Raw genomic sequence first — 72089 nt, 5'->3', positions numbered from 1 at the left:
TGGTACGTTTGGTTTACTGGAGTGATGTTGTTTCCTAGCATTTCATTTATTCCATCAATGCTTACATGAGCTTTCGTGTGGTGATAATCCTTGAGAACAAAACCGTATCTGGTTGACTTACCAGTAAGACCCAAACCCAGTCTGCATACCCTATAATGTTCCCCTTTTCCAGTATCAAAACTAAACTTCAGTCAGATTAACAGAGATAGTCAGAGGCAGAGCAAAGCACTCTCCTGGGATTAACCAATTTCTTGGAACTAAGATGCATAGCAAGTTTGAGAGTTCTATTTCTTCAAATTTAGGAGACTCTTAAATTTAAGTCAACGGTATTAAAATCACCAAATGTGATCATGTAACTAGTGTTCCACAGAACAAGAATGAGCCATGAACCAAAACAATCAGGGAATGAGAGTAAATAAAATGGGGGTGTATAGGTGACTACAAAAATGTGGAGTGAGGACCAGAACTGTGTGTTAGTATGACCTTTATTTAAAGTGAAAGGCTTTTACAGGATGTGGAGGGACTGACTGTGGTCTGAGAACAGCAAGGAGGATACAACTACACATCCAAGCCCAAGATTATGAATTGTGTGAGAGACAAAGCAGCTGCCAGCAGAGAGAGCTACAGGAGAGAAGCAGTGTTCTCTCTGAGCAGAAGAGAACAATATGAAACTGAAGCCCTCAGAGAAGAACCTGGAAATTAAAGGCGTGTGGCTGATGAGAGATCCTGAGAATCAGAGGGCACAAAAGAAAGGTGTCAGGAGCTGAGAGAGGGCTGGAGATGGATTTAGATTAGTGGATGTTGGCAGGGTGGGGGGACACAGTCCAAAGAATGAGGGAAGAAAACTGGAGTGTTGAATTTCTTGTGGAGTCAGTAGTGGACAGGGTTAGAGGCACTGAAGGGATTCTCCATGATGGTCCATCTCTTTATTTGATGACGGTGGTAAAGCTGAGAGTGTTTCAGGAGGGTGATGGAGTCTCAATAGGAACACACAGAGGTCTCTGGCTTCTCTTCTGCCTTTTGCAGCATAAGGTCAAGGTGAGGATAGTGACAATGTGAGCTGATTCCTTTCAGTCATCTTTTACCCTGAGAAGGAATATTATGGAATGGAGAATGCCCTTAAATGTAACCTTATTATTGTTGCCTGGGGACTCATTTGTAGTCAGACTTGAGAAGTTAGAAGAAGGAGAATAGTTAGATGTGCTGGGTAGATTTTGAAATCTCTTGGTGATCTGTGGTTATCTAAGACCTTTAACTCTCCCTTGGAAAAGGATCTGAACAGACAATTCACTAAAGAAAGAATACCAAGAGCCCATAAGCAGAAAAAAAATGTTTAAGATGTGTATACTCAAATACATGCGAATTAAAAATATAAGGAGATAATAGTTTTCAGCTATCAAATTAACAATGATAAAATAATTATAACATTTAAAACTGGTGGACTGGGGTCACAAGAGCAATATTATAGCTACTAGTATAAATTATCATAACTTTTCTGGAAAATAATTTAACAAAATGCTTTAAAGATTTAAAAAATGCACACTTTTAATCCATTAATATTACTTCTAGGAATCTATCTGAAGAAATTTATCCGAAGGTTTAAAATGTTCATATATAGAAATGTTTACTGCTACATAATTTGTAGGAATAAAATTAGACTTACATATTAAAAACAGAAAAATATTTTAAACATTATGACCCATTCCTATGATAGGAAACTATGACACCACTGAAAATCATGATTTTGTAGTGTTTTTAATGAAATGAAAATATCTTCATAAAATATTTTGTCAACAATGTAGGATATATATACACACATATGTACATACCTGAATATAGATGATATAATAAAAATAAAACAGCATATATAATTAAAAATTGGTTCTCAAAACTGGTGTAGCTCAGAAGCATCTGGGAAATTTATTAAAATCACAGATTTCCTGGTCCTACATCATATCTATTGAATCAAAATCTCAAGTGACTTATGAAGTAGGAATATGGACAATTACAATTAAAAATAAATCATGTTGTTTTTCAAAGGAACACTTACTAATTTTAATCAGGAAAATGCAATAAATATTATTAAAATACAGAACTTCTTCCCAGTCATTGAAAACAATTCGTTATCAACAGATAGCTGATGCTCTAAAATTATTCTATGCTCAGAGCACATCAGTGAATAGGAGACTCTTACTCCTCACAGCATCGAGTTTAACAAAGATTAGCAGGTAATAAAATAAAACAAAATATATTAATATTGCAAAATACCAAAAACTTCTCTAGCATTTCTATTCTACTTATTATAAATCTTAAAAACACAAAAACTCAGATGTAATAACAATATGTAGTAAAACCCAAAGTCCTTAGTGGCCAATCGATCTGGGATGAGAGTGATATACAAGTGCAGATCCTAATGAACACAGAGAAGCTGGCTTTCTCAAGCTTCATGAAGCAGGCCTACAGTCCTGAACTTCATAAAGCCAAATCTACTCTCTAACTAGGTGCTGACAATATTTGTTTATTAACATAATTGGAAGAAAACTCACCTGATTTTACACCTGTCCAAAACCACTCTTGGTTGATAGACACATATCCTCACTAATTTATCTTTATCAACTCCATGGATATCACCTGGTCTTTATTCATCTAAATTAGCTTCCATTAGCTTATTAAACATTCCATATAAAATATTTGCCAATTTTCTTATTGATTATTGTGCTGTTCATTCTAAGGCTGATATTTTGCACAAAGAGAAAACAAGCTTTATGTACAGTTATATTGCTGGTGACACCAATTAATGGCACTATTTAACATCACATGTACAAATCAGCTGGAAGAATACAAGGTTATGGCCGTTACTGACCTGTACACTTTCTTTGTCTCTGTGGACATGAATTGTTGCCAGGCAAACTGCTGGAGCTCAATATAAGCTCTGGTTACTGTATGACTGTTGTTTGTAATACTAGAGAAGCTATGTCAGATAATAATTCAATTTTCAGCAGTTCAAATGGAGATGTGTTCTTCACTTCCATTCTTTAACTTGTTCCTTAATAAATTGAAATTACTCATGGATAAAATAGATGTTTATCTCTTACCACAGAGAAAAAAAATGATGCCTTCTCTTATACACAGATTACACAGATTATTGTCAGGAGAAAGATCAGCCTTTATAGAAAACTGACTTTTTTGTCAACTGTCAATTTGAGTAACTGTAAAATAAATATTATAAAGCTGATTTAATGATTGGTTTGTTACCCTTGATATTTAAGTGACTTGAAATCAATACAGTAGTACCTCTTTGTCTATAAGGAATACATTTCAAAACCCCCAGTGGATGCCTGAAAGCACGGATAGTACTCAACCCTATATATCCTATGTTTTTTCCTATAATACATACCTATGATAAAGTTTAAATTATAAATTAGGCACAGGAAGAGATTAACAATAATAACTAGTAATAAAATAGAACAATTATAATAATATACTATAATAAAAGTTATGTGAACATGAGCTCTCTCTTAAAATATTTAATCTCATGGATCGAAGATTCATTCTTACCATAAATCTTAGCAATCTCAGCATACAATTTGTTTGTTTGTTTGTTTCTTAGTAAGTCCATAACTTTCACTTTTTTACTTAAAAGAAGTGCTTTACAACTTCTCTTTAGCAAATCCAAATTGCCAGCATGACCACTTTTTTTAATTGGGGGCCATTATTAAGTAAAATAAGGGTGACTTGAAAACCAGCACTGTGATACCATGATACCAAAATGGCTACTTATATGACTACCGGATGGGGAGACACCGGACAAGGATGATTCATGTCCCAGGTGGACGAAGTGGGTTGGCAGGAGAGTTCATCATGCTGCTCAGGACTGCACCCAGTTAAAACTTATGAATTGTTTATTTCTGGAATTTTCCACTTAATATTTTTGGAGCATGGTTGACTGAAGTAACTGAAACCGTGAAAAGCCAGACTGCAGATATGGGATGGATATTGTAATCATATTTAGTGAGTTATTCATTTAGTTAGCTAGGCTTATATTTTCAACCAATTGGAGAGTATACCAGGAAGTTATATGGCCCAAGGTAAAGAAACCATACAGGGGCAGTTTATAATATTTGGGGAGGACTTCTTTATAAAATATAGAAAAAACAGTTTGTTTAGAAAAGAAAAAATCATAAATTACAACACAAAACAAAAAAACAATAAATACCACAGACTTCGCATGTTTTCTAGGGCCTTAGCAGGGTCCTGCAAATCAGGGGCACTACAACTTAAACCTCATTGGCTCCATGGTAAGTCTGCCTCTGAGTCCTTCGGACCTTTGTTTAAAAAAAAAAAAAAAAATGATGGTGATGATGTGTAGAGTTTGGTCTGCTTTAAATATTTTCAGACCTAAATGATGTAGTCATAAGATTTGAAGGCAAATATGCTGTTCGTTTGTGCTCGACTGTGGCCACGACAAGCTACTTTTTAGAGAGAATTTTGTCCTTTTTGCCAGGCATATTTAGGAGGCCTCTGTGCAGAGAAAGAAAGAGAGTGGGTTTAATAGCACAGATGTGTCTTTTCAAGATTCTCAACTTTTATAAGAGGATGTCAGCCCAAAGCTTACCTTAGCTAGCAGTTAAAAGATAAGGCTCTACATTTTATTGCTCTCCAGATACTTGTCAGAAGTTCACTGCCCTTAACGCATATCCAAAGCTTTGTTGGTAGAAGCAATGTTTATAGTTCACTCTCTGAAGGAGATGCATTCAATCCATTCCTCTAGAAACAACTATCATCTTTTCAGCACAAAGAATGAGTTCTCAGACATGGAGGTGCTAACTGAATAGATGCTCTCTGGAGTCATTATCTATTAGTATTTAGAGTCAGGCACACTTGCGAGCCACTCAGCTATTCTTTTCAAATCACAGTGCTTTCAGACAAAAATATTTTTTTCGGATATTTTTATTTTTATTTCTATCAGACTCTATGTACTCCCCACAGAGCCTAAAGACTTAAATTCTATCTTTTGCTTACTGAGACTAGATTATCCTCATAATCTGTAAAACATGCACACCACTTTCATCTTCAGAAAAATCCAAATACTCTCTTTGTCTACAGAATAAAATCTATATTTCTTAACTTGGGTTTTGAAGTTCACTTTAACTCATGTTCTCATTAATCCAGCTAAATCATGAAACTTCCAGACTTTGCCCAAAACTTTTTCTCAGAGATTATCTTCACTGTTCTACAGAAGCGATAATGTTCTCATCATTCACCACATCTGTGTAGTTATCTTTAAGGGCGTAACTAAATTTAAACCTCTTTCATAATCACCCAAAGCAGAGTTAATCTATTTCTTTTCTATTCCCCTCCATTCACTCTTTTGCCCCTTAGTGTGTACATATTCAATATACACTTACTACAATTTCCTTGTGCTGTGTCTGTTTCTTTCTCTTTCAGAACAATGTGTTTGTTTAAGTGGGCCCTTGATACTCAGCAGACTTTCTTACACTAAGTCAAAACATATGTATTAGGATGAAAGGTATTGCCCAATTATTTTGAATAAAAACGGCTCCCCTCTTCCAAGTTGAACCCTTGGGAAGCACTGCAACATAATGGCAAACCTTAGAATCGCTTAGAGAACTGTGACCAGGTCCTAACTCTGCCATTATTCGCAAGCTGAGTGACCCTGTAAAAATAAACTCTCTAAGCCTCAATTTAGTCATTTGCATAATGGGTAGAATATTTGTCTGTGAAGATTATTACATGAACTAAAGGCAAGTAAAACAGTATGTGTTTGATAAATGTGGTTGTGTTATCACTGTTTAACACTCTGATTTCTTGCGTCTGTCGTGAGCATGGTGAGACTCTCCAGTCGAGGGCAACAGATCCACATCTACTTCAGTTCTGAGCCCCGGAGAGATGTGTGGAATTTACTTGCCCTTATTCTCTATGACTATTAGAATATCCTCTTTAATACTGATTCCTAAAAGAAGCTTAAACATTTCTCATGATAACTGAAAGACAATGTTATGCTGACAGGCTATGAATGGAATCCCAGCAGGCAAAACAAGGAGGAAAGACAAAGCTCTAAAGCTGTAAAAGCATTTAATTCTTCCGCCATGAGGAGCCTGTGTAGAATTCTTTAATTTTGCCTATAGGTGCCAGGTGTCTTTAGCTACTGTCATTCCCTTACTTGACTTTAAAAGTTTTTATTTCCTTACTAGCATTTTACCAATGCCTTGTGGGCTAAGGAGTAGTGAAGGGGTGAGTGATTATGAAGTAAGATTTATAATGTTTCCTTATATCATGAAAGGTCAGTGACTATATTCTCTTACACAAAGAAAAATTTCATTCATGTTCATAGAAATAAACAAGTGAGCCAACCCTCCTGGGGATGATTTGGCTGTTGAAAACAACAACTACAAAACAATAGTATATGTGTATGTGTGTGCGCATGCATGTGTGTGTATACTTATTTTTAAAACAGATTGAAGACATATCAAAGTACCTTACAATAATAAATTAGTTATTGCCAGCCCAGGGACTCTGCATATGAATGAGACAAACTATCTGTACTTGGCCTTGCATCTTCCACAGTCAAAGAGATAAAACAATTTTTATTTATTTTTACTTATTTTTTATCTTTACAAGGCTCTGAGACTGTGTAAGACTTTAAACTATATCATATAATCTTCCTTGTTTTTTTCTTTCCTTTTTTAAATCCAAGTAATCTACTCTTAGTAGTTTACTTAGGCAAGAAGCTCCTATGAAATAATTGATCTGAAAATGGTATGCTCCTGGTACATATATCAGCAAGTGTCATTCTTGTGAATCAGCTGTAATTCTCTGAGAAACATTCCTCATCCAACTCTGAACGTCCTACGGTCTAGTAATCTGGCCATTTATACCCTTAATATCTAACCAAACCATTATTTTCTCTCTTTCTCTTATACACAGACTCATACAAACACATACTGACACATGCCAAGTCATTCTTCCTTCTCTCCACACTCGCCATGAGTCCTTACCATTTCTACCATTACATATAATAAAAAAAAAAATTATAATGAAAAATGAGGAAAATAATTCAACATGTCATGACATGCCCAGGCATTTCCTTAAACTCAACTGTCTTATGCTTAGAAAGAAATATTCATTTTTGTGATGCATTTTGGCCTAGAGTGTTGTATTACTTCTGATAAAAAATTTAATACTTAAAACTTCTGTTTATTTAAGCAGGAGTGACTCTTCTGAATAAAACCTTTCATTATCGTGATGCTTAATTATGACCATCATAAAAAAGAGTTTACTAATAAAATACATCAGAAATGCCTTATAAAAACATGTCTACTTGATCCAATACATAATTAATATTTACAAACCTACATAAAAAAAAAGTCTCCAGATTCCATCATCCCCTCCCCTCTTAAACCTAACTATCAAATCCACACCTTTCTCTATATAAGCACAGTACTCTCCCCTTTTAGACTGCTGATACAGTTCAACGGGATGTGGCAGAGTCACACACTCACATTAAATTTGTGTCGACAATCAGGTGAACTCTAAGAAAGGTCCAAGACTTTTCTTTATTTCTAATCCTAGATATAAAATAACATCTCTATGTAGCTTAGCTCATCCCTGTGCTGTCTCAACAAAAAGATATGTTTTTGTCACTTTCATGCACAGATAAGACTTGTATCAAGGTTGTTGGGGAAAGGATTGCAATTTTTCAATTTAAACTACCGCTCCTATCAGTGAAGTCTTGGTTAAACAAATTCCCAGTGAAACACAAGATAAGGCAAATCTATTAGTTTATTAAATAGAAAATTTGTTGCTGTGTTGTGTGTCAGTGGGAGGAAAAGGAAGAAGAGAGCATCTGGGTGTGATCTGATAATTACTCATTAACCAATGCAATTAGTAAATTCTCCAAACAATTACCTTGACCCAAATATTTACTCAATCCCACAATTATTATGTTAATGGCAGATGGCAAAGAGATCTCAGACATAATCTTGTCCTGCATAACCTCTGCCTATCTGTGCTAAGCAGTGGTCAGACAGTCCTGTTCATATCTATGGTGTTCAATTTGTTTGTATTGGTTGTATATATTGGATTCAGGGAATAGAGAGACCAAGAAGTGAAAGCAATCTATGAAGGGGGAAGTGAATTTTTCCTCTTCATCAGCTACAGATTAAATTAAAACAGTATTTGTTTTCCTCATTTTGGGCTACTACAACAAAATACCACAGACTGGGAGACTTAAACAAGACATTTAATTTTCGTAGTTCTAGAGGCTAAGAAATCCAAGATTAAGGTGCCAGTGATTCAGTGTCTGGTAAAAGCCCACTTCCTGGCTTATAAACAGCAGCCTTCTTGCTTACATAATGCTCACATGATGAATGACAGAGAGAGATCTGGTCCCTTCATCTCCTTATTACGGCACTAATCCTATTACGGGGGCTCCACATTCAGGACTTCATCTAAAACTAATTACCTCCTAAAGGCCCTACCTACAAATATCATCATATTGGAGATTAAGTCTTCAACATATGAATCTTGGGAGGACACATTCAGTCTACAGAATATTCTCCTTAAACAGTTCTCTGATCATATTTGAAGTATCAGATGTAGTGGTTTAATAATAATAATAAAATACAAATAAGATTAAAAATTATTAAAATTAAATGAAACCATAAAAAATAATAATTTAAAAACTAAAACAAACAAATTGAGAATAAAAACAAAATAGGTTTAAGAATCAGTAAAATTGAATTTGAATCTTAATGTTGACGCAATGTATTCTGCCCTCTTGCTCAAGTCATAAAAAGTGAGAGGGTTAGGATGGAGAGGATTGCATGATTTCTAAAATTGCTTATGGCTTAGAGATTGCATGTCTAAAGAATAGATCAGTCTTTACTTTCATCTCAAGGCATCTAAAGGTATTTAGTTAATAAAGTAATAAATGAACCTCTTTGTGAGGTAATTTCACTCACAACATTATCATAATATACTGAGAACACCATTCTCAGGACAGAAAAATTGAGAACAAATATCCTCGAATCTAAAGGCAACACCATGATGGTATCATTGAAGGACATAAATGTATTCATGCTCTTTAGGTGCAAAAGCTCTTACTTATTTCCCCTTAAAAAATTTGATATCAATGTAAAAAAAATCTGGTTAAAAAAAAAAATCTCAAACTCTGATGGTTGCAGAGAAAAAGCAATGTGATGATACCATGAGGCAGATGTCAATAGAACCTGAGTCCTTTGTGGGAAGCCTCTGTCTTCACATTTCCCTATGCTTTGTATCTCAGGGGACTTCAGCCCTGTCATTGCCTTCCCTGGAATCTCTTCAGTTTCATTATCTCTTTCTTGAAGTATTTTAACCAGAATCACACACATTAGTCCATGTGTGACCTCACTAGCACTGTGTATAAATATTTTTTTTCTTTTTTATGTCTCGTATTCTTGGCTGCTCTAAAAAGCTGTATTGATCTTTTAGCCACAGAAATATATTTGATGAGTGTCATCAAGAAAAAATTCAAAATGATGTCCAAGATCATTTTCTTTATTGAAAAGATAATCAGTTTCAGTTATAAAATGGATTTTTATATCTAAGAATAATATTTGTTATTTTGGCATAAGGTGATGTTTCTCAAACTAAGAAGTGGAACCCATTAGTTAGTTGTGCTATATACAAAAAAAAATACTAATAATAGAAGGAAAGAGGCAGGGGAGGGGGAGAGGAAAGAAAAAAATAGAATGAATAAAAAAATAGAAAGTATCTCACCATATGGTTAACTATCGTTTTGTGAAACATTTGTTTTACTTATATATACATAAATGCACAAGAATATATTATGCATATTGCAGAATTACAATGTAAAATGTATTTCCTATTCTAGGTTATGTTTAAAAAGTTCTGAATGCTGCAATAAGAGAAGCTGAAAAATAATACTAAGAGAAGAGAAAATATTAACATTAGAGGTTATCAGGACATGCTCTTTAGCTGTCAGATGTGTGTAGGTAGGAAAACAATTGGCAAGGCAATAACTATAACCAGCCTAAATAAAACAGTACCTCATCACAGTGAGAGCATCATGAGGTTGGGCCACATCAGTGTCTGTTCCTCTCTGTTCTGAACACAGGCAGTGTGCAGCCAGCAGGGTGAAACTGCTGACGGCCCTCCAAGGATGGAAGTGTGAATGCATTCAAATTCACACTTGCAAAATGAAACACAGAAGAGGGCCAGCCCAGAGCTGTTGCCTACTATCAGAAATGACAGTTAAATGATTTCAGTGGCTTTTTTTCTGCCTTTGTATCTCCCTCATTTTTTTTTTTTAAAGAAATAACTAAGTAAAAAGTAAAAAAAACCCTGAAATGATGATGATACCTTGACTGATGAATTTGTATAACTTCTGGGAATGAATTGGCTGGATGGGACAGAAAGTGCACTGAGCATTTCCTATACTGCAGATAGCAATAGCAGGGAGGGAGGGCTGGTCCCAGGATAGCTTTTGCTGTATCTTTTTGTCAATAACGATGGACAGGTTGCTTCAGCTACACTGATAAGAATATCTTCCCCTTACCATCTCTGCAAAGGCAAGTGAGACTTTCAGTCATCCATAGATTTTAAGTTACTAATCCTAATGAGATTTTGATTTTATTAGAGGTGTGGGGGAAAGGGAGAATTTCTTGAAAGATACTCCTCGAAAGAATAAAGTTGAACGTTTAACCCTCACTTAACTCAAGAGAGACATCTCATTCGAACTTTCGAAGGAGAAGCTCAGAGGCAGAAATAAGGAATTCTGCTGTTTCGCCTTGTAACCCTATACAATAATTTAATCTCAATTAACTTTTTCTGTAACACCTGGTAGAAAAGGAGTTCTGATCAAATAATTTAAATTTAATATACATTAACTTAAAGTTACCTAAATTAAGGGGACTGAATAAAGTACTAGGGTTGTAAAGAAGACCTCGTCATCCTGTGAATTTAACATGAAACAACGAACCTTAGTATAAGGCAATACAAGGTATACTGAGTATGTCATAGTGAATGGGAGGACTAAGACATGTTGAACTAGACTATGAGGTTTCATACAAACCCAGGGGTCATCCCTCACCCCTCAGGGAGGCGGTCCACCACAAGCAAACAATGCCCACCTCTCACTGTTGCTTCTCATTGTTCCACCAAACCCATTTAGGTCATCATCATCTCTTATTTGAATTCCAGCCATAGCCTCCAATTTTTCTTCCTTTTAGTTCTTTAAGCACCATAAAAATTGGCTCTAGGGAATTCACACAAGTTTTTTTTTCTTTCTTTCTTTTTTCTTTAAACTTATTTTGACTAACTTCTCCTGATCTTTTAGCCCTTAACTTAAATATCTTTTCCCAGGGGAGATATTTCTTGACCCAAGAGCTAATTAGATTATATGAGCTATGTGTTCTCATAGCACTGTGCATCCCAAACCCCCAAGACAAACACTTAATATATTTGAAATATACTTTTTGGTTTAATGTCTCCCTTTCCCACGACATTGCAAATCATGTTCACTACTAAATTAGCACAGTGCCTGGCCCATATTAAGATATATATATATACACACATACAGACATTTGTGTTTGAAGCAGTTTCAGCAAATGGAGGCAAAGAGAGAATAGATGATTAGGGTATTTTGAACTGAATGGAGATTGTGGCAATATGTAACTGAGGTATGGAATATGCTAGCATACTGTCTTGGAGAGGACACTGAGGTTGTGACACTGGAGTCCTGTCCCAAATCCAAAGCTTATCAGCCGTTCATCTTTCGGCAAGTTAAACTAAAGTTGATAATGGAATAAAAACAGTACTTTTGATGACTCAGCATAGACATTATTGTCCTTAATGTCACATCTACTTTCCTATGAAGAAGGAAGCAACAAACAAGAAAGGGACTTATCACCTATGGCTTCTTTACTTCACTTTAAAATCCCAGAGTGGTACTTCAGCACCTCTATATTCATACAGCAGTGTCACTCGATAATTTCATTCTTAGAAATTATTTTGATTTTCTTTGTTATGTTTTATACTTTCCCTTTATGAGAAAATGCTGGTCCATCAGAAAAAAGGCTTGGTTGACACAGGAAATGTCTACCATCTTTTCTACTTATTTTTTCTCACTGCTTTATCCTTAAAAACTAAAGAGGCAGTGTTTTTTATAGAGTCTGGACCTGGGATCCTGGGGCAATGCCCCAGCACTCACATTCTGACACATAATAGCTGCAAAAATGAATGTCTTCTGTTCTTACTATGACAAAAGGGTTTTTCCATTTTCAGGGATGCATAATTCATAGGGGGGTTCTGGAGACACCCTCTCCTGCTTTTTAATAACTCAGTAAGTATAGAAGTTCTTTGAGAGTTATATTTTCAGAGAGATTGGTATTATGACAGGATTCTTCAAAGCAGAATCTGGGATCTGCACTATTTGAATTAGCTCAGATAGACTTAAAATGGGTTTTTACCTCTATACAGTGATCCCATTTGAAACATTGTTAGTATAAACCTTTTTTTTAGAAAGTGAGTTGAGATAAGATGGCTTGGTGTTATACAATGTGATTGGATCAATGGGAAGTGAGGGGGACTTGGGAGAAAAAGTCTGCTCCTCTGGGGAGAAGTGTTTTATCATCGCAATTGACACTGCATAGTGATAATAAAAAGCAGACTGACTTTTAATTGGTTTTATAATTGTTTTTAATTTCTATTTGGACAATATCTGACCCCTGTTGCCTGCACCTGGGACAGGGGACAGGCCATCCCAATTGCCCCGCCCCTCCTACATCGCTGGCTTGGGTTTTTGTTTTTTTTGCCATGCTGGAAAAACTACCTAAGTAGTCTTGGGTACGTCAATCCCTGAGTCTGTTGTCTTACTTACAAAATTAGAAACTTGCAGGTTTAATACTCTTTGGTTCATTATGCTAAATACATATAAGTAAACTGAAAACCTTGATATCATCTGGATTTCTGTAACAAGGGCAACTACATTCTCTGAGCTCTCTCATAATTCTCTTTTACCTCTGAGGTCTATACATGATAAAAGTTAGTATTAAAAATTTATTGAAAATATTATATAGAAAGAAATGCATATTGTTTTTCTTCTAATCATCTGCCAATTCTTCAAATCCCCAGGCTTTTAAATAGGGTCAACAGGGTGCTATTTTCAAAGCAGACAATTCTGCTAACCAAGAAAATACTTTCTTGGCTCTTAGTAAACTATGAATGTCTGAAGCTCCCAAGGGTTATTCAACGCTTAAGAGATGAAAAATATCTTTCCTAAATTGGATAAAATGATATGTGGATAAATATGTATATAGTATTTTAATAAGGGGAGTAGACTGTTTTCTTTCATTGTGTCTTCTATTCATGTTGCCCTGAATTTAAAGTACAGAGGAAGTTGTTAAATTACATTTAATAATAGTGCAGGGTGTTTAATGTATATTAATTAAATATCAGCAGATGGTAAAGGGAGTTCTTGCTGAGTATGAATAAGGAGAGAGAGAGAGAGTTCTAACTGCCGTGTAATTAAGCTGAACTTGCAGAAACAATGGAGGTGCGATTACTTTTTTATTAACACATAATACTTAACATGCGATGTGGAAGAATTTAATTACTCTGTTAACTCCTATTATGTTAATCCTAGTTGCTCTCACATCGAGTTGGTCTCTGTTCCCAATAAACACGGTGGAGCAGCCTGAGTCACATGATTTCCAAATGTTTTGTTGGTCATGTTGTGCAAGTTGAGAGGTGGTCCCTGCGTGTCTCAGTGCCTGGATGTGCCTCAGGACCACAAGGCAAGTGGCATGTCACCTCTGTTTCCCGCTAAATGTTAGTGGGTGACTCCAAAACTTTGGAGAAGAGTAGAAACAGAGGGGTGAACTTATTTTTCTTGCTGTGGCATGTCTTGGACATATCGTATTTGAAAATCAAGTTTTATCCAAGTTAGAGAAAAAGTTAGGAAAGAAGAAACTGAAAGTTTCTTCCTTGAGATTGGTAAGCAAGTTAGCTGCTATGTATTGCAAGCAAGCCCACTCTCTGAGGGTGTATTTGTTTGAATGCAAATGTACTTGTTAAACTAAAATTGTTACTTGCTGGTGATTGATACATATTTCTGAATGTCATAACAATGAGAGAATTTAGTCTTTTCTAGTGGTGCTGGTCTGGATCCCACCAATGTTTTCATGGAATTCTCAGCAAGTTCAAGATCTTCATTAAAGGAACAAGTGATAGATCTTGTTACTGAGTAGTGCTCTTGATTAATATTCTGTGTTTGGCTGAGACCTTCCCTGGTCTGATTACGGGCATATGAAAACTCGTTCCAGGGAGGCAAGGTATGAGTAGCCAACTATTTGTAGTTTCATTATGAGGAAAGCTCATGAGAAAAATATTTATGAGACAATGCCAATCTTCAGTGATTATTTGCTTTCCAGAGGGGGAAAATAGGCAGTTCTTCATCTGCCCCTGTTTTCTAGCTAGAAAGGGGAAAGTATTATCAAACAGACAAGCAAATCATAAAGAGAAACATTGCTAATCACCACTAGAAAGCCAACTTCACTACATTTTCTCCTCTGTCGTGGTAGGATTTGATATCTAACTGATTCTCTGTTCGCTTCCCAGTGTTAGAGCTATAAATGCTGACAGCAAGTATTACCAACTGTGCTCGGAGTCAGGGATGATTTTAGGGGGCTCTAGTGAAAACCGAGGTGACTCAGTTTAGAATTAAGCTAAACTTAGTTCTAATATTCTCTTTCCTTTTTCACTTATGTTTAAGTACCAGGTCTTGCAATATAGATTTCAAACCAAATCCTCTTCATTTTACGCTCTAATTCCTGTAACTGAGACTCCATTTTCTGGGCTCCTAACTTGCCCAGTATTCAAGTATTCCTAGAATTTAGCGAGTGTAAGTAACACCCGGGATTACTCAGAGGCAATGGGACCAAAGTCATGCAGAGCCGTTTGACTTTAGGGCCGGAGCTATTAGTTACAGAGTTCTGATGACCTTGAGATTTTCCTGGTTTGGGTCACATCTCTAATGCTCATAACTTTATGACTTTCATTATCAAAAAAAGTCATCAAAAATGTTGATAGCCCCCTGAAGAATAATATAAATTTTTTCCATTTTAATTTTTGCAAGTTGCTTTGAAATTCCAACTTGTGTGTGCGCGCACATGCGCACCCTGTCACACCATTTAATTTATTTTTCCTTACTCTAACTCCAGTCCTGTTTCTGGTACTTTCACCTGAAACATCACTGGATTCAACTGTGTTGAATTAGCTTAAATATGCCTAGAAAGTAGAAGTGGATTTGGTTCCTTACGAACCCAGCCCCAAACTCTTGTGGGAGCACTGCTTACCTGCAGCTTTTAATGAGGAAATAGAGCCCATATGTAAATAAGCACAGTCATTTCCATTAGAGCCCGACAAGCTCATTGGGTTTATACTATCTGCGTGCATTTCCTGAATACTCAGGATAAAGTTAGGGTTGCTCTCTGCTTCTGGTAAAATAACCCGAGTGTTGCATTAAGTTCATGAACTTCCCCTTTGAATCTGTTGCTTCCTCATCTGGTTCTGCAGCAAGATTTGCAACTAGAGCTGGCTCTCTGCAAAAGCAGAGTTTGAAACATAGATCAGCCTATCTAAATGTGCAATGTTCTCATTATAGCTCTAAATGGAATCTCCTTCTAAAAATAAATTATAAGACACAATTAATAACTCATTTTCATTAATGTAGATAATTCTTCTGAGTCATTTAAAATGCATATGGCAGCAAAATAGGGGCCTAGCCAACAAAAATTCATTTTCAGAAGTCAATCTTATTATTTTTCTAAGAACCTGGAGAGATGTAGGCAACCTGACACACCACAGACAGAAAAGAAAAACACAATGTTTTAGACTAAAAAAAAAAAAAAAAAAGGCAATTCCCAACATTAAATAAACCTACCATGACCTTCAAAAATTGAAAGAATACAGGAAACTTTCAAATCTAGAAATAAGATAGAACATTATATGTTAGGTATTTCTCCACCAATGGCAAAGAAATATCTGATTTTTCTAAATTGTGAGAAGATATCTGGGTCCTGAAAGCTTTTTTTTTCTTTCTACTCTAAAATTAAAGTGCTCAAATTTCATGGAGAGTGGATCCCAGCTTATTTTGGGGCAAACACTTTACAATTTCAAGCACAGTGCTTCCTAAGCTGCAAATAAATCCCAAGATATATAGCCCAATAAAGTAAAATTTCCAAAGTGGTTAATAGGGTAAAACATGTTTTGGGTACTGTAGAGGACACAGTAAAAGGATCAACTTACAGTATAGGGATGTGAACCACACTGACTCAGGTTTGAACTGGACTTCATAAGACTTAACTATCCTCATGCCTTTATAGCCTATTTTCAGATCAATGGCCCAAGGGATCCTTTTAAATTGTAAGCCAGATCAGGCCATTCATCTGCTCAAAATTCTTCAATAGCTTCACAGATAGGAAACTGGCCTTTACTACCATACTGACTTTATTCTGTTTTACCCTTGTTTGCCTTCTCTCTTCCTACTGACTTCCTTGTTCATTCAGAACTATGTCAAGCATATTTTCAACTCTGGACCTCTGAATTTGCTACAGGGAAACCTCCACAGCTACAAAGTACTATGGGGAAACCTCCAAATAGGAGACCACCCCCCTCAATTAAACTCTTTTGCTTAAATGTTCTGTAATTAAAGAAGCCTTTTTAGCCAATCTTTACAAAATATCAAACTCATCCATTCTCCACATGCTTTATTAATTTTGCCCATAGTATTTATTATCATCTGGGTGATTTGGATTGATTGATTGATTGCCTGCTTTGTTCCTCTAGAATGTGAGCTCTCTGAGAGTGATGGTTTTCCTGTGGAAGATCCTGCATGGAGAATAGTGACTGCCATCTACTATTTATTCAATACATATGGGTAGGGTGAAGTATGGACAAGATTATTCTAATTGATCATAATTACTTCAACAGCACCACTGCAACCGATTAACAAACAACAATTCACTGTTACTTATTTTTAGTACAAAAAATTATTTGAGCCACCAAGATCTTGAGTTTTACAAATTCAGTTGTCACAAATAGGATACGAAACTGGTGCAGAGAGAGGCTTTATGACTCATAGTAGAAAGTAAAAGAGATTAAAATTAGTACAAATAGAATACTCGAACTTTTAAAAAATATACATAACTGTAATTTCAGTGTGGTAGAGTTGAGGACTTTCTTCCAAATTAATAGTAAGATTAGTTCTGCCTTTTATATAATTCTCTGGGGGAAAATTTTACTTGTACAAGTTACTGATGGTGTTCATTTAGAAAAAGAAATGATGACAGAAAATAATTGCTAGCCATAGGCAATTATCTAATTACAAAGTCACAGTTACTGTAGTAACACACTTAATATTACTATTACTCTAACATTTCATGAGCACTTCACCAAATGTCAAGCATTTTGTTAAGAGCTTTAGATGTGATGCTTATTTAATCCTTAAGCAGCCTATGACACAGATACTAATATTATTTCTATTTTATAGACAAAGAAACTAAGATTTCGGGATATTAGTTTTCTCAAGATTACAGATTAGCACTTCATTGAAACTGAGGTCAAACCCAGGTCCTTCTGGCCTCAAAGTCCAGGTTATTAGTCTCTAGTTTCAAAAGCTATGGTCAGTTATATGACTGGGGAACGTATCCTGTTTTCTCATCAAAATTCATGCAAATTAATTATAAAAGATTATATGGAATATACTGTTCTTTACATAAATGTAAAAGGGATACAAGAAAATATGCATGTGTCTGCTTATACAAAAGAAATGGAAGCATAAATAAAAAACATGTGAGATGAGTTATCTAACAGGAGTAGGTGGGGAAGAATAGGGATATGATTATAGGGTAGACGGGATGAGGAGAGAGTGACATTTCTTTAAATATATCTTCTTGCTTAGCTCTGGTAAAGTTTTACCTGTACCATGTGATGCTGTGATTTACAATGAGATATTTACATTTTGTCTTCATACCAGTTTCTGGCACAGAGCTCCTAAAACCCTTGGAATTTCCTAAGAGATGAAAGCAATAAGCTTGTCTTTTGTTATGTTAATGAGACAACTTTTGGAAAACATCTAAGGATGAGGGCTGGTTGCCAGGAAATCAGGCATGTAATTAGAGGTTTGGAACTTTCAGTCCCAGCCCCCTGAGTTCAAGGGAGAGGAGAGGGGCTAGAGGTTGAAACGATAGCCAGTGGGCAATGATTTAATCAATCATGTTGATATAATGAGACTTCCAGAAAAAATGAAAAGGATGGGTTAAGCGAGCTTCCAGATTGGTGAACACTTGGAAATTTAAGGAGCGTGGTGGCCTCGGAGAGAACATGGAAGCTCTGCACCCTTTCCCCACACCTTGCCTTATGCATCTCTTCCAGCTGAGTTACATACTTTTATGGTAAACCAGTAATATAGTAAGTAAAATGTTTATCTGAGTTGTGAGCCATTCTAGCAAATTATTGGAACCTAATAAGAGTGTTGTGAGAACCTCTGATCTGTGGCTGGTAGGTCGGAAAACAGACAACAACCTGGAGTTGTAATTGGTGTCTGAAATGGGGAGGGCAGCAGTTTTGTAGGACTGTGCCCTTAACCTATGGGATATGACACTATATCTAGGTAGTTAGTGTCATAATTGAATCAAAATGTAGGATACCAAGCTGGTGTCCTAGAATTGTTTGTTGGATATAAGGGGAAATCCCCATCGATGCTCCCCCCCCTGCAAGGGGTTCTGAATTTTGTAGTCAGAACCCCTTACTCCACAATAAATAATTTACATTAACCAGAATGTTTGGAGGTGCGAGGATCCCAAACGGGATTTAAACTGTAACAAATGACTATAACTGTATTATGCTTGAATAACTTGAAAAAAATAATCACGTTGAAAGAGGTGAGGGGAAAAAAAACTGACCTAAATAACTTTGGAAAATAAAACTTTGATTATATGCTGCCAGGATGAAAACAAAAAGAATTGTATAGTGACATGCCTTTTTTGTTAGTAAATTTGGTTTTCACAGGAATATAGCTAGTCATACTGAAACTAACTTATGTATATATTAGGATTGAGAAAATAAGTAAATATATAGTAGATATTTAAAGCCAGGTTTCTCCTGTTGGACAAAGAAGTTACAGGTAAGAAAATGGACAAGGCTATATCTATACGTACGTGAAAATACATACATTTCACTATCTTTGTCTAAAAGGAGGACTTACAAGTAAGGATACCCCAGTTACAATGAACATATCTAGTGCCCAGATCTTGGTTTCTAAATGTCATGCTTTAATAAAAGGATATAGTGTTTCTTGGAGAAATGACTGATTATAGGGCTGGGGCACAGGAAATAGTCTTGGAATATTTTATGATGCAAGGATATAAGGAAGTGTTTAAAATATAACAGAAGTAACCCAAAAGAATACAGGAACTAATTGAAGGATCTCTCAATGGCAAATGTGTGAGAACTTGAACAACGAAATATGGCACTAATAGATTATAACACAAAGAATTAAAATATTCATGATATCATACTGATATAAATAAATAAGTAAATTAGGGAGAAAAGAAAGCACCTTCTTAAAAACTAACTTCAATTAAACAATGTGGAAAGAATGGTAGAAATGAAAAATTATCACTAGGAAAACATGGCAGTAATAACAGTTGCAGACAAGGTTCGCTGATGAATGTTAAAATTAGTGGACAAAAATATGATGAGAAAAAAAAGGACTTCTGCATAATCTCAAAGTATCTCCCAATAAGACACTTATTAATTAAAAAGGGAAAAGTAGTAACTATAAAGTGGAAATACTTAGCAAATACCAACTTAACAAAGTGATCAAAATTAACACTGATAATAAGACATCAAAATCATTTGCTCTCTGTTATGAAGCACTGAGAAAGGCATAGCATCATTTCTGTGGTAGTCTTGTAAAAAATGCATAACCTCAATCTAATCCTGAGAAACTTTCAGACAAATCTAAATTGAAGAATGTTGTATAAAACAACTGACCAGGAATCTTCAAAATTGTCAAGTACATGAGAGAGAAAGACTTGAACTGTCACAATTTGAAGGAAAAGGCTACATAACAGTTAAATGTAATCTGGAATACTGAATTGGATCTAGAACTGTAAAATTTAGTTTAAAAATTGGTAAAACTATAATAAAGTCTCTAGATTATTCAATAGTATCCCACAATGTTAATTTCTGGTTTCAATAATTTTATCGTGGTTATATACGATGTGAACATTAGGGAAAGCTAGGCAATGAGTATATAGGAACTCTATCTTTTTGCTATTTCTGCATTTTGAAAATCAAGTTTAAAAATACATAAGCACTTGAAAATAATCAAAAGAAAGCAAGATGGGAGAGTCCAAATAATTTATATGAAATACATTAATTTCCAATGAGAAGAAGACAATTTAGACCATATATTTTACTGAGCACTGTATTAGTCTGCTTAAGATACCATAACAGAATATCACAGATTGGGTGGCTTAAACAATGGAAATTTGTTTTCTCACAGTTCTGAAGGCTTGAAGCCCAAGATCAAGGTACTGGCAAGGTTAGTTTTTGGTGAGGCTTCTCTTCCTGGCTTGTAGGCAGTCACCTCTTTACTGTGTTCTTACATGGCCTTTCTTTTGTGCACTCACAGAGAGTAAATAATCTGTTTTTTCTTTTCTTATAAGGACACTGACCCTGTGAGATTAGGGTCCCCTCCTTATGACCTCATTTAACCTTAATTACCTTCCGAGAGGCCTTATCTCCAAATATAGTAATATTGGGGCTCAGGCTTCAATGCATTTGCATTTTGGGATAACGATTCGTTTCGTAACAGGAACCAAACAAATTCATTATCTTCATATTTAAAAAAAAAAAGTGCCTATATTGATGGAGATTTTCTAAAGAGAAAAGGACAGAGCAAGCAGAAAGATGAGAAGATGGAGAAAGCAGAGACTAATTCTATGTAAGATAATGTGATAAAAGAACGTATGTCTTCTAGATGAATATTTGTGGAATAGGTTTGCTGGGGCGGTACCCACTATTTGATTACCACATATATCATAAGTTTGTGACACAAGAGACTACATGGAGGGTGTGTGTGTGTGTGTGTGTGTGTGTGCATGTGTGTATGTATAAGGCATAAAACACTTTGATTTCTCATTAGATTGCCCAGATTTTCATATAACCTCTGAAAACAGAGGAGAAATGGTATTTAGTAGCAGAAGTAGCTCTGTTAACTCATACTAGCTGAATCTCAGTTATATTCAATCTGATATAGAACTCCATGAAATAGACAAGCATGACATTTAAATGCTAGGATGATATACCTTTCTTCCTAAACCCCTGTACTTTAATTAATAATGTACGGCCATATTCCTTAGCCAAGTCCACTTCTTAAGTATGTTTTTTGACATTTTCCTGCAAAAAAAAATGGAACCCCTACTAACATCATTAGCTTTGCAGGAGTTTCTCCAGAGAATGGGCAAAGCAACTGCCAATTCTAACCAGCCAGGATGGAGGGGGAAAATAAAGAAACGAAAAGGTGGTATAAAATAGAGTAAATCCCTACAGTAAATGCGAGGTGTTTTGTTTGCAAAACTAAAAGATGAAACAAATATTACAGCTTTCAGATACATCAGTGAAAGAAAACCAAACCAAATGCATGATTGCAGTCCTAACCTACCAAATCAGAGACCACAGTGAATCAAAGGGAGAAAAAAGGAGAAAGATCACACCAACGACTTCCACGATATATGCATCCGGATATGTAGAAATTTATCAGTATGTTTGCTCAGCTCTTCTTCATTTGGGGAAGGATTATTGATTGTAAATTTTCCAAGGTTTTCACTCATTGCAGTTATTCTTGTAGTTTTCCTCCAAGTGCTGGTTCATCAGAAAGTGATGAAGAGGGGCTCTTACACAAATGAAGTCCACCGGCATTAAGAGAATAGAAAAGAATATATATTTATCTCTGTCTTAAGTTCCTGGCACTGAGTTCCTGAAACTCTTGCAATTTCCTAAGCGATAAGAGAACGAGGAACATCTTTCGTTCTAATATTTGGTTCTTGACCCCAGTCTCTGACATACAAGTTCCTAAATCTCTTGGAATCTCCTGGGTGATAGGACTGTCTTGTTCTAATAAGGTGACTCTTGGTGGGCTCTTGGATTGGGGCTGGTCACTAGAAAGACCAAGCCATGACTAGGAGCTTGTGATTTTCAACTCTCTCTCTCATTTTTCCAGGGAGGGGAGAAGGGCTGAAAATGGATTACATGATTGATTTTGTCTATGTGATGAAGCCTCTATAAAAATCTCAAAAGTACAAGGTTCAAAGAGCTCATGTTGCTGAACCCATGGAGGTGGTGAGAAAGTGGCACACCCAGAGAACTCCATTCCCGTTCCCACATGCCTTGTCTTACACATCTCTTTCATCTGGAAATTCACCTGTATCCTTTATTATATCCTTTTATAATAAACTGGTAAACAGTAAGTAAACTATTTTTCTGAGTTTTGTGATCAACTCTAGCAAATTCATTGAACCCCAAAGAGGGGGTCATGAGAAGCCCTGATTTATAGCTGATTGGTCAGAGGCACAAATAACAACCTGGACTTATGATATGCATCTGAAATAGAGGGCAGCAGTCTTGTCACACTGAACCCTGAAGCAGTGGGATCTGACACTGTACCCAGGTAGATAGTGTCAGAATTGAGTAAAATTGTAGGACACCCAGCTGGTGTCACAGAATTGCTTGGTATGGAACAAAACCCCACAGATCCAGTGTCAGAAGTGTCGTGAGTGTTATAGCGGTATGAGAGTAAGGAGAAACACAGGAACAGTGTAGGTTTTACCTACTCAACTAGGAAACATCTGTTTGGGAAGAGACTGAGGTGAGTTCCTGGTTAAAAAGCAACTGAGGCATAATGTAGGCATTTGATTGATCTGTGCCATCCTTGTCCTTGGGGCCAAGCAAAATCAATAGCTTCCTATAATACCTTGGATTGAGGCAAATATGTATGTAAAGCCATTCACAGTTAAAGCCATGGAAAATTCAGGACCATGCAAGTTCACTGCACTTTCTCTGAATCATAAACAATTGATCTTTTGTACTCCCGCTGCCAGTGGCACCAAAGTAGTAAGAAAGAATTAGGCAAAAACAAGAAAATTATGGCACTTTCGGAAATTATCTACCTATAGGTTATAATGACAAAGGGTTAGTAGATAAGTGGTTATAATAAACTGAACAAACTATTGAATCTTTATGAGAGACCCCTTAGTTAGCTAATAGATATTCATGGTGGTGGTGGGGAGCATATAAAGGGCATATAAAATTAACAGGTCATCTTTGTCATAGATTAGGATTCAAAGGAGTGTCAGCTGAAAATTTAAACAGACTCAGTAAATGATGCTTTAGACTTAGAATTGTCATTGCCTTGCTTGCCAAGTTCTCATAAATCTTTGATTATTAGTCTCCAAACATCATGAAGTGGTAAAGAGCAGAGGAGAAAAGAAGGTAAGACAGAATAGGTAAGTATAAATGACAAAGAGTAAAGGAGTTTAAAGCATAGAAAGAAAATGAAAGTAGGGAGAAGGCCACATCACAGTGTTTTCATTGTCTTGGATGGTTATCTAGCCCAAGAAATTTTACCAACACTGTATAGAGTGAAGCATTCAAAACTTAAGAGACTGGTCTCTCAACAGTCTTTGACACAACTGGATGACACTTTAATATTTTCTACCTATTCCATTTCCACCCTCAAGTAACATGTCTAACCTCCTACTGTGAGCTCTTTCCTCTCCACAATTGTTTCTGATCTGCTGCATGATTCCTTCCTTCCGAAATGGCACTTACTTTTAGTAACAGACCCTTGGTTCAGCTCTGGTTTTGCTTTTTACCTTCTTTCATGGGAAGCCCGAATTCAGGAATTTTGACAGGAATCTGGGCTCTATCTCATCCCCAGCCCAGACCCTAAGGCCAAAGTCCGAAAGCTTGGGACAATGGAAATTGTAAAGATAGTCTTCAAGCCAAGCTATTCTGACTCTATACATATCCTGTGGCCTTAGGCAAGCCATTTAAGATTCAGATTTCATTTTTTAAAAATCTGTAACACAGATTACCAACATATCTCATATTCAGACAAAGAATATGGAGGTGTTTTGTAAGATATAAAGGGATGGATATTCAGACAAAGAATATGGAGGTGTTTTGTAAGATATAAAGACTATGGAATTCCAATTTACTGAAGAAATGTAGTTAAATTCTTGAGGCTACCAGCCCTTTCTTCCCCTTTTCCCATGGGAGAACTTACTTGCAGGGCTTGAAAGAGTGTCCTAGGCATAAAAATTCACCCCATGGCACCCACTTGAACTACAGTCATCTCAATGTCCCCTAGGAGGATGTCTCACAGGAGTAGAAGCCTGATTGTCAGGTTTCATGAAGCTTGAGAAGAAATATCCAACCTTCCTTCTTCTTAACTGGAAGTGGCTACATAGGATAAGGAGAGAATGAGGTATGTATCTGTCAGAGTGCCTAGGAGGAAGTCAAAGGCCAGGCATTGGACAGATCACCTTGAGATGTCAACTCTGAGACATAGAGAATGTAGAAGAGCAATGCAGACTGTTTCAGAGCTACAGAATCCCCATCAGTGGGAGGAATCTTTGAAGTGAGCTTTCCAAGACAAGTACTGTGACTTCTGGTCAATGTTTGCAATTTGCCTTTATAGGCTGTGGTATGTGCTGTTATATGGTTTGCACAGCTTTAAGGATCACGGTCAGGAAAGACAGCAGGGAAAATAGAAATACATAGCTAAGAAGAGTCTCCCTTGGGGCAGCAGGAAAGAACCCTCCAAACTTATCAAAGAATGGTGACAAGTGGTACAGAATCTTTGGTTAACACAAAGATGAAAATTTGGTCATCACCATCATAATTCCATACATCTCCCTATAATATGTCCAACAATGTAATAATAGCATTTCTTTATACAACAAAATCTTGTTAAAATGATATAGTTTTATTCAAAACAGCATGAATTTGAAGTAGTTCTTTCTTCCTAGTTGACTTAAATGTTTTATTGCTCTTAAATAAAATATCAGATAATATAAACTTAAAGTTATTTTTTCCATGGCTCCCTTAATATAGAATTAACAAGATGTTACTAAATTATTTAGAATTTTCTGGTAAAGTGCCCATAAAGCTTTCACAAAAATAATAGGAAATATGTTCATAATTTTCATCTGGCATGTGATAAAACTCATCTTCTGGAACTTGAGTAACTCCTTTAGCCAGCAGGGCCAGTCTTCTGTATCGTGGACTTTACTGTGGGCTGGAGCTGAGATCTGGAGTTAGAGGTGGTAAGTCTGTACATCTCAGTTTGGATAGTAGTGGAAGGACAACAATGCTGCCAGCATCAGGCATTCAGGGAAAATGGTGTCAAACAAAACTAATTTGGACAAACTGATTGCTCCAGAGAGCAAGGAGTTCTCTAAAAGAGAAAAAGATACACAGCTGCAGAGAATCTAGGAGTGAGCTGTAGTTAGGGAGATAGGGCAGTGAAATATCACAGTAGTGCTTTTGGAATTAGATATGCATTAGTTTTTGGTGTCTGCCACTTTTAAGCTGTGGGACTTTGTGGAAGGCATTTCTGAGCCCTGGTTCCTTTATTTATAAAATGAATTGCCAGCCTAAAATTTATGACAGAGAGCTGAAGTGAGAATACCAGAAAAACCTAGTCCAAAGGTACTAATACTTTATTTAATAGGATTGTTGTGAGAATTGAGTGAGCAAAATTAAGTGAAAGTGCTCTGTAAACTGAAAGGCATTATATAAATATTACTCATTATTTTGTGTACCACATGAAACAAAAAATGTTTTTTCAAATTATAAAAAAAAAAATGTTAACTACAGACATATAAAAAATATACAGCTGATCCTTGAATAACATGTAGGTTAGGGGCACAGACCCCTGAACAGTTGAAAATCCATGTATAACTTTTGACTTCCCAAAACTTAACTATTAATAGCCTATGGTTGACCAGAAGCCTTATTGATAACATAAACAGTCAATTAGCACATATTTTTTACATTATATGCACTGTAAACTGTTTTTTACAATAAAGTAAGCTAGAGAAAAAGTGTTATTAAGAAAATCATAAGGAAAATACATTTGCAGTACTTATTTTTTAAAAATTTGTGTATAAGTGAACCTATACAGTTCAAACCCATGTTGTTCAAGGGTCAACTGTATATAACTGTGTGTGTATCTATATATACTCATATAGATAAATAGATAGATAGATAGATAGATAGATAGATAGATAGATACACACAAACATATCTACATATACATCTTGAAAGAGAACATTTAAAAGTTACAATTAAACTCAGTACTCAAAATGTTAAAAAAAAAGATGTGGGAAATTTTTTCCTTTGTGTTTGTGTGTATGTATGTATCTGTATTTCAATTAGGATCACATGCATCTAGCATGAGGCTACATACTAGCCAGTACTAAAACTACATTTTCTTCTTATTGAATAGCATTTTAACATGTTTTTAAATATCTTATTTCTCAATAAGGGAAAAGGAGAAATCGAAAATCAAAAAGATTATTGATTTAATCTTAATAAAATGAACCCAAGGTGACTTTCATAAGAAAAATATTTTTCAAGTCATTTGTTGGTAAGCACTACTAGCTGTAGGGATTTTTGTTACCTCTGCCAAGAATTGTGAATAAAAGGTTGAAAAAAACATATGCAAAGCAAATGTCAATATAGTAGTAAAAAAAATCTTCAGGGAGAAAAAACAAATAAACGAACTCCTTACCACATAGTAAAGATTGTAGAAAAGTGTTAAGGATTTAAAATATATTATCAGGCATCGAGGTCTAGAATACCTGCTTATTGTAAAGTTAAAATATAAACAGAATCTTATTTAAAAAAGAAAAAAAAGCTAATTCTGTATCTCAATAAGTAGTTAAAGAATGTGGACAGCAAACCTTTACCAGCACTTTAGAGACCAGCTTCACTGTGAACATCGTTCTCAGCCCCCAGTAGAATAACCAATTCCAGATTATCTCTTGAAATGTGCATCTAGCGTAAGGCTAGAAAGAGACCATCTGAGCTGCATGTGAAGTTCTTGTTATTTTGAAGTACACTCCAAATAAAGAATTTCCTTATATATGAGTATTTAATCTAAGCTGGAACATCCCCTTCACTTTATTGCTTAAAAAATACTGCCCTTTATTGTCTTCGGGTCTTCGGCACTAAAGTGTGTTACATGCCACAGGTTTGCCTATGGGATTTTTTGGAGAGGACAAGAAAGTCAGTTGTACACATATTAAGTATGCTCCTGTTCTCTACTGCTGCATAACAAACCACCATACAACTTAGTAGTTTAAAAGACTGATGTGTATTCATGTTTCTTACAAATCTGAAATTTGGGCAGGACATGTGGTGCTGACTCACCTCTGCTTCGTGGTGTCTAGAGTCTCAGGTTGACTGACTCAATGGTCAGATGCTAGAAAAGCTGAGCCAGCACATTCCTCTCTTCATGTAGTTGCTATAGCTTTCCATGTGGTCTCTTCAGCATGGGACAAAGAGTCAGACTTCTTGCATGGCAGCTCAGGGGGCCAAGAGGGAATGTTCCCACAGGTCTGGAATCGTGTTCATATAATAGTGTTTCTATAGTCTGAAATTAAGAGAAGAATTTTTTGCTATTGATTTAATGTTATGTGGAGAAATCTACGTAGGAGAATAATTTTATCTCTATTCAAATTGTCACTGAATATCAGTGATGTTGTGGCAGGTGATGAAAAAAATAAACTGAATGAAAGAATGATAGATTTAATGAAAGCCAGAAATTGAAAAGAGTATTGCTTACAGGTTACAGAACAAGCAGTGAAAGAATGAAAAATTAGGGGAAGTGTCAATTAGTCTCAGCAATATCTCCATGTTTGGAGGAGCAGTACTTGAACTGAGAGAAAAACAGAAGTGAATTACAATTTTACACGGTTTTAATTTTACCATTCTGAGTCATAGCTACATTTATCACCACATATTACTGATATAGGTGTACCTCATAGACCTTCCCTGGGTTTGTGAATAAAAGCCTCTTCACTGTTAAGATCTCTAATGCCCCAAGATCTCATCCAGTAACCCTGTTATCAAGCCCGTAGAAGAGGTTAGTAATAGAGAATATACTTGTTTTATCATCGTTGTAATGAGAACATAGATCCAAAAAATAGCCTCATTTACTATTTTAGACAGCCATAATCGTTATTTTATTCTTCTTTCTAGAGATTGCCTACAATCCATGTTATCCAAAGTGTCCTAGTGCATTTTCTACTCAGTCTTTTTCTTATACCTTACAATATTCGGAGCTCTTTTACTCAGTTCCTCAGAAGAAGCGGGCTGTGAAAATCTACTTGTGGAAGAGCTACAACTTAGGTGGTATTCACGATCTCATATAATGTTCTAAGCAATTTACATATATTTACATCTTTTATTCTTAAACCCTATGAAGTAGTTACCATTAGTTATGACCATAGTACAAACGGAAAAATGGAGACCCTGGACGGTTAAATTAATTGCTCAAGACATTACTCAAATAATGAGTGGTAGAGCTGGGATTCAAATCTAGGCAGTCTCTCCAAAGTCCAAGTTTGTACATTACCTCTGAAAAAGCTCATAGGGCCGATTGCTACATAAAATTATTAAATGCTCAAAGAGAAGGAATGATCTTTAGCTAAGTTCAAATTTAATAGTAGTAATTGTGGTTTTTCATAGCTCAAATTTCAAGCCAAGTTTACCTGCTACTTGGTCCATTGCAGTTGGATGGAACCACCTGGGAAGAAACGAAGTTTAGAGCTATTTCTAACTTTTGTGGTAAGAAAACTGCTGAGATATGGTCTCAGTTGGAACAGCCATTCCAGCAGGTGGAACATGGCTTCTTGAGAGTACATATGTTGGCTCTGTGGAAATTTGGTTGTGTGTTGTGGTAGGCAATGTGGAGGATTGTTAGTAATAAATGGAGGGTCCTGGGCATGGCAATTCAGAAGCTGGTGATACATGGAGATCAAAGGAGACAGACAGTTGTCATTGGAGAAGTCAATTGTTGAAGATCCAAGGCATTGCTTAGTTATGGAAACTGATGAGTAGGAATTGTTATAGAGACAAGTGTGTTTTATTTTTGTGTCTTAGAATATTAGAGTGAAACTTCCTAAATCTTTCCTTTTAAAGAACAAAATAGAAGCACAGATCAGTTTATCAGAAGCAAAGTGTGTGATAGGAGAGATGCTAAAGAAAAAAACTATAAAGTCAGGTTAAGATCTGAAATTTGAAAGAATAGAAAGAAGTAAAAAATATTGTACTTTTAATATTTTATATGTACACATTGTTAAAAATATGAAAATAGAAAAAACAATAAAGGGGAAATAATACCCAACTTATATCTCTGTATTCATAAGTAGCCACTTTTTTAAAACGATATGTATTTTTAAATAATTTTTGAGTGCCTGCTTATATTATAGATTTGGGATAATATTTATACCCAGATCTGTATCATGCTAAATATGACATTGTAATCATCATTCCATTAGTCATTATATTGAGAAAAATGTTATTTGATAACATGAGTTTTAATAGTTGCATAGCATTCTATCCTATATGTATATATAATTAATTTCATCATCTGTAAATCTTTCAGCATTTAAATTATCTTCCAATTTGTTACTATTATCAATAACATAAAAATGAATACCCTTGCATTAAGTCTTTCTGCATATCCCTTGGTTATTTTTAAACAGCAATTTTACAGACAAGTGGTTGGGTGAATAAACTTCTTAAAGGTTTATAGTACATCTTGCCAAATTATTTTCTAGAAAGGTTGTATCTATTAATCTTCCCCTCATAAACTTGAAATATTATCTATAATAATTTATTCAATCGCTGCCCATTTCATGGTTGAGAGTGGAATTATGTCATTCGTTCATTAATTTAATAAATTTAATATTCACTAATAAAATGGTTGTTGTATAAACATTGTGTACCCAGATCTGCTCTAGATTCCAGAGAATCAAATAGTCTCATATTTGCTGTATTTTGCATTTTAATAGCAACTAGCCATATGAGCATTGATTATATGTGTTTCTTCCTTTATGAATTTTATATTTATGTTTTTCAACCACTTTTGTTGAAATGTTAGTTTTTTACTTTTATTGATATGTAAAGTCAAATCAAATGCTGATTTGGTTCAGATTCAAGTACGAGAATATTTTTGAGAGCTTTACAGAATTATGCAAGCATAAGTTCTAGTTTAAACTGATTCACTAATTGTTTTCATTCATCCAACTTACCTATCAAACAGTCATTGAGCTTATATTATGTGCTCAGATTCAAACATTCTTATAGGCACTGGGAGATACAATAATATGCCCTTTCTATTGCCAAGTACATCACAGACCAGTAACAGAAAACTGAGACAAGCAATTACAGCATAGGATTATTTTACTATTAAATAGGTGCATTTTTTTTTCTATTTAACATTCATTTGCCTTTCCTGCTTGGGAATGCTTCCGCACTTTGTGTTTTTGTTTTTGGTGGCAGGCACTGCTGATCTCTCAGATTGAATACTCAGGGAGCAAGATATTCCCTCTCTCTTTTCATCCCAGTAGCCAAGATTTGGCCATTTCATGCCGATAAGATGCTTTCATCCAGGACTTCGAATCTTAATCAAGTGGTGTAAACATTAATGGCTATAGTACTAGTGCTATACAATAATGATGGCAGAAGTATCCTGGAATAATATCACTGGTACCCAACTTCAGTAGCAATGTAGTATAGAGGCTGCAGAAGTGTCCTGATAGGGTGTGCTTGCTAAAAGACTACAGTTATACTTCCTAATTTCTAAGATCTGGAAACTGTCTTTATTGTTGTTGATTTTCCAAGTTTGTCCTTTTATATAATTTGGCCTTTACTAAAACAATAAAAATGAAAACAGAGTTTATTTTATTCTTTAAAAAATTAAAATGTAAAACAAGCTTGTTTTATTTTATTACATTTTTATCAAGTGTGATATCAAACAGTACAAGTTGCTACATATACAAGTCAATGAAATTTTCTAAAATAAACACAGCTGTGTAAGTCTGGATCAAGAAATAAAATATTCCCAGAACCCCAGAACTGACTAGAAGTTCTAAAAATTGTCTGTTTTTAGCTATATGTGTATAATCATAAATACATATTATTTTGTATTTGTTTCCTTTGCTAACATTGTTAGCGATATAGTTATATTTACACATCTTGTGTGCAGCCATAATTATTCTTTTTCATTTCTGTATAGTATTTCATTCTATCAATATACCTCAATGTTTTATTTATCTGTTCTACTGTTGGTAGATGTTTGAGCTATTTCCAAATGGTGCTTCTACAAATATTCTTGTACGATATCTTTTGATGAGTGTACACACACACACGCACACACACGGACTTCTGTTTGGTGTATATATATATATATATATATTATATATATAACATATACATATTATATATATATATACCTGAGAGTGGAATTGCTCAGACATAACATCCAAAATTATAAAAAAACTGAGAGCATATTTAGGGATGAGGAAAAAGAATTAGGCAATTAATTATAAGATTCAAAATGATCTCTCCAGAGAGTAGATTTTCTCAAATGTGTAGCTAAACCAGTTGGCAAATAACCACAACAGCTTATTTTAGCATCATCACTTAGCCTTCGAGGGATATTTACATTCCTACCTGAGCAAGATTGTCTCTATTTAAATAGACTCTGAAGTGGGTCCTATGCTCCCGAGGCAAATTAAAAATGAAATCCAGTAAGAATTGACAGGCTGTTCCCTAGAACTCTGAACAGCTCTAATTATGTTACAATACGTTTAGATGATTTAGCATAAAATAGTCTACCTGCCGTTTGAGAACTGAAACCTGAGTAGAATTTCCCCAAAGTGCTTCTCTTGATGTGCTCAGGGAAGCTTCAACATTACATATCAGTGTAGGGAATAATTGTAGTTTTTTGTACTACTTAATTCATTGCTGTGTTTGCCTTCTGTTTTTACATTCAGTAATATGGACAGCTTCATGATGCCAGTTCCATATCTGAATTTCCCAGCACTACTGTTTAAGTCATCCCCATCATGAATGCCTTCATCTTCGCAATCACTCAGTGTACAATGTAAAATTTTCATTCATTGGCCACAAGCTGGGCAAAACCTCAGTCCTAGAGGGGCATGCACGCTCTGAAACAAAGGGAGCACCCAAGCAGGAGAGTAATTTGTTCAGCTTCAACAACTCCTGCTAACAGAGACTTCTCCTAGTGGCATGACAAACTTTAGTGTCAGCTGTCCCCTGCCTGTTTGCAGGAAGTCTACCAGAGTGCCTGTTTTGTGTTAGAGTGTTAACAACAGGAGCTGAAAAGTTTTCCAGATTTTCTCGTCCTGCTTTTTTTATAAAAGCATCCTGTGTGACATATCCTAGAAGGAGAGGAACACAAATAAGGTAGAAATAAATGAGCACAACTTTCTCAGATGGTAATGTATTTCCAAAGGTGTCTGTGGGGAGTCAGCAAGGATGTCATAGTTACTGCCTAATTTGTGTGCCTTTCTACAATCATTTCCATTTGTCTGAAATCTAGTTAAAAGCTACTACCTAATTTATCCATTTCTACATAGGGATCCATCATAAGAAAGCACTTTTCTTTACAAAGCAAGATCCATTCTTCCCTGTTCCTCAGAGTGAACTATCAAAGATTAACTTATTTTTTAGACAGGTGCTCCATGCCACTGAACAGCTCAATCTGTGTTCTTCCATCTTCACATCTCTCACACTCTGCAATTCCTGTGCTAGTTCATTAGCTGTTTACAGTCTAGGGTCCCCCTTTTCTAGCAGGTTCTCCAACCCCAGAATGGTTTTGGTTTGGGCTTTCTTCTCTTTATGACTGCTTTTCTGTTTACACTGTAAATAGCCAATGGAGAAAAAAAGATAGAGAGCTCATTTTTATTTGCAAACTGAGCTGCAATTACAACCCTTATTTTTGTATTTCTGTGTTTCTGTCGGAGAGACTAATGATAGGTTTTAGGTGCCAATATCCTGAGCTATTTAAAGCAAAATTAATTAAAATTAAATGAAATTAGAAATTTTGTTCCTCAGTCATACTGGTGACAATTCAAGTGATCAATCGCCACATGTAATTAATTGCTACCTAATTGGACACTACAGATCATAGAACACCTCCATCATCACAGAAAGTTCTGGATGGCACTGCTCTCCTGGAAAATCAAATCCTTCTGAACAAGAGCCTTTCATAGGCATCTTTACAGCCTAGGACATGTTAGGAACTTTGTGGAAAAGCAAACCTACCTTAACAAAAGTTCATCTGATACATGAATGGCAGAGGAATGAGACTGATGATCTGGCAATGCTGAATTGCAAACACTGAGATTTTCCAGTTAGGAAAGAATCCACTTAATAGATCATAGAAGTTATATTTAATTAACAAAACGATATAAGGAAGAAAATAAATAAGTGTATGACCTCATTACTGAGAAGAGATTAAAACATTAACAGATACATGTCAATGACTAAACAATACTTCAAGTCAGTGAAATAAGAAATGCTCTATCAGAAAGCACATAATTGGGGTGGCTCCATAGTGCAGTGGTTATCACGTCTGGTTTGCACACAGAAGGTCCTGGGTTCGTGCCCCAGGGGGAGCCACGGACCATACCTTGGGTACGCCAAGCCCTGGGTGCACGCTGTGAGCGTGTGGGAGGGGACGCCTCACCTTCAGAGATCCAGTTCTTAAGGGGAAACAGCAACATCCGTAGGTCAGGGGTGGAAGTTAGAGGGGGCGGAATTGAAGGCAGGGCGGGGGAGCACATAATTAATTGCTGGGTAAATTATACTTGTTATACAAGAAGTCTTAAGAATGAGAGAGTGGGTGGGCACATGATCATTGAAAAACTTCACAGAAGAACCAAGCCCTGCACATCCTTTTAATATGACTTATGTCACTGACACCTTCTGATTATGGTTTAGATGTGTGGTAGTGATCATCCTACAGCATTGTCAATAACCCTTTCATCACTCAACATGATTTCAGAGATCCGGAGGCTAGACTGCTTCCTGAGTAATTCTAAGAACTGAATGCTCTGTCGGAAAAGACCCGCTTTCCTGATGAAGACATCCCACGTTCTTTAAAAGATTATGGTAGCTCTGTTCTCCTGTTAGGCCAGTGAACCGGTCTTCATCGCCTTTGCCCTGGGTTCTCTGATCATCACCACAGAAGCCCTGGCCTGTCTTTCAAGAGTCCCATCCTTCAGACATCATGGAGACTGCCCACTCCCTTATGAGATTTAATTAGCTCTTGAAATGGAAGGAGGGGTTAAGGGCTGATTAAAGAGCTTATAGCAAATAGATATGATTAGGAGAGTAATCCTCTGGAAACCCAGCCCCTCACGAGATAAATCCTTCTGGGCAGATTGTACTCTGGTAGTCACCACCACTCTTGCATAATTTACAGCAAGAGGTCACACTGGAAAATACCTCCAAGAAGTGATATCCCATGTGGAGACAACTTAAGGGATGGATAGAAACACACACAATATATCCTTTCTCCGAAAAGAAAAACAAAAGGAGTCGTTCTCTACCGTTTCATGAAGAAACAAGGTAGGAACACAGTTTTTTCTAGATAATATTATATTAATTAAATTTTTTACCAAGTAAGTAAGCAACTACTCTGACAAACACGTTATTCAAATTTTAATGTTGGAATCAGAGTCAGCAGAAACTACATGGAAGGGGTGGTATGGTCTCACTGCCATCTTTAACATTTCTACAAATACTTAAAGTGGCTTCGGGGGCAGGTGAGCATGCTAATTCCTGGAAGGGAGAAACTTGCCATTCAAGAAACTTTTTCTTTTCTCAGACTTGATCATAATCCCAAAAGCATTAGCTTCCCAGAAACTTTCCCTGCCACTGGAGTTGTTAAAAGTGAATGGAAGCAGAGGGCAAAGGAGGGCAAAACTCCAATCAGCTTTGTGAGACCCTGGCAGCCCCATTTTTGCTTTAAGTTAACACAGTTCAAACCCAATCAGCTTCTATTACACAGGGCAGGATCTTGATGAGCTTATAACCTTATAAATAGTTCTCTAGAGAGACCTGGTGAAGTTATTTGAATATAATTCATCCAGGTCCATCACTCAGCTCACAAATCTCTCTGTTGACCAGGTTAGCAAAACAAGAATAGCATTCGCCTTTGTAGAAATCTTCCTCTAAGCTATGCTAATTGTTTGGAAAATCCAGGGTTCTTTCAGAGTAAAAAAAAATTAAAAATAAAAACACATAATATTCTAAGAACTAGGTATTTTTAAAAAATTCTTTGAATAATTCTGTAAGATAGGAGTATTCACATTTTATATATAAAGAAGATTGAAATTATGAACATTAATATACTTTCCAACTTACACAACTGATAAATTAAGAGAACTATGCTCAAATTTGTTATTATTGTTTGAAAGAGAAGGTTCCTTCTAAAAAATCTACATAGTTCCCTTATATTCCTCTATAAAAACAAAGTTATAAACAATATGGTGTCCAAGAAAGAAACTTCTAGTTTTTACAATGGGAGAAAGTTAATGTAATGGTTTGATTTTTTTTGAACATGAATTAATTGATCATTTCCTACATGCTAGACCCTATGTGTCTTAGGAAGAAGGGGTCTAAATTTCTGATATCAAAGAAATGATACATTCATCTCTGCCACAAGTTTCAACTTAGGGTTCTCCAACTATTGTGACACTGATAGCCTGTCATGGGCTACAATGAGACTAGGACGTGACTATCACCCTACAAAGCAATATGAGACAGTGATAAGGGCAACAAAAAAATAAAAAACCAGACAAGTAGTCTAGCTGTCTCCACCTGAGGGTTAAGGGAGAAAGAGAGTTCAGTATTGGGTAGCACCAAGGGCTTTCTTGTGAAATTTCTAGGATTTTCTATAATACAGTTCTCATATTTCTCTAAATAAGTCTTCATTTTCTTTGGTGGTTCATATAAACAGTGAGACAGAACAGTAAAGTGGTAGTATATTAAGATTTGAATTGGGAAGAATCTAGATAGCTACCAAACTTAGTCAACAAGAAGGGGGACTTTATTTCTAGTTGAAGACTCAAACTATTGGAAGTATTGCCCAATATAGAATTATGGAATCAAATGATTATAAGAATAGTGGTTATCATCATAATCATCGCCATTATTATTCTTCCAAACTTTGACAATATTGATTTATTGTATTAGGGCAAGCATATCGCAGTTTAGATTTCTGAAGCCAGTTTATCACTAAATTAAAATTTTATTTCCTAAGCACTTCGAGTATGTTTCTCTCTTTGCTTTTGCTGTTTTCTACTCCAGGGTCTCCTATTAAAACTCGGCTAATTATCAGCTAACTACCAGTATGTTATACAAGGTGACTTCCATTCTGATTGGCCTAGTATCTGTTATGATTATCTGGTACCTTTGCTATATACTTTGCCAAACATCATGAACATCTTCCCTGTTTAATGAGATATTTAATGTTCGACACGAATACTCTATACCTCTTAAATTGTTTTTTAACCTAAGAATTTTTATCGTTTTAAGTCTTGTCTTGGCAATCTAAAAGAATACTTTGGCTTGATGTTTCTGCCCGCTAATTCAAATTTACATATTGAAATGTACTTAATCTGTGAACATTCTACTCATTAGTCCTTCTATTTAATGTAATGTTGTAACCACATTTCCAGAATTTAATTTCCAATAACTTAGATTCATGCTCTTTCAGAGCATTCCCATCCTTTCTTTTGCCCTCTCTTTCTCTTCCTCTCTCTCTCCCTCTCTTATTCTCTCTTTCATTTTTCTTTAAATTATATTAACTTATATCTAAGGACTAAAATCATACTTAATTTCACAAGAATTTTTTCTTTTTATTGTATTTATATAATGACGAATGTTAACTATACCTATTGTGCTAATCATTTCATAATATATGTAAATCAAACCATTATGCTGTACACTTTAAACTTATACAATGATGTATGTCAATTATTTCTCAATAAAACTGAAAAAAATTGTATTCATTCATTCATTTTCATAATAATTTTTCTCTCAACTTTTTCGTTAGTGAAGTTCCCATTTTTGTTGCTGGAGGGTATTTACTCAGCTTTGGAGAAAGATCTGTTTACCTGGCAGTAAACAAGGATTCCAATTATACATTTGCCCCTGACATGGTGAAGGGCAGAGTGAGGAGTAGGTCTGTGACCAGACAGGCTGTCCTCACAGAACTTGAGAAAGTGTGTTGCCTTTATAGACCAGGTAGGTAAGCAAATATTCAAAGCTGATGGGTTTTAATATGGCAAAAATTGATGGCTACTGTTGTAAACTGGAGTGTATCATGTCTACATTCTTTGAAATAAGAAATATATAAAAACTTTTTTTTTTCCCAAATGAAATAAGTCTTCTGTCTTGATAAGAACTGATTCTACCTTAGCTTGTCACCTGAATGGATCTTGCTTTGTGTTATGCATGGAACTTGTCTTCCAGGTATAGGATTTTCCTGTCCCTCTTGGCAGAAACAGTTTATACAGGACACTGTCCCACTTCTATAGCACTAGCACCTGCTCTATGAATCTCCTGTGTCAGAATTCCTAATTATTTTTTGAGAAGTATACTTAACTTGTTTTACCCGAGGGCAAATACTAGTGTCTACTTATATGAAAAAGCATACTTGCCCCCAAAATATTGGGTTTGGTCATGTCTTACTTTAGCCATTGCAAAAGAGACCACATTTGCACAGAGGCCTTTTAAATGTCTTTGTGCCTCTTAAACTGCCTCTTGAAATATCTTGAAAATAGTCAAAATATCTGATAAACTCATGACTTTAGATGATATAGTAGAAAGAGAGAATGTTGGTAGTTGAGTTCATTATTATTGATAGTGTTTGAGAAGTTTCTATAAGAAAATGACATTAGCTCAAAGAAAAACCAAAAAATTGTGATTAATCAGTTTGAAATTAGGAACAAGGGGAAAGAGAGAAAATCCATAAATGTGGTCACTTGCAGAGTTGAATGATACAAATCCCTCTCCTTGTCAACCAAAGATAAAATTAAGAAGAGCTTTGAATAAGATTCATAAGATTGAGATCAAGGCTCAACCTCAGAGCAAAGACCTAACAAAGCCATGACAATTGAACCTCTTGTTAAATCCACTAATTGGATTATTTTGGCCCAAGATTATCCTTTCAGCTGATCAAAACGTTACTTATAATAGATACTCGGGGCATGTTCCCACAGACACCCAAGAAACTCAAAATCATATAAAAAACTCAGTCATATCTTGCAAAGAGTTGTGGATGAGGACATTTGCATAAGGAGATGATAGAATAAATACATATAAAAATAAACTAAACAAAATCACAAAGTATTTGACAAATGCACTTTCAATCTGAACTAAAAGGTATTGCAATTCTTTGAGATATAAAATGACTCTTAGGTGCTTGAATTTTAGATAGGCAGAAAGCAGTCTAGAATGCTGCTCAGCCACCCTGGAGAGAATATTTCTAACACCCTTCTCAGATGCATCCAAGGAGAAAAATAAAAAAAGAAAGAAATTCCCAAGGGCAGAATTAAGAGCTAATGGAGCAGAATAGAACAAGGGGTTACTCCCAGGGATTAAAACTGGTGCCTAATCAGTTCTTTATCACCTGAGTCAGGGAACCTTGCTAAATTGTCCTGCTAGATTTAAGAATTGTTGTGGATCAGTGACTGCCTCTCATTCTTACCTTTGCTGGATATGAGTGTTTATGCAATTATCCTATTTCTGTTCCAACATTGTATATTGTTGTGTGTTGTGGGTGCAGATAACTTGGCATTTTAGGTCAAAGACCTCTAGATCAAGAGGACCTATATATGGAATCTGTGTAGGGATTATCCTGACATCCTGAATTTCGAGCCTGATGATATATTTTAATGAGACTTTGGATTTCTTTATTGAGAATAAGGTAAATGTATTTTATATTTTGAATCAAGTGAATATTTGTAACTAAGATGGAAGTCTGTAGTAGGTTTTATTATTAAATACTTATACTGTTTTCCTATCCTCTGTGGATTGGAGTATATTTCCTGTCTCACTGATTTGGGTTTTGGTCATGTGAATTCCTTTGACAATGAAGTATACCCTAGTTCCAAGCATAGGCTTTATAGAGGCATCACATGCTTCCACTCACATTACTGAGCTTAAGTCTTTGGCCATGAAAACAGGATGCCTCAGATAGTATATGTTATATATTTACATAGAATGTGCTTTAGCCTGGGTCCCAGAATGAGAAAAAATTTGGAGAAGAGCTGGACCTACGTTACACCCTACGTGAAGTGTCCACAGCTAACTTTCATACACAAAAGCAAGAAATTAATGTTTATTAATGCAAGGCAATTAGATTTCGGATGTGTTTGTTGTCACAACGAAAGCTGGCCAATACATCAACCTACTAGCCCATGGCCCATTTTTTGAATTGAAGCCACTGAGTCTTCATTACAAGTTTCTGCCATAAGATTCATCTTATTTTGGAGAATTTTTCCATTTATATACATTTGTAAGTTCCTCCTTTCTGTTGGATTTCACTCAATAGAATATATTTACATCTTTAAGAAATCACTGTTTTAGTTTGGGGATAGCATTCTTTCATTCTTCCAGTATTAACATGAATTTATTCTTATATTTTTATTTATTCTGCCTTTTTAAGATATTTTAAGAGGAAGAAATAGTTTGCAAATTTAGTCAGTCATCTTGACCAGGCCCATTTGATAAGATGTTCCTTAATCCCATTGGTATTAGAAATGTGTACGGACAAGAGATTTGTTAGATAAGGAAGACATCTCTTGTTCACGTGAAGGTTTCCAAGCCTTGATATAATGGTATTTCAACTGGGGAGAAGGGATGGTAGGTGTCAAAAATACCAGAGAGAAGTCACATATCTTTAGGGAGCTTCATGGACCCACTGTGCTTCTCCAATAACCCCATTATAATCTGCTGACTCCAAACAAAATTCTCTGATATAGATGCCCCAAAGTCCAAGTAATTTGATACAGTTGATGAAACTAAGGGATTCTATCAAAATATAATAGCTATTATCCACTGGTTAAGGAATGAGAATCTTTCTGTTTTTATTGTGAAGCAATGAAACAATTTGAGATATAATACAAAGATCTTTAAGAAATGGATCCTAAACAAATTGAGGCAAAATATGCCAGGATTGGTAAGAGCCAGAGAGAAGTTCTCGAGGCAGCCCAATGGCATACAGGACCAGAAATGTTTTCTAGCTTATTGCTACTGGGACCTTTTACTCTAAGTCATACACATTCATATTATTCTTAAAGTTTCTTTGCAAATTATACAACTGTCCACCAGAATGTTTCTCTAGGTATTATGTAAATAATAAAATTACAGGCTAGAAATGAACTTGCTAAATTCATATAGCATCCTCCATGCTAACAATTCTAGAGTTCTCCATTTGCCTCCTGCTCTAGTCTAGGTGCAATTAGTAAGCATTTTTTCAGCTTAGAATGTTTGGGGAAGCATTTATCTGCTCTCCTTCCAATTTGCATGTATATGGGCATCTGTGTGGCTTGAATTGTCATATCATTCATTCAAAAAGCTCCTGGTTAATGTCACATTATTAGCTCTATTGCTACCAAAACAAAAAAGAAGTAAACCAGATGATTCCAAATCTTTTAGCCTTCTAGGATGCAAAGTAGCTATTTAGTTTCTAAACAGAATTATTTTCTTCTTAAATGTTAGAGAAAGGTTAACAATACTAGCACCAGCTGTGTCACAAGTCAAGGCACACTAACTGCAGTGATTATCCTCCAAGATGGCCCCAGCGATCCCTACTCTTGGTAGTCATCCACTTGTAGAGTCCCCTTTCATATTCTACCAGGTTTGGTCTATGTGATCAATACAATATGGAAAAAGTGATGGTATGTCATTTCTTCTCTCTCTCTTTCTCTGTTTCATCACTTGCTCTGGAAGAAACCATATTGTGACAAGTTTTATGGAAGCAGTCACATAGGAAAGAGCAAAGGCCTTTTGCTAATGGCAAGGTGGCCATGCGAGTAAACCTGGAAGTAAATTGTATAGACACAGTCTTGTCTTCTGAGACTGAATCCTTGGCCAATGACACCTTCATGAGAGATTCTGAACCAGAATTACTCAGCTAAGCCACTCTTGGATTCCTGACTCTAAAAATTATTTACATTATTTTTGTGACATAATGAAAGTTTGTTATTTGAAGGTGACACATTTTGAGATTATTTGTTACGTAATAGATAACTAATATAAGGGGAGAAATGCCATGGAACATCTCTGTGTCTACTCTCCTATCTGTAAAATAATATGAAATACTCTTATCTACCTCATAGAAATAGTTTCTAAGTATAATAATAATTTGCATTGGGAATACTTGATTATTGAGAAAGAAAAATATTATTTAAATCTAAATTTTTATTATTACTCCTTACAAAAATCATTCATGCTATTTTTAAATTACCACATCAGCAGTATCATAACAACTTGTTTGTGGAAGAAGAAAAACTTTGAGATTTTTTTTAAGTCAACCAACAAAAATAACATGCATTTATCAATGCAATTACACTTTACTTTCTTCCACAAGATAAAACAAAGGTTTTTTGTTTGTTTGTTTGTTTTTGTCTCAGATCTTATTATATTCAGACTTTATTTTTTTAATCATATTTGGTCCTCTGCAAGAAAGTATAGTATCAACAGGGGTAGTTTTACTTATGGGTCTTGAGTCCTAGACAACCTTTCATCCTATTGGGATACTTCAAGACTTAGTATCTTGATGTGGAGAAAAGGGAACCCTTGTGCACTGTTAGTAGGATGGCAAATTTGTATAGCCACTATCAAAAACAGTTTGGAGGTCCCTCAAAAAATTAAAAATAGAACTACCCTATGACACAGCAATTGCATTTCTGGGTATTTATCCAAAGAAAACCAAAACATTAATTTGAAAAGGTATATGCACCCCTATGTTCACTGCAGCATTATTTACAGAAGCCAAGATATGGAAGCAATCTAAATGCCCATCAATAGATGCTTGAATAAAGAAGTTGTTCTTTATTCACACACACACACACACACACACACACACATATATATATACATATACATATACATACATACATACATATATATATATATAAATATATATAAAATGTAATATTACTCAGCAATAAAAAGCATGAGATCTTACCATTTGCAATGATATGGATGGACCCAGAGGGTATTATGCCAAGTGATATAAGTCAGAGAAAGACAAATGCCATATGATTTCATCTATAAATGGAATCTAAAGAACGAAATAAATGAACAAACAAAATGAAAACAAACTCCTAGATACAGAGAACAAACTGGTGTTTGTCAGATAGGAGGGAGGGGGTTGGATAAAAAAGGTGAAGAGATTAAGAATTACAAATTTATAGGTACAAAAATAGTTATGGGGATGTAAATTATAGCATAAAGAATACAGCCAAAAATATTGTAATAAGTATGTACAGTGCCAGGTGAGGACTAAACTAATTGTGGGATCACTTTGTATATTGTATAAATATCTAACCACTATGTTGTACACCTGAAATTAATATAAAATAATATTGAATGTCAATCTAATTGAAAAATAAAAATTTTTAAAGGGAAAAAAAGACAATGTCAAATTAGTTTTCTTTTTGCCTTAATTTAATTAAAATAAATATCTATAGAATTTAAATATACTGTCTTGAAAGCCAGTTGGGAAGTCTGAAGACAGACAGTCAGCACTGAAGTGATAATTTTTTGTGAGTCATGACTTGTTCATATAACCTTTCCTGACTTTGAAAATTCTATGATCTATTCCAAGATATTTCACAGTTTCTACAGCTTTTAATTGTTTGCCTGACATGTGATGGGTAATTATTTTGTATATATCTCAATGATAAGAACACGTAGCTTTGCTTACTTGGGAGTGTCTTCTCTTTTTATGTCCTATCTAATACACTTTTATAATATAAATTTATACCGTGAAGATCCGTTTTTCTGTTCTTCTAAATATACAATGACTTTTCCTTTCAACGCAGCATCATCTTGCAACTTTTCTAAAAACATTTCAAGCTAACGGTAGAAATCCAAATGTAAAACTTAATAACTCTTTGGTACTATTAATTCAAATATTAAAAGATAACAAAAAGGTAAATATATACATTCTATCCTTGTATGTTTATAAATGCAGACAACAATTTTATCACAAGGTATATCTTAAGAGTGTTAAAATTTGAATGAAATGTTATAAATTGAGGGATTAATATAGTGACTGCCTACTCTTTAGGCAGCACTTTCATATATTGCTTTTTAAAAGCTTATCAATAGCCCTTCTGGGTTCCAGATGAGAAAACTGACCCTCATGACAGTGAAATAACTTGTTCAGGCACATAGGATGTAAGAGACCAAGTCAGAAATTAACTCATTTTTCCTCTCCAAATATTGTGCTCATTCTAGCATATACTACTGCTTCTTAAATAATATTGATTTTACTGTAGTCTTTAGTCTGGTCCTAGTAAAGCTATTTCAGTGAGAGAAAATTCTGTTTGTTTTTACCTCGGAAAATGAAAAAGGATCTAGTACTTGTGCTTGTCGTCTTGATAATCACTGTAACTGGGCTCACACTACTATGTGCAAGGCTTTCCTGATAAAACTTCACACCTTTTCATTTAAAAGCTTTCTAGCCTTGGTTTCAGATAGGAAAGCAAAAAGAAATAAGTCAAAGTGCTTACCAGCAGGAAAATCTAAGATTTTTCTAGAAAATAATTAATTTTACCTATAATACTCAAAAAAAGTCAAGTGTCCAAAATGCAGGTTGCTGATGCCAGGTATTTTCTTTGAACATCTTACAGATGAGCTACTATCGTGCCTAAAAAAGTCTATATATATGAATGAGGGAGTGCTAGATACACGTGTATTTGCCCATGGAAACACACATGTAATTAAAAAAAAGTAGTTTTATTGCCTTCATTCCCAGGATCTCTCTCCAGTTACTTAAATAACATAGTTTTTAATTAAGGGGACTCTCTACAGAGGGACTGCATGATTCAAATAAGGACAAAACTCCACAGAGACACCTTAGTAATGCAGGGTGATATGTTGGTTATAGCTATGGAAACCATTTTTCCAGCAGGCTGGCTGCTGCTTCATTTAACATTCTGGTCAACCTAAATCTATTACAAAATCTATGTTATATATCTTAATCGTCCCATAAAAAATAAGGTGCAATGGAAACAATTCTTTTGGAGGATGATTAAAATTATCACATGCCATTCAGCTACAATGGGGGACTTTTGTAATTTTGGTGTTCGATTTGAAATTTTATGGTGTTCTCTCCTTGTTTTAGACTAAAACCTTATTTTTCTGCCTTCATCAAAAATGCTTATTTTTGTATAATTTCTCACAAAAGAAAATGTCATAATACAAAATAATTTTATGTATAAATTATTTTGATAGTAAATTACCAATACTTAAAAAAATCATACTATAAAAATTCATACTATAATATTACCAGTCTAAAAAAAAAAATCATGCTAGAATTTGCAGAAAGCATGTTGACTAGCTTCTGTTCCAGTTGAGGAAACTGAGTTTAGACAGTCCAAGTACTATATCACTCAACCACATATATTTTTTAAGGTCGAATTTATTCTCTGTTTACACGTTTGGTAATTTCATCGAGACTTGTGGCTTCAAATATCATATGTATGTTACAGGCCCCCAAGTTTATATTTCCAGGTTGTATCTCTTCCCTGAACTCCAGACTCATATGTCCACCTTTCTACGTGGCACCTTCTTTTTGATGTATACTAAGTATCTCAAATTGATTATATCCAACATGAAAGCCCTGACTTTCCCACCAAAGACCGCTCCTCTTTCAGACTCCCCTGTTTTATTTAATGGCAATCGATTCTTCTAGTTTCTTGGGCCAAAAACTGTGGAGTCATCACAAGTAACTTGATCTTTCTCCCTCCTCCCTTCTCCTCACCTCTCCTCCTCCTCCTCCTCCTTCTTCTTCTTCTCTCTCTCTCTCTCTCTCTCTCTCTCTCTCTCTCTCTCTCTCTCTAACTCTGCCAAATGCTAGTGGCTCTGTCTCCAGAATAGATAGTTTTTACTTCTGACCACCTTCACGGCTCCTAGCCTTGCCCATGTCAACATTATCTGACATAAAAATGGTTTCAGCAGCCTCCTGCTTTTACCTTTGTCCTTCTAAAGTCTGTTTTTGATACAACAGCTTGAGTGATTGTGTTAAACCTTAAGTCTGCTAATGTCCGACGTCTAAGCAAAAACCTCCAATGGCCTCTCTTTCCACCCAAAGTAGAAGCCAAAGTGCTACCCAGGCTATACAGAACCTGTATCCACCCCTTGGTAGCCCTCCCCACACCCCCACTGCTCTCTTCACTAATCTCTTCTACTGACTAATACTATTTACACTTTTACTTACCCTGCTTTGGTCTCACTGGATATTTGCAGTGAATTCTTCAAATGTGCCAGGCAGGCTCCCCTATGATATGCATTTGCTTCACCCTGGAGCACTGTTCTCTTACATGTTCATGTGGCTAGTTCCCTCACTGTTTACATCAATGCTTCAGTTCACTTTTTCAGAGGCCTTTGCTGACTACTCTCTTTAAAATTGAAATCCCAGTTCCAGCACTCCCTACCTCCTTTTCCTGCTTCATTTGCTTCTCTTGTTAGAGTGAAAACTCTATAAAGGCATAGATCATGTCTATTTTGTTCAATAATGTTTACAAAGTACAGATGAAATTGAATGGCATATAGTATGAGTTCAATAAATAATTGAATGAGTGACTGAATAAATGAATGAATGCTTTTGTTAATTGCTAGTAATCAATCAATACATTAAAGGCTAGATAAAACATCTGAGCAAGATGGCCTCGCTTATCATTATATACATATATAAATATATGTATACATATCATTATATACATTATATAAATATATATAATACATATAAATATATATAATATATAAATATATATTGATATATAAATATATATGTATATAATGATATATATCATTATATATATTATATATATATATATAAAATCATAACTCAACAGGAAATGTTTTTTAGACATGAACGATTGCAGTTCATTAGTGACTTTTTGGTTATTTAATGATTTAAAGGCTACGGTACTATGTAAAAGATTTTTCCGTAGTTAATGTCACTCAGAACCATATGAATTAGTAGTTTCTATTTTTAAGTGAAAACTATCAGGAATTACCTTATTTGACATAGTTTATAATGATGTTGTAGATAGTACGTGGGATAAAATGGTTGGTATCTGACTGATATTCTTGGTTGCAGATTAGAGGAACTATACATATTTTTCTAATATATTTATGTCTAATAAGGACTGTTGCACAAATCTGCTCAACATTTGCTTACGATCACTCTAACCCTAACCCCCGCTTAAACAGTTTATTCATGTGACTTTTAATGCATCATGTTGCAGCACTAGTGCAAGCAGTTAACTTAATTATAAATACAGGAATTTAAGTAACTACGAATAAGTTGTGAGGTCTTTTACGTAAGGAGTGTGCTCTATAGGACTGGAAACTCAGTACTCGGTGGATAGCTGGTTTGATCGAAAGCCAACCAAAGTAAAGAGTAAATATTTACTTAAGAAAACTATGTCAATTCTTTGTGTATATAAACACAATATAAAATGTTTCTTTAATTTTATCAGCTTAGTTCAATGCTGCGTTAGAGCTATCCATTCTTCAGCACAAATTCCCAGCAGGCAGGACTTCGACCGTTGAACTTTTCTTTGAACAGCAGTATGTTCAAGGGCATGCTTAATAAATGCCATTAGACAATGATTGTCCATGTTTAATATTTATTGAGCACCTATAGGGACCTTGAGACCTTGGTCCAGGATGAAAAGCTTTAAAAAAGCCTGTACCTAATTAAGAAAAACATGGTCCCCGCTCCCAAAAAGCTTATCTGCTAAAGCAGGCAACACTGATGTGGGTGCACAGAGAAAATTAATTTTTTTAGCTTAGTGAAAACAGCAAACCACCTTTATGAAATTTCAGGATTTATCTCCTTCTCTCTTAAACTTGTTTTCTTGGCGAGAGCCTCATGTTAAATGTCTGGCAAAGAATTAAGGTAGAGGAGCCTGGAAAAAGGACAAGGGGATGAGGTAATGAAGAAAAGGGATGATAACAGATGGCAAGGCAGGAGGCTATATGGCCTGGGGGAAGGAGCAGTTAGGGAAGAAACAGGATTTCTGTAAGCATTTGCTGTGTTTTTATATTTTTTAATAATTATAATGTACCATCATCATCATCATCATCATTAACATTTAATTTCAGGTTACAAAGGAGACCAAATAGGAATGAATCAGACTTTGGTTTCCTTTCTTTTCGGCGTGCTAAAAAGCACAGCTGTGATAGAGGGCAGGATTGGCATGAATTTAAAACATAACAGTTTATTAGAAATGGTTTCATAATGCATCCATATTTATACTGCCAGAGATGAGAGAACTGAGAATAAACTGGGAAATCATTATGTACTATATAGTTCTGTTTATACTTCCATTGCAAAAATTAATATTTGTTTAGTCTATTTTCACTCCATATCTTGAATATAACAGGGTCAGCACAGAAAAGTTTTGATTATGTGTGGAATATACATCTACTTAATATAATAAAAATGTTTGTTTTATACAGGACTTTATTATTAAACAAGAAAAGAATTTTAGTTTTCAATTTACGCGTTCCAAAAGTTACCTCTTGTCTTATTAATTGCTTTTTTATCTTTAACCGTGTGATAATTTCATTCCTGGTTTCCCAGTTTAAGATGACAGTGGATCAAGTAGATAAGACTAAGAGTCAATAAAAGCTAGTGGTTACCAGAGGACTATAGACTAGTGGTTACTAGTGGAGTGGGGGAGGGGAAGGTAGATGGGGTAAAAGGGGTCAAATATAGGGTTTAGAGGGAGGGTGAAGTGGGTAAAGGGGATCAAATATATGGTAGCTGAAGAAAACTGGACTTTGGGTGGTAAACACACAATAGAATATACAGATGTAAAATGATAATGTACACCTGAAAATTATATAATTGTATTAACCAATGTTATTCCAATAAGCTTAATTGAAAAAAAAAAAAATACTAAGAGTCAAAATCCAAAGGCAAAGAAGTGAAGTTTGGGAACAAATTGAACATGTTAATCCCCAAATCCCAGGAAAGTCAAAGGAAGGAACAACAATGATTATTCAAAGCAAAGAAAAGTATTAAGATAGAGATGGTAAGAACCAGCAAAGGAGGCAAAAACCCAAGACATGTTCTTGAAGCCAATGACTTCTCGGCTGGGCCAGCCTTAGATTAAAACTATAGAAGGCATTGTAGTGCAGTTAATACACACACACACGTGCGTGAACACACGCTCATACACACACTCCTAACTCAGTCTCACATTTAATTAAAGAAAATAATATCCAAATAAAATTGAAGAAACATTACAGATTGACATATATTAAACACAAAGACAAGATTCTTTTGTCACAGAAATTCTTTGGAATGATGAAAATCCTTTGACTATGTATTTGGCTTCTTTGTTGCTGGTTCCTTTGTTAACTGTTTCTACTTTTAATCATTTTACCTTGCAGTCAAGTTCTAATCTACTTGAAATTCTCTCTTAAAAGTCACCTAATATATTTTTTTTTAATCTGATTCACCTAAAAAAATGTGATGTCTCCTTTCTCTGACCTCTTTTAATGTTTAGATGCTTCATTTGAAATTTGTTATATCACACTGTGCATTATTATTTTTGTATTTATCTAACTTCTCTTAAATAGAATAGAAGCTTCTTTGGGACAGGACTTATTCATCATAGTGTATCATGAAATGCTTATCACTTAACATCTGCGTCTAATCAGAAGTCAGTAAAATTTTGCTGTGACATTTGTAAATGTGGAGGAAAACGCCTAGCTTTAAACACATACCTGGAAGGCCATGTGTACCTCCATCCTATCTCATACCTGAGTCTTGCTTTATCAACATGATAATCTTTAGGTGCCTATTGTAGTTAAGAACCCCAGCTATTACCAATATTCTATAGAATAGGACTAATAGGATGTTTTAGATCAATTGTGGGCAGGAAAACAAAAATAAACACCTCTCTATATATTTTGAAATTTACATAAATATTTTACTATAAGAATTTGTAACTTTCCTCTTTTGAAAGATTGCATTCACATAGTGAGGGTCAAGATGTAATTCTATTCGAATTTCATGTGCATTGTAGATCTCTCCTTCAAATTTACCTTTTATCCTGTGATAAGTTAACATTCTAGATCTGATTGTTCACTCTCATTTCAGGCAGTATTGCTGACATGAGCTTCAGTCATTTAAAAATATTTATTCAATTTTTAATTTGTGCTAACCCCTATAAGGTATATAGAAACGAATCAGATACAAATCTTTTTCCTGAAAACTTCCTAATATAGTAGGGAGCTCAGGTCTACTTGAGGAAAGAGATAAATGCTGTGAAAGTTGCAAGAAGGGTGGAGGAAGAAAACGTAGGAGGCAATGCCTCGGGTCTCACAGGATGGGTAAAATTCTAATTAGAGACTAGGGGAAAGAACAGTCCGTTGAGGAAATTGCAGGTGTGATAGGAAATAGACAATCACATTTGTCTCCCTGGCAGAAATACACATATAAATGTCCAGGAGGATGACTGATCTCCAAAAATATGTCCAGTGTTTTTTCTCTATGGATGGTGGGTTATAAACCATTTCTTCATAGTCTTCCTTCTCCTGTCAAATAGGGACACTAAATGTTAACTAAATCCATGGCTACAGAGTATAACTAAAATTCTTAGAGAAACAAAACAAAACAAAACAAAACAAAACAAAACAGTGCAAGATAAATCCAGTAAGCTGAGATGATTTTTCTGTGTCTAACCTTTGAGCTTTTTCAGACTTTAAAGAGTAAAGATGGAGATTGTTGTTGTTGTTGTTGTTGTTGTTGTTGTTGTCTTTCTTGGGGAAGAGGTGGGGTTGTTGAGAGCCATAAGCATTAAAAAGCAATTCTGTGCTGTCCTGGGAGGTCCCTGCTCAGTAGTTAGCAGCACTTGGCTGGCACTTGAAACTGAGAGTTTAGGGAGTTAACCAGAGTGCACTGAAGCTTAGAGGAAAGGTTCCCTTGGGGAATTAGATGTTTTAGTGGGACAGTGAAATTTCATCGACTATGAAGTCCTAAACAAAAAATTTCCCAAAGGCCCTGAGAAATGGAAAGAGCCCTAGGAGAACTGAAATATAGGGGTGGGATTCTATAAGCACCACTCACTCTATTTTGCTTGTGAGGCTTTCTCCCTTCTGTCCTGGTCTTCCCAAGCACATGCACCCAGCACCTGGTCTGGAGGGCCCTACTCTCCATCTGGTGTCCTAGCTAATGGCATCTGCTGTTGACACTCTGGGCTGGAACCTCTGTTGTCACATATCTTCAAAGTTCCGAACTGCCAGAGTATCTTCCCTGGTGAAATGGTACCCTTCTCCTAAAAAGAGGCACTCTCCTGTGTTTTAAGCGGAGAATTAGATAAACTGCTGAATAATTCCAGGACCATGGAGTAATTGATGAAGTCTAGATGGTACCTATAGGAACTTTTTTGTTTTCTCAAGAAACAGTCTTTTGAAGAGCATTTCTAATAGTGTATTGTTCATGTCAAATAATAATAGTAGTAATAACACTTGATAGCTATAATAATGACAATAATAACAATAATAGAAAACTCTTATAGCACTTACTATGTTCCGGACATCATTTTAAGTACATTACATAAATGAGGTCAGATAATCCACTAGGAAGAAATGACTTGTAAAATAAAGCCTTACAATACTACCTAAGTAGCTCCTATGGCAAAGAATTGCTAGATGTTCAAAAACAAAACAAACAAACAAATAAACAATTTCTTCTTCCCGGGCATATAGGAAGTTTCCATTTCTTGGACTTCTTGCAAATTGCTTTCTGGCCAATGAAAAATCAGTGAAAGTGTTTCACATCACTCCCTGGCTATGTCATAACATTCCATAAGCAATTCTTGACATTCTTTTCTGTGGGATGGTAGGATACAGAGGATCTAGTGGAGAATTCTAAAGAGACCCTAATGCAATCTTTCACAGCTGAGGTTCTGTGAGCAAGTTAAGGCTCACAGAAAAATACCCGTGAAATTCTTTCCTCAGTTCTTTTCAGGATAGTACATAGTGAGTAGAAGCATTCTAGATACGTAAGAGAGGTTCTTTTATTATCTTCATGTATGCCCTAGGTATCAGGTCTTAAATTTTTCCTGGACTCCAAGAAAGCCTTCCCTGCACAATAATGATACCATACAGTAGAAAGAGCCTGGATCCTTGAGTCACTTTTTGGCAGGGAATTGCCAGAAACTTTTACACTTAACTTCACAGAAGGAAAAAATAAAGGAGTTTATGTATTACCATGGCACAGCCTAGCTTACCCTGGAAAATTCCTCTTCCAATCATCTTTATCAGAGGAATCTCTCTCCTGTCATCTTTAAAGTATAGCCAAATGAAATTGTGTCTGTTGTAAGGTAAAGGTTTATGTAACTTTTCTATTCTATTTACACAACAATATGCTTACTTTGTCCCTGCTCTTCTTCAGAGACATTATCATATCAGTCTATCTTGAAGTAAGATGTATTTCCATAGATGATAATCAGAAATTTGTTGCCAATAGTAGAAGATATGCAGAAAGGACAAAGTTAAATGCCTCAGAAAGAAAACCTGGAGAGGAAGATTTATATTCCTTGAAGAGATGTTTCAGAAATATGCCTATTCTTCCAAGAGACTGAATTTTTGCAATTGTTTTAATGGTTATGAGAAGGTGAGATTTTTATGACTATTACATAGGCAAGGTTAAAGCCTAACTCTAAAAGGAGGTAAATTTTATGGTTTGAATCTGGTGTGGGTAGGGTAAGGCAATGTAGATTCCAGTGTTTTATAGACTCCAATGCATCCTTAACCCTGCTGGTGACCTTAAATTAGCAGAAAGAGCAACAAAGAGAAAGAGGAGGGGTCAATGTATATTACCTTCCAGAACTTAATTCAAAATCCATTATTCTCTAGGAGGGATATTAGGCTAAAGATCAGTAAAGTTTCTGATAAGTTTAACATCTGATAGTAAGAAGCATAAAAGATATTGACAATGGTCACAGAACATTCACCTATGCTCTGATCCCCTTAGCCCTTATGGAGTGAACTGAACAAAGTAATATTTAATGAAAACCTAGGCATTCTTATTTTATTGCCACCTTTCGTCAAGCTTGGAAGGTGGGTGGGTAGGTAGGTGAGTGCAGGGGTTGGAACAGAGCCTTGCTATACAAAGGGGAGAACGCCATCGTTTTATGTGTTCTCAACTAAACTATACGCTCCTTGAACAGAACTAATTTTATATTCCATTTTGTCTTCTCTCCATCCTTATCCAGTAGTACCTAATGATACTCTCAGAATTTAATAGGTGCTGAGATTGATTTTTTGATCTTTGCATGTGACAAAGTGCATGCTTTCATTATGTGTGACTCATATTTATGAATGGTTAGAAAAAAATGACTAATTGTATTTTTGAAGACTAGCATGAAACTTGGAAATCTTAATTTAAAGACATTTATACAAAATTTTATTATGAAGACAGTCTTTATTGTGTGAGCAATCATGCACTACTTAAAGCCTCCAAGTTATAATAATAAGAACATTAAGTTTATAGCATGGATATTAAAATATTTGAATTTTTTAATAAAGCAAAATGGTAAACACTTTTGAGTTTAACTCTTCCCTTCTTAATCTTTCCTACTTCATTTGAAAAAAACCATCACTTAGGATGTTTGTCTATAATATTTTCCCTTTAGTACTAAACATCCAGTTAGGAAACATATATCATCATTTCAGACTCAGGTAGGTCTCATATGGTGTCACTCATATTTGGAGATTTGATACAAATAGTATTTGTTAAATTAAATGTGAATTTTCAATCACAAACCTTATTGGATACCTGTTAGTTTTCAGGAAATGTGCAAAATAGTTTTGGTCATGAGAAAACAGGAGAAAATAAAAAAATCTGTATTAATATACAAGAACAATTGGTAGAAAGAAGATGGTTAGTTCTTAAAGAGATATTTTGCAAAATTTGTTTTATAAGTCAATGCACCAGATTACAGCAGTCCCCAACCTTTTTGGCACCAGGGACTGGTGCTCCTTTGAGAATCTAATGCCTGATGATCTGAGGTGGGGATGAGGTGGTGATGCTAACTGGGGAGTGGTTACAAATACAGATGAAGCTTCCCTTGTTCGCCCACCACTCGCCTACTGCTGTGTGGCTCTGTTCCTAAGAAGCCATGGACCTACACTAGAAAAGTGACATGGAATAAATCATAATTTCAATTCTAAAAGATTCTAACCAGTGCCTGGTTAACTTAGTTGATTAGAGAACACAGGTGTGGGGGTTCAGAGCATCAGAGTTCAACTTGTTGCAGAGCATCCAACTTCATTTATTACAATGACAAAAAAATGTGTCCAGCTCCAGTTAGCCGCCTAAGCATAGAGCAGTGCTACTCAAGGTGTGGTTGGGGACCACTAATGGACCATGGTGTATAAAGAAAGTGAGAGTAAGCATTAAGAAAACATTTAGAAAATTTTATAGCAATTTACAGAGTAATTTTATGCATGTTAAATCTAATAATAATTATTAATAATAAAGATTTAATAATAATGATAATGTGTTTTATTTTGAATATATTTTAATTTCATTTTTCTCCTGATTTTTAGTGGTTTATATAGAAATATTTGCTTCCAATATATTATAAAAATATAAATCGAGTCTTTGACTACAGATAGTTTGAGAAGAAACTGGTATGGAATATACTGAATTAGATACAAGATTGTTCCTTAGAGCTAGACTGTATGAGTTCCATACCAACACTATCATTTTCTAGCTCTGTGATATTAGGCAAATTGTTTAACTTCTATGTCCTTCATTGTTCTCATTTCACTATGGGGACAACATTAGTATTACCTCCTAGGATTGTTGTGAGGATATAAAGCAATTAAAACAGAGTCTGGCACATTGTGAGGGCTTATATTATCCTTGGATTTAAAAGGACAAGGGTGCAAAATGGTAGCATAGTCATGACAAGAATTCAGGAAGGTAAAATCTAAAAAATAAGCTCTGTTAGCTCACTGGATCCTGCAGTGATTCTCTCCAGAAATAGCCATCTCGATATGCTGAGTTTAATCCTTCAGAAAGTGTATTGTAAGAGTTTGATAGTTTCATTACAGCCTGTCCTATATCAGTTTGTCAATGAATGATAACGAGGCTGTACAAAAGCTATCTAGATCAAAAGTATAGATGCGAATAACTATTTCCTATCTGTTTCTATCTAATTTACCTCCTCCTTCCTCCTACTGATTCAGATAGATGAACCATAAATGTCCATATCCACCTCTATAGGCAAATGTATTTCGTCCTTCCTTATACTATTTTTTTTCTCAATCTAAGGGATATGTCTCTTAAGCTTGCTGTTCTATGAAGTAAGTTAAGTGAATGCAGGAAGTATTTGATTCCTATTCCCTTCCCAGATTTTCCTTCTGCTACTACTTAATATCAATTACATCATCATTCTCTAATATGCCTCTTTAATAGTAACCACATTCAATCAAGGACTAAAATCTCATGCAATTTGAAGAAAAAAGCCAAGGTAAAGAACTAGAGGGTCTTCTTAAGTTTTGGTTATTTGTCCGGTTTCTGGAATGACAGAACTAATTGTTTATTTCTTTGAGTGATATGTTGAGTCTTGCCTTTTTTCTTTCAGTTCTGTGATCTTGGGCAACACTGAAATATGAGCCTCAGTGTTCTCATTGCTAAAATGAAAATCATCCTTTATCATCTGGCTCTTATAATAAGTAATAATAGCCATCATTTAAGGAGAGAGTCTCTATATTCTATGAAGTGTGTGTATTATATATAATATTTAAATTACATATAGATTTTAATCCAAACAATGACTTAGGAAGGTAGGCATGACTGCCCTCCAATTTATAGATAGAGAAACTTGAATTTAATGAGTGTCAATAGTCGCTCTAGGTAAACAACTAGTAAAGAGCACAGCTGGCATCTGAACAGAGATCTCTCATTGAAAATCCATATTTTTGCTTTAATATCTTCAAAGAGGTTAATAAAAGTGAATGTGATCATAAATCAAATTTTAAATAAATATCTGGCATTCTCATTATTCATTCCTCCACTTCCAGAAAACTTTGTCTACCCATAGCAGGTCAGTAGTGTGATCTTCAGAGCTCACTAACAATAAGTTCCAATTACTTTACTAAGCAAGAGGAGACAACTTTAAGCTGTTGTCATCTGAGGCAGCCAGAACAGTTTGCCATTTTTCATCTCTGATGCCAATTGCTCTTTCTACATGCATCTTCACTGGTGGACCAGTTGCCAAAACAGATCTGTTTTTTTGAGGTTTGCTTTTGCTCAAACTCTGTGGGCTCATTTGATAAAGAGGCTGACTCCAAGCCATGCTTAATCTTTTGTTCCATAGGCTGTTTGGGTGTTGGCTTACAAACTGCCCCTCAAAGGGAGGTGGGACTGTGACAATAAAGGGAGAGTTATGGACTGTGAAACCTTGCCTGACAGGCTATCTTTCCTGGAATTAGCTAGGAAAGCAAAAATGGATGTTATTAGGGGGCAAGTGTCTAGAGTTGCAGTTTTCATTGGGCTCTGCCATTGGTAAGACTCCTTAATGGCTAAGCTTGGAAGGACTACCCAACAGCTGTGCCCTGAGATAGCACAAATTGAGTGCGATTAGGGTAATGTTTTCTTCATTACTTAAGCAATAGAAGAGCCCAGCAAATGCATCAGGCTTTCATCTGAGGCACAGGGAGACAGAAGGATGCCAGACAGCTACAAAACAGTAGTCCCTGTGATTCAGATATAACTGAGTTGTTTGGCCCATAAAAAATAGGAAAGGGAAAAATTATATATTACCTCCTCTTATAAAACACTCTCTCTCTCTCTCTCTCTCTCTCTCTCTATATATATATATATATATATATATATATATATAGGGCATTGTTGTATAGAAGATAAAAATTCTAATGCTTTTCCAGATCTGCCACTCAATTTTTGTGTAACATTAAGGAATTCATTATCTGGAATTGCACCTCAGTGTTTCCATCTGTAAATTGGGGATAAGAGACCTATTGTAACAACATCAAAGCTATTTTGTAAGAATCAAGTACATTAATGAATATGAAAGTGTTTTTGAAATGTAACTATATATAATTGTGTACATATTAGGAATTTGGTAGTAAGGTATATATAGCATCCAAGTGCATAAAATAGAAAATATGGTGGAAAATATCAGAAAACCCCAAAGGGTATTGTATCAGGAGTTTAAAAATAAGCTCTTAAAAAAAAAAATCACACTTAGCTAACCACTTCTAAAGCCTTCTTCATTTTTGTTTGTTTTGATTTTAACCTGCTCAGCTTCTTTAAAAAGTGCTAATTACAGACAATGCTTTTCACAAATCAGACACATTCTCTGACTTTTAGAATTCAGTGCTTCCCTTCCTCACGCCCCCCCAGAAAAAAAGACAATTGTCAAGACTATTCTAAAGGTAGAAAAATCCTAGATTCCACTTTGTTTGCCTCATCTGCCAATGGAGAAATAATCAAAAAAAACCCCAAGAATCAATTTCTTTCTCTCTGTCTCTCTCTGTCTCTCTCTGTCTCTGTCTTCTCTCTCTCTCACACACACACACACACACACACATGCATACACATTTCAATAGCAGTACAAAACCTTCCATATACATGCCTTGAACATGGAGAGTTTACCTTGTGTTTCATTTTACTTTCATGTTAGAGAACTGGTATACATACCCACTTGATCGTTCATGTAACCTAAACTTAGTTTTGGATTTCTTTATTTGCATGCTCTTGTCCTTTGTAAGCATACCTGACTGAAGGGCAAAAAAATATTCTTGCCATATTATTGTAATGAGCATATTATTTCCAAAAGGAAATAACACTGAAGGACATACACTTGGCTTTATAAATTCTATGTATTTGTTATAATGTTGGTCTCTTTATTTTTAGTCATATGGTGGTAGTTTTATGCACTGAACTGACTGGGCCACAGAGTATCCAGATATTTGGTCAAAAATATTTTATGGATGGTTCTGGAGGGTGTATATAGATGAGATTAGTATTTAAATTGGTAGACTGAGTAAAAGGAATTGTCTTCCTTAATGTGGGTGGCTCTCATCCAATCAGTGGAAGGACACAATAGAACCAAAAGGCTAACTCTCCCCCAATTACTTAAACTAAACCATCAGCTCTCTTGGGTCTCCAGCCTGCCAATTCACATTACAGATCCTGGAATTTTCCAGCTTTCATAATCACATGAACCAGTAAGCCAATTCTTTATAATACATTGATCTCACATAAGTCATGGTGATGTAATGCATACAGCATAGTGACTATAATTAATAATATCATACTGCATATTTGAAAGTTTCTAAGAGAGTAAATCTTAAAAGTTCTCATCATAACAAAAACATTTGTAACTATGTGTGGTGATGGATGTTAATTAAATTCACTGTGGAAATAATTTTGCAATATATATAAATATTGAATCACTATGTTATGCACCTTAAACTAGTATACATACCAAATATAAAAAATTTAAAAAACTCTCTTATTTTTCACATATATATATATATGTAATGTAGTTATATATATATATATACACATATACATACACATTATTGGTTCTGATTCTCTGGAGAATGCTGACTAATACAGTCAATCACATTTTACACTTTTATAAGAGAAGGTTAGCCATTATTCAATATTCCATTTTTTCCTACACTGGTTTTTCAAGTAAATTTTAGTATATCTCGGTTGCAAAAAAAAAAGATACTACTGTCTATGCACATATGTGTGTATATACATAAGCAATTTATATACAGAGAATTTTTGGCAATGTAAAGGATCTATATTATATTTAAACTCTGACTCCTCTTTTATGCGCATGTAAAATATTCCTGCCTGTTATTTCTTTTCCTTCACTTTTGGTCAGTCATCCTTTTCTTAGCTAGTTTGTTGATGTTTTCCATCTAAGATATGTTACAAGATTGATAGCCTCAAACCTTTAACTTCTGTTTTCCTTCTTTTGCAAGTTAAGGTTGTGTTTGGGTCAATTCTAGGTCAGAAAGATATTAGGTTAGTCTTTGCAGATTGTGTTTAGATCCATATATCAAGAACACACTAAAATTGAGATGACTTCCTTGGCTGCTCTCTCTAACCAGTTGACCTTTTAAGATTCTTTTTTTTAGTTGTGGTTTCCTCTTTGCACTCTGTCTATACAGTTTATGTTGAAAGTACTACAGGAAATCATTTCTTTAAACCTCAAAGCACTACACATATTTGTTTCTTTTATTTCTCTTTTAGTCCAGAAAACAAAGTGCTTCAAATAATTTGGGGGCAATTAGTATTGTGTTAGAAAGAACACCATAATGGGAGTCAAACCACTCTTCAGGTCTTAGATTCCTAACTTGAAGCTGTGTAACTTTGGATAAATCACTAAACCTCTCTGATGAAGATAGTGCTACCTACCTCACAGGAATTGAGGAACAGATGATATTGGATTTTAAATTAATTAAAATTAATTCATAAGCTTCCAATTAATATAAAAATGTATTAAATTTTGCTTCATTTTTTCCAGATCTCCCACTTCCCATTTTACATTGAATCAAAATTATCATCTCCTATATCTTTGGTGTTAGATAATGGATACATATAGTGAAACCTCTGAGCATATCTTGCTCAGTTATTCTCCATGTTTTGTTGTATGTGAAAAGTATGATGTAATTTTATTGGAATTATGATTAAAATATTATCTAGATGTTTCATGCCAAAGTTTCTCATAGTCTATTTCATATTTTTTCTGGTGGAATTGGTTGACCCTATCATCTCAGGGCCTTTTGTGGTGATAAACTGACCATCACGTTGAGGCCTTAAGTTTTCATAGGATAGATAAGGTATATAAGGTTTTGAAGAGTAAGCCATATAAAATAAAGCTGCAAGACTATAACTTATTTAACTTAGAAACATGAAGCTTAGAAAGCAATTTAAAATAGACAAAATTATAAAAAGGGAAGAATGATTTAGTTGAAAGAATGATAGGGAATCTGAAGATTTGGATTCTAACTCCATCTATACATCAAATAGTGGTAGGATTTTAGGTACATCTTTTATCTCAAGTTCAATTTTCATCTGTTAAATAAAATAGATGTTTGTGCTAGATCTTTAAGAAACTTTCTAGCACTAAAATCTCTGATTCTGCCTCTCTTCTCGAGCTTCTACTTCCTAGTATACCCACCATGCTATTTGCAGGAGGGGAGGTAGTAATAACAGAATCCTTGTCTTTGTCTCTCATATTTCAACCTTCAGATAAGGTTTATGGGAACTGAAAGAATTTCTCCCTCCAGCAGCGAATATACGTTATAACTCACAACAAAAATACAGTGCCTATTCACAAAGTTTATTCTATTGCCACATTTTAAAGGTGTTATATTAGTTCTGATACAGGAACCTGTTTATTTGGACATAAATTGGAACCTGTTCATAACAAAAATATAATTGTTAAGATTACAGTAATTTCTACTTATTAAGCACATATTGTACTCAGAACTTAACATTCTCATCTCACTAAAACTTCACAACAATGTGATAAAATAGGTACTATCTCCATGTTAAGAGATGAGGACCCTGAAGTTCAACAACATGGTCAAATCACATAGGTGAACACAAGTGATAAGCAGCAAAACTGGGAGACAGATCTAATTCTGATGGCTTTTGATGAATTTTCCTGTGTTATAATAGACACCTAAATCTGACATTGACATTCACATGAAAGCCAATGGGTTATTCTTGATTCACTGAAAATCTGAATCACTCAGATTTTCTTCTCTTTAGTTTCTTTCCCTTCAAAAATAGGAGCACTAAAGTTCATGTTAACCTCACATGGACATTGTGAAGGTAATGTGAGTTCACTTTGGGGTTTGCTGGTATCTTTCCATGGGTTATCTCCAGTGCTGTTCTAGTTACTAATACCTAATCTTACTTTAACAATCATTACACTGGAATGGAGAAGGGCTCTGTCCCCTTTGTATTAAAATTACTTATTAAACTACAAACACTGAGGCTTTGACGTCCATTTCTTTTTCTTTTTGATCATTCATGGTATTACTTCTCTGTTATTTAACACTGGTTATTTAATTTATTTAGTCATCAGTGTGTATGTCTTCCATGAAGGACTAGGTCACTAAATGCTTTAATATCTCACAATGTTTCTCTCAAATAATTCCTCATACTGATATTCAATGAACGTGTTTGTAATAACATAAAAACCAACTTCATTTTCTCTTGAATTGATTTTCTCAACCAATAAACTTCCCAATAGTTTAATTGACTATTCTTACCTATACCCCTTCCTATTCCATTGTTTCAATTCTAGCATTGGTTATTTACAATATACCTTCACCGTCTCTTTCATTAGGTTTATGAGATCTTCCCACAATGAGAACCTCCAACAATTCACCTGGACAATGCCTAATTCCAGAATAATCTCTTTCTCTCTCACTCTGGGATCTATCTATGTATATTGATATGAATATGCTCAGTTCAGTTTTCATGTTCATTAGAATCAAGGCCTTAAAGGACAGGTTGCTAGAACTTTATGAACAATCTTAGTAAATGTTTGATTAAGTAATGGAGAAATCAATGAATAGTGCCCAATACAAGGCAATCAGTATGTGAAAAAAAGCCTCAAATATTATTCATCCTGAAGTTCACAGAAGTGATGTTGAAATTTCTGAATAGGAATAAGATTTCACATCCCCTTCACTTTCTTTCCAAGTTCATATTATATCCTTATCACATAAGTGAAGAAGATGCTAGTCCAGGACTTTTCAGGAAGTTGCAGTCCTTGCTGGCCAAATCAGGTGGGACAGAATCACATGCTTACCCCAAATTCTTGCCCCCCATGGAGACTGGTTATGATAATCAATGCTGCTTTGACATGTAAGCAACAAATTAAACATCAATGTCATAACTCAATGAACAGAAGCAGATTTTAGCTCTCAAATGTGTAAATTCATTTAGCTACAATATCTGGCTGCTTCGGCTAGAGTTAAATCCCTGACAGATTAAAATGGTTGCCTGACAGGTATGCTTACTTCTCCTTAGCGAGATAATAAGATGGAGGAAGGTAAGAGAGATAAGGAACTGGGGGGAGAGGGAGGAATTGAGCTCTTTGGGGCTTTATTTAGAAGCTGTTAACTAAAAAATGTAATGTCTGAAAATACTGTGTCAAGTGGCATTACTTTCCAATTGTATTTGGCACCTGGCCATTCTCCTTCCCCTTTGTCCACTAGGCCCCACTTTCATTGTGGTCTGACTTGGATGGGAAGTTACCATCTTCCTTCTCAAAGATGCGTTAAAAATTGGTAATGCAAGGGAGCAGACAGGCTAGCCTGCCGGCTACTCATTTCTTATGAATCATCTAACAATTTTTTAGTTTGACAATTGCACCTCATATATTTTAATATTGGTTTTGAAAGAAGAAAACAGGGAACTTCCATTTCTTTACGGCTTCCTGTAATCTCAACTTGCTCTTTACTTATGTATGAAGTCGACTTGGGTGGAAAGGTTAGAGGCAGATGAATTTCTAGTTTCAGAGCCTGGGAAAGGCCAATAAAATGTCAATAATCTTAATGCTAAGGTTTCATGGAGCTGAAAGTATGTTTTATATTCATAGATGATACTCCTTGAAAATGATGACAGGTACCGCTGATTTTTAAGGATTTTTTCTTTGATTTTTCCTATACCCTAACCCATATAAAATTTCTTAGACGACTATAAAAAATAAAACAAATAAAAGCCCATCATAATTTAAATGGCTCCCTAATACTTTCAGGTCTAATAAGCAAGGAATATGTATGTTTGTCTGATTTTAATCCTTTCTGGACCAAGCATAAAAGAGCTGACTACTTTTCTAACCCAAAATATTTATCAATATTTCTACCTATGAACTATGTGTTCCCTACTTTTAATTCATGAATCAGTTTGCTTTTTATTGACTGCTATCCACACTTAAAGGATTAGATTAGAAACTCTAGAAGACATAATAAGGTTAGATATCTCTGTTGTTATAGGTGTAAATAAAACATCATATGACAATAGGTGGCTACTTATTTAAATTCTTAGATTTATCATGATAATGATATGAAACTTTTATCACTCTTCTTTTTTTCCAGCTGTCCTAGGGTAAAATAAAGAGAGAATCTGGAAGGACTAGAAGGGAAGGAATAAAGAGAGATAAGATGTCTTTTTAAACTTGAATTTTGGTATTTGAACCAGTATATCACACGTCTACCCTGAAACTTCTGTTCCATCTTATTCTAGAAATTTATATTCTATTCTGTACTAGCAACTGTAGTTATTATTGCACTAAAAAGAGTCAAAATAATAGCACATTTTTATGGAGATTCATACTTTTCAAAGTACCTTCATTTTCATTATAACATTTTATCTTAACACCAATCCTTGAATCCTAAAATTTTATAGTTAGAAGGGCCCTCTGATACTATTACTTCTAAAATAGTTACCGAAATCATGATGTAGTCTCTAATTTTGGATAATTCACCACATTATCAGACAAACAATTCTATTTAAAAAAAAAAAATTCTTTTATCTTTATAATGAAAAAGTAGCACTCATTCATTTTTGAAAGTTTAGAAATTACAGAATAAATAATCAAAGTAAAATCACCTTTAAATCTACCACCAAGAATTAACTGCTACTAATATTTTGGTATACTCCCATGCTGTCTTTCATCTATGTAAATATGTGTAATTAGTTGGAAATGAATTATCACTGAAACAGCCTATACATATATAACTGCATTTGTTGATGCCCGAGGTAGAAGTTAATGCCTAGGCAGGGCCTGGATATCAAATGGCACCAAGGCACCAAAAGAGAGGGGGTGAGGACCAGGGGAGAAAGGAGGCAGAGGTGAGGGAGTAGGGAGAGTGGAGTCCAAGAGAAGTGGTGGAAGCTCAAGTGTACTGTAGTGTACCTCCTCCCTGTAACCACACCTACTCCTTCTTTTCAGTGAATTTAATACAAACTCATAAATTGTTTGGTATGAGTGGATATTTTATGGAAACTGATAGAAGGATAAGTCATTTGACCTGGGGTGATGAAGCCTGAAAATGACATTCATAAATTCAGGTGATGTATCAGAAGTGTTTGATTGGGCCCTTGAGAATGAGCAGAAATTTGGGGGGATGGTTTTATATTTCCAGAAATCATGACAACAGAGTGGACTCAGGCTTTAACCAGTCCTCTGAGAGCTAGTATGCTCCCAGATGATCTCTGAGATGTATGTGTAATTATATGACTTTATAAAACATTGTTCAAATGGTTTCATATTTTTTGTTGTTCAGTTTTGCACAATATTTCTCTTGTAAAATTATACATGATTTTTAAAGTGTGTCATATTTGACATACATTATATATGCGTACATATGTATGTATATATAGCATTGACATGTAGTCAATTTCCCATTTTTACTTAATGTAATGAACATATATATATAAAAAATATAAAAATTAAGCAGCTTGTCTAATTATTTCTTTGAAAATACCTCTAGATGTTAAATGTTCAGTTAAAGGTCATGCATATTATTTTTGTTTTTGATATATATTGCCAAATTTCCCCCTGTAAAAAAACTGTATAAGTCAATTTATGATTCCATTAGTAATAATGAGAGTACCCAGTACCCATTCCATAATTAAATTTCAACCATTTATCCAGCTTATTGAAACATTTTTAAATTTTGATCTTGTTATCTATCCATTGCATTAGCAGTCATAATGGGTTTGGTGATATCAAAATATCTATGACGTCTGTCTCATTCAAGACAACAACTACGAAAATGTTAAGTGAAGTAAAATATAGTCAGAGCCTTTTGGAAAACCATATGAAAATTCCATCCAGAAAAAAAGAAATTTGCTGATTTAATAATACTGTTTAAATATAATCCATCAATCATTGCCTCACCTATATTTGTACTGTAATTTCACAATCATCAATAACCTAGTATCATAATTGATTACTATTTATATCCACCTTGCCATATTGTGATCTCCTTATTCACTTGTATATTTCCTAACACTTACCACTACTACATACTGTGAAATAACACCAGTTGATACAACATTCTGAGGGGAAGATGATTTATTCTGACAGTAGAAACACGAGGGAGGTTACAGAAAAAGCTCCAGAGAGGAGGTGGCATCTCATGTCGACTTTGAGAAATCAATCAAAACTTCCTGCATATGAAGGGGGCTAACGGTAATTCCAGGAATAGAGAACATTATGTTTAAAAAGCATGGAAATATAGAATAAATTGGTATGTAGGAAGCACAAAGGAAATGGTTTGGTATAACTAAAGCATAGTGTTGAAGAGTAGAAAGGAGGGATCTGGAAAAGTAAAACTATAATCCCTTGGTGTCCTCAGGACAGAAATTAACTTCACTTTTGCTAGACTTACTAGGCTTCCCCAGGCTGACATTAATTCACACTGCATCATTCTCAAAGGCAAGAGAGTCAATCCTTTCTAATGTACAAACAACTAAATAGTTGGGAATGAGGAGGGACAAGGAGTATTGAGCTGTCCTTGCCACCTCTGCTTCATACCTGGGGTTTGTAATCACTCTATTGATTATCTGGTATAATTCTTTCTTTCTTTTTTCTCTTCTCTTCTCTTCCTTTCCCCTCACTTTTCCTCTCTTTTTCTTACTCCCTCCCTCCTTTGCCTGCCTGCCTCTCTTCCTTCCTCCCTCCCTCCCTCCTGTCCTTCCTCCCTTCCTTCCTTCCATTCTGTCTTTTTCTCAGTCCCTTCAAGGTAATGAGATTAGATGAATAAATTAGAATTATCCCCTCTATTTTAGCTCCCTATTTGTTTGGGACATCTTGAAACTTTTTTCTCTATAGCCCCCTTCTTTTCTTGAAAAATGAGTTTCTACCTTTCTCTTCCAGCTGCCTGAGCTGCCAGACAGAGTATGTTCTAAAATATATTTAGGGTGTTCTGATATTGAGGGTACCAGTCTGCCTCATAAGGAAGATCCAGTAATCCAAATTAGTAGTCCAATGGTAGGCTGATGAATCTGATTCTACCTAGGCTGGTGTTAGTAAAAGGTGAGGATGAAGGATAGGGAATAAAAATCAGAACTGAGTCAAAATGGAGTGTCTAGGAAGTCAGCATTTCAGGGAGATTTAGATAAATGCAGGTAGGGCTGCATTCAACAACTGAGACTACAGAGCTCGGATCCAGAATATGAGGTATTGAAAACTGGCAAGAATTATGTAGAAAGAAATAACCAGGAAGTTCAGTTCCTCAGCCAATTGATCTACAACTTACTGCAATGCTTTGGTCTTGGTAGGGAATTATTTTTTTTTTTTATTTTTTTATTTTTTTACTGCAACTATGTAAGAGGAAAAATTAGATTGGGACTAAATATAACAACGTGGTTATCAGATAGAGGCTAATAGCTATGGACTCATCCACTTATGAGAAAGGCCCTCCTAATTTCTGGCCAGGCTTAGCCATCATTGGTTTTGGGGACTCAGTAGAATCAAGTTAGTTTTGTGAGTAATTTGAGATACCTGGTGGCTGACGTACATTAGACATGGAGCAAATATAGGTTGGATTCCTTGATGAAGCTTTGCTCCTTACTGTTGTGATTTCTTTTGTGACAGCATCTGAGGTGATACATTGTGCCAAGAGGCCTTTCAATGGGTTGTAAAAATGCTATAAAAACATGAAAATTGCTGCCATAAAAAAAAAAAAAGAATTATAGCAAAACAGGGAACCTACTAAATTCAGAAGCTAAGAAATACTGAGAAATAAAAACTGTTCCACATATCCCAAAGAGTTTGTGGGTACAGCCTCCACACAGACATTTACACAGGCAAGAATTATTTGCTTTGATAATATACTTTAGAAAATCTCTCGGCATTCTGCCATTAAGTATGTGGTCATCTGGCATTCCCTGAAATTCATCCTTCACATGAATCCCTTCTTAACTTTGTTGGCTAAAGAGTGTGAATTTCTTCTACTCTGTTTCTACTTTTACAAAACTCACAAAAACCCATTTCATATGAGATGGTGTTTATATCATTTCAATGCCTGGAAGAAAAGATGCCATGCTGCAAACATAGTTCATAATGAGGTTATCAACTTGTAATTAATAAAAAACTAATTTGAAATATCCCTTACTAATAAATCTGAGAAACAAACTTCCTTCCTGACAACTACACCTTTGCTTTCATTTCCAGTATTTGTTTTTCCAATAAAATTTCTGGATATCCATTAACACTAGTAATTTGGGGTAAAGTGTGCAAAGGGAATCCATTTTCCATATGCCTTTTATGCAGATGTGGCTGTAATGAGATACAGTAAGTACTATTCATATCTCTGTCATAAAATTCTGAACATGCTTAAGCAATAGTCATAAACACATTAAATAATGCCATCCCAACCACTGAGAGCCTCTGTCTGCCAGCTGGGTGAACCCCTTCTTTATGTCATTTTGATGTAATGCACTCCCATTTCTGCTCTTATTAGATGCAAAGTATTTGAAAAGATGCTAGATTGAATTAAAATCTGATTACATCTGAGCTTGAATTTTTGAGATATTGTCTATTTTTCTAGGATATGCTGTTCTTTTTTTAATTTCACAAATATGTACACAAATTCACATCCTTTTAATTTCAATCTTCTCTTCTCTACATTCATGGATCATATGGGATTTCTGATTCTTATTTTAAAATGTAATCAAGATATAGAAATGATGAAGCAATATATCACAGATTCCAACCTAGAAAAAACAAGAAATGAAGAAAAGAAGAGAAAAAGAGAAAAGGAAAAAAAAGAAAAGAAATATTTAGCTTCGATCGTAGATTAATTGTCTGCTGCACACTGGATAGAAGTCCATAGAAGAACATCTCTGTAATCACAAATTGCTTCTTATAGTATTCTTTTTTTTTTTTTCTGCAAGCACCTTTCACAGAGGAACTTTAATCGATAGGAATACATTTGATTACCTCTCACAATTGTTTTATAGTTTGGAAGACAATGTGGTGATCCAGTATGGGTCACGTAGAAGTGTGAATTAAAGCCACAGGACTCTTTCACCGTTATTTTAAACCTTCTCTTTGAAAAGTCACATTTACTTATATTGTGTCACAATCAAAATGTAAGCGTACACAGGGATAATATTCTCTAGCATACCTTCTAAAATGATCAAATCTTATCAATTTATTTATGTAAAATGTCAATTCCTCTAATGAGCCTCAAAGAATAAAACAGAGAAGTTACATTTTAGCCAGTATAGCAATGGCCCCCACTAGCAGGGGGCTGTAGTTGGAAGGGGACAGTGCTATGAAAAGTGTACCATACAAGGAGACTGCACAGCAATTATAACTAGCACAGGACAACCTAACAAGAAGCATTACCTTGGTTAATTAGGCACAGTGTGGAGCTGGACTCAGAACCTCTGTCTTGTCCAAGCCCCAGAATTAATTGGACCCAATGAGACACATTCAGCTAGTCAAATTTGTAGGAAATGTGTGCAAATTAGAATGCCAAGGATTTATTTACAGTAGGGATTGTACTTTCTAGTGTATATAGTATCTATGAAGTCACTAATTTAAGTCTTCTCTCTCTCTCTCTCTTTTTCTCTCTTATTCTTTCTTTTGAAGTATCTGGACAACACAATGTACTTCCTACACGTCACCCTTTCTCACACAACCAGCTAGGTTGTATAGTCATCAAGTCCTGTTTTTTTCTTTAAAAAATGTGAATTCTAATACTTCCCACCTCATTTCTGCCTCTTATCACCTTATGCTGGAAATTTTTAATAACATCCTATAGGATTTCCCTTCATTTGATCTCTCTTCTGGGACTTGTCAAATAACTCTGCATATTGACACCTAATCAATTTTCTTAAAACAACAGATTTTACTCAGCTATTGCTATTTCTGAAATTTTGATAACTCTCAATTTTATGAAGCCCAGACTCCTCAAATTGACCTTGAAAATCTACACCCTACCTCCCTATCATACATCATTTGCCATAGCTCTCCAACAAAAATACACTTTCTTCTTTCAATCTTCCATCATACCATTCTGCTTTTAATTTAGCTCTTTCTTAATAAATTTCGCTTTGTTCTGTTTTTTTTTTTTTTTAAACTACTATCTATCTAGTTGTATTCGATATCTGAAGCTTAGATTGTGTCATTTTTAGTTATCTCCCTTCTCTGACTTCCTATGTCATATTCTGGGCACTTGTGCTTATGCGGAATTTTTATTTGTGAATGTGTTCCCAAAACTAGAGTATAATTCTCAGGTGATTTACAATCTAGTTAATTCGTACCAAATTAGCATGGCCATAAAAACAAATACATTTTATTGATAACTCATTACAAATATACTTTTAAAATCTTTCTCCCATTTGCCTTAGCCAGTGCTAGCTATTCTATGTAATAAAACTTCAAAAAACAAGATGTGACTTTGTAATTTTACGTCATGTCACATACGCTTAATAGTTTATTAAGTGGTTTGCAATGACAAATATAATGAGAAGGCCCTCTCTCTTACTTTAAAATAAAATCTCACTAAAACGAAAAGCAATTTTGAAAATAAAGGTGGTGAGAATTTATTTATCTCACTATTTTTTGACAGTTAGATAAAGGGTCACAGCATTTCTAAAACTACACCTACTTTGAGCTGTAAGCTGTACTGGCCCCTCTCTTAACCCAGTGGATGTTTTTCTATTATATCTTTTGACAGTTCTACTCCAGCTGACCTCAAAGACATGCCCAACCGCACTGTCGTAATGGGCATAGTCCAAGTGTTTCAAGATTTTCTCCCCAACTTCCTTACCCGGCTACAGTCTGAGGGTTGAGTACCAGAAAAAAAGGGGTGGGCTTACTGTTCCTTAATTTCAATAAAGTGACCTATGAGTATTTCTTGTGTTCTCCATATTTTGAGATTTTTTCGTAAGTACACAACACAGAATGACTAGATTTAGTACGTGGTAGTTAGGTGCAACAGAAAAATGTATGGGTTTCGAAACCACTCAAGAATTTCAAATCTCAGTTCCATCACAAACTATCTAACTTTGAACAAGTTATTTAGATTATATTATCTTGTATGTCCTTATAGTTAATAGAGAAGTAAAAGAATGGATTTACCAATGTTAAAGCTATAGTTTCGAAAATAAATAGCCTATGTATGAATCATTGCTCTACCACTAATTAGAGTTGTACCTAACTTCCCCATCAGTAAAATGAGAAATTATAATAGTACTAATCTTATAGGGTTGTTGTGAGCATCAAATAAGTTAAGGTATATAAAAGCCTTATAATAGTAACTGCCATACGGTAAGTGGCTAAATACTCAATAAGGGTCAGATATTATTATTGAGAGAGCATTATATTATTAATACAATATATACTATATATTATGTTACATATTATATTATAAGTTAATAAACTTTATTAATAACTTATTATTAGTTCTCTATAACTATATATATTCCTAAATTAAATTCCACTTCCTCCCACTGCTTTTATTGTTAAAGACTTGGAATTTACAAAGTCAGTTTTTCATTTCCTGTAGTGAACCACCAAGCATGTTGGTAGGAATTTAGAAGTATCCTGACTCTTGGCTAGACACTTAGTCCCCATGCCACCGTAAATCTAGGATTTGTGTGACTAGAAACTTATACAATTTTGAGAGCTCTTTGAGAAAAAGATTTCACTATTACCGAAACAAAATGGAGTGCACAAAATAAATATTTATAAATAGAAAGCTATGGCAATAATTATATATTCAAAATATAAATAGCACAATTATCAAAAAATTCAGAAAAATAGCATAATTTTTATTAACTGCTTGACACTTCTAAGCTCGTTTTATCCTACATGATAAAAAGTGTGAGAGCTACACACTCTCTCAAAGCTCGTTCTTAGAATGACTTTTAAATATAATTTTCTATAGAAAAATAGATAAACTTTTTTTATTTTACTTATTGAGCATTTTAAAAAGTATCAGCTTTACAACTCATTGATAAAGCATATTAAATTTTAGAATATTATCAGCTTTGGGGGTTTTTTCAAGTTTTGTCATATATAAGGTCTATAGTTTGGAGAATTTTTCCAAAAATTAGCTTGTGGTTTCATGCATTTCACGTTTTGTTTCCGCTCCATCATTCACATACTTTGGTACCACAAATGAGTACCTTCATAGCACCAGGCAACTTGTGATCCTCATTTTAATGCCATGGCTCCTAGTGAATAGACAAGTGGGTGGTAGGAATGCATTCCTGAAAGATATTTCTATGCTGAAATAATGGTTAATCATTTATCTATACATGGGAGTACCTATAAGCTACACATGTTCCACTAAAACCAAACTAAATACATTTCTAAGTTAAATTTCACTTAGATCCCCAAAATGCCCATATCTACTCTTTGCTATCTAACAAAAGAAGTGCGATGGAAATGAAGCTGGAGTAGAAATATAAAGTAGTTTTACCAATTGCTTGCAAAATATCATATGTTTTTGAAATTTTACAAACACATATGACCAGGTTAACATTATTAGGGCCCTTTCCTGGCCTTGAAAGGAAGAAACCTGTGCAAGTTAAAGTTCCTGAAGGTAAGCTACATTAGTTTTACCATAAATCTCCTCTGTCTGAAGTCAGTTTCCTTAGCCATCTATAATCTAATAAGCCAAAGTCGTGCTTTAATATTTTAGGTAAGCAGAATCAGTTATTGTTTCTTTCCCCCCATTTCTCCAGCACTATTCATCCCCTTCTCTTTGTTCTTCGAACTTTCTGTCTTTACTGGCTCTTTTACCTTAAAACTAAAAATAAACTCAAAAATTTCCCAATACAAAGACATTGCCAAACCCTACCTCTCCACCACTGCCTAACTCATAATCAAAATACAGTCTTATCTCTCCTTTCCTTCACCATTACAATTCTTACAAGAGAATTTACAACTACTGTCAATACTTTTTCACTTTTATTCTTACTTCAACCTATTGAAAATAGGCTCCTTCCTCTGCACTCTGTTGAAAATACCTGTGTCGTCATCACTCATGACTTGTTAAATTCAAATCCCTTTCAATTTCTCAATCTATAAGACATCTACATAGCATTTTGATTGCTTGTGACATTTGAATTTTTGTAACTTTGTAATTACACTAATCCTATCTGGCTAAATATATACATATTGCCTATAGGAAGATTCATCTCCGAGCATGTGACCCATCAAAATTTCATATATGAAATTACTGGATCCCAGCTCAACCCAGTCTGGGTTATTCTGCTGCCTGCTGAGACCTAAGTTCTCGTTGTGACCTTTCCCTCATCAAGAGGCTGTAAATAACATTTTCAGGCCACATATGGAGCACTGTGAGAACTGATGCTCATTAAGTGTGTTAAGTGAAAGTCATGAGTGGAGTACCAAACATTAGCTATAAATCAAAATTAACAAATGGGACTCAAGTTCTCAGAAGGCAAACCACTTTGAATCTTAAATAATATGGCTGTTAGCAATCACAATGAAAGATGCATTTCTCCCCAAATACGTGCATAGATAAAATGCAAAGAAGTAAGCTGTCAAGATAGACAAGGAGAAGGAAATCTGTTGCTTGGCCCTTGAAACAAGTTAATTTAGCGTTAT

This window comes from Pteropus medius, unplaced genomic scaffold (genome assembly GCF_902729225.1).
Source record: "Pteropus medius unplaced genomic scaffold, Ma_sr-lr_union100, whole genome shotgun sequence".
Taxonomy (NCBI): domain Eukaryota; kingdom Metazoa; phylum Chordata; class Mammalia; order Chiroptera; family Pteropodidae; genus Pteropus; species Pteropus medius.
Note: the sequence above shows the minus strand (reverse complement) of the source record.